The 51,112-nt window shown below is 33.1% G+C and overlaps 2 protein-coding genes, 1 long non-coding RNA gene and 1 other non-coding gene across 4 annotated transcripts; 3 read left to right on the forward strand and 1 right to left on the reverse strand.

Annotated features, from left to right (window-relative positions):
• Positions 1–9,888: 9,888 nt before the first annotated feature.
• Positions 9,889–9,962, forward strand: TRNAV-CAC (transfer RNA valine (anticodon CAC)). The gene has a single exon. It is a non-coding gene; the product is annotated as a tRNA-Val (tRNA).
• Positions 9,963–10,474: 512 nt separating this feature from the next.
• LOC18100967 (uncharacterized) lies at positions 10,475–17,471 on the forward strand. Its single transcript, XM_024604836.2, has 7 exons — positions 10,475–10,959; positions 11,673–11,758; positions 12,869–13,015; positions 13,129–13,237; positions 13,909–14,032; positions 15,945–16,215; positions 16,825–17,471. The coding sequence occupies exons 1-6, from the start codon at positions 10,833–10,835 to the stop codon at positions 16,165–16,167; spliced, it is 816 nt and encodes a 271-aa protein (XP_024460604.1). The 5' UTR covers positions 10,475–10,832; the 3' UTR covers positions 16,168–16,215; positions 16,825–17,471.
• Positions 17,472–23,142: 5,671 nt separating this feature from the next.
• LOC127905573 (uncharacterized) lies at positions 23,143–24,544 on the forward strand. Its single transcript, XR_008059721.1, has 2 exons — positions 23,143–24,030; positions 24,119–24,544. It is a non-coding gene; the product is annotated as an uncharacterized LOC127905573 (long non-coding RNA).
• Positions 24,545–28,686: 4,142 nt separating this feature from the next.
• Positions 28,687–29,181, reverse strand: LOC7456935 (E3 ubiquitin-protein ligase RHA2B). Its single transcript, XM_002309965.3, has one exon. It carries the CDS (start codon positions 29,179–29,181, stop codon positions 28,687–28,689), a length of 495 nt encoding a protein of 164 aa, XP_002310001.3.
• Between the last annotated feature and the right edge of the window lie 21,931 nt (positions 29,182–51,112).

The following is a 51,112-nucleotide window of genomic DNA, read 5'->3' on the forward strand; positions in this document are numbered from 1 at the left end:
ACGATTCGAACATTATCCTAGAAGTCACCGTTTGGTCTTCGAACGTCCCCTCACGCGCTGTTCGAATAGCGTGGACACAACCCACACAAAAAATTTGTTTTAAAAATATTATTTTATATTTATTAAAATGCCAAATTATCTCTCAGTCAACTTGATTATTATAAAAAAAATAAGGATCAAAATATTTATTAAAAGCCCTTGGATGCTAGTTAAAGAAATTTTATTTTTAAAAGAAATTTAGTTATTTCACTCTATTCTAAAAAAATAAAAATTCACAAAAACTCCTAGATATCAATAAAATAAATCTTACTTTTAAAAACAATTTAATCATCTTACTATAATATAAAAATAAAAAAATTCAAGCTATCCCTTATCAATATGATAATAAGTAATGGACCTTGTAAAAGTGTGTTTGTTTTTGTGGTTAAAGTTTGAAAAAAGTTGGCTTTTAAAAATCACTTTTTATTGTGGTGTGTTTGATTTAAATAGATGTTTGGTTAAAATTGTGGTTGAAAATACTTTTCAAAAAATAATAAGTTATAATTGTTTGTTTAAAAGTGTGGTTGAAGTTGAAGATGCATTTTAAATTACCATAAAGAACAAATAATTTATGTATTAATTTGCATTGTATTTAAACATACATTTTCATAAGATAAATTAAAAAGAAGGAAACTTATTTTTTATTGTATTTAAATATATATTATCATAAGATAAACTAAAAATAAAATGTGATTGATTTATAAAGGTTGAGATATATTTTGTAATGGAAGATAGAATATGTTATGATTCTTTAAATTTTAAAATGTTAATTTCAAATTTCAATAGTTTTAAGATTTGTTAAGTGGAGAGAGAATGTGTGTGTGTACTGTTCAAAGCTTGGACTGGAATTAGCTGGAGAGGATGGGGTAATTTGGAAAGTGTAAAGTTTAATACGTCTGCATTGGTAAAAGCAATGGTATGCAAAGTGTAAATAAGGTTTTTGGCTTTTCTATGTATTAAAAGCAGGTTAATAATGCTTTTTATGTTAGTTTAAAATTATGATTGAAAATGTGTTTGAATAAAAAATAGTTTAATGTATTTGATTAAATATTTTTTTTAAATTAAGATTATAAAATAATTAAAAAAGATATATATTAATATTGATGGTTTTTAATTTAAATATTGTAAATTTAACTACCACTATTATATCATTAAATAAATAATACTTTATATCAAATATTTTTTATTATTTTATTAACTTATCTACAATTTCATCACGTATGAAATTCATATGATAAAGACTATAGTTTTCATGGTTTTTTGAGCGTGAACAGTGTATGTGAATAAATCTTACTTGGACACTGTTCACTTCTTGAAGTGAACAGTGCGAAGTGAATTAATTCACCTGGTATAGACGTGAGAAACAACTCTTAGCTTTTGTGCGAACCAATGGTTTCAACATAAAACATATGAGTCCCACACAAACAGTAAATTGTTTTTTTAATATTACCAAACATGATGTTTACGTGGTTTGCTTTAAAAGATAAAGCTACCGCGTAAACAAACATCCTTATATAAATACCAAATCAACCTTAATCAAAAATACTTTTTATAAAATAATTTTTTTCAAACCACAACCACAAAAACTACTACATTACCAGCCAAAACCTGTGGTTGAAACGTAAAAAGTACATGGGTCCATAATTTTAAAAATTAATTTTATTGTTACCAAACAATGGGTTTATTGTGATTTGTATGAAATGTAAAAGCAATCGCGTAATAAACACTCTCGAATTGACAGTCTCCAACAGCCACTTCAGTAATTTTTCATGGAAAGACAAAATTATCATTGCATTGTACTATTTATAGTGTTTTGTTTCGGTGTGTGCAATCAAACCTTAATCCCTTCTAGTTTTTTCTTTCTTTTAACAAGAGTATGAATAGAAAAAATACACAGTAAATGTGCGAGCTGTCTTATTTAATTTCTTAATTAATAGTTTATAATTAATTAGTAATACAAAGATGAAATGGGACGAGGCACCTTTCTTTGGATTTTAATATTCTATTTTAGGTACTCCCTCCCTCCTCTCCATTTCAACAGCAAAGCTGGCACACAAATGCAGATAGATATCAAACTAAACTTGTTCATATATATATATATACACATACAATTCAGAACTCCTGTGCTCATCTTGTTTAGTACAGATCTTCAACATCCTTGGCAAATCATCAAGTAATTGTTTAGTACAGATCTTCAACATCCTTGGCAAATCATCAAGTAGTTGTTTAGTATGATCAACAAGTGCTTGATAACATACCAGACAAATCATCTCCACTCCCGTTTCATGACATGTTTTCATTAATGTATTCGGACCTAGCACCAGTACTAAAGTATTCTGAGCATCTCTCAACTAACCCACAACGAGCTTTTACTTTGTTGGAAAATGACCTAACACAAATAATATATCAAGATTTCTTCACAAGGAACTGCTTGAGTACCATATAAATGATCTTATAAGATTCAGCTCTTAATACACTGGTCGGCTGCTAACCTAAAAACGTTCCTTCTCTTCGGCAACGCTCACCGCAGCATACAATAACGCAAGAGAATGCCTTACTCCAACAAGTGCTAGAGATAATCATGCCAGCCCTGGCAAGAATTGGGATACACCAGTTGACAATTGAGATTTTGCTTGGCTAAATTATGAACAGTCAGTAGTACTGCAAGATATCTTTTGAGCAAGATTTCTTCACAAGTTATTGCACAACTGAGTGAAAAATCACAAATGAAGCAGCTAATAAAAGCAAATAATAGATGCCCACCAATCCTTCATGACCGTTATGGTATATTTCAAACTTGCTTTTTTGTAAATTTATAGCTCGGAAAATCAAGATTTGATTGGATTTTTTCATATTGATTCTCAAACAAAAAGAAAAGCAGGATCTGCTTACAAGAAAAGGGCAACAAGCTAAGAGCATATTGCAGTATGTAGTCAGTGCATTGATCTTGAGAACCTTTTTTCCATAAAAGATCTCTTCAAAGTCACTAAAAGAGAAACAAGCAACGAAACTTGCACTTTGATGGGCAATCTTGAAATAATAAAGACACTAAAAGAAGGCTTCAATTACTAAGCATCACATGAAGCAACTCAAAACAGAATAAAATAAAAGGAAACAAATGAATAAAGAACCTGTTTGTTGTTTTATTTTAAAATTATTTTTTTAAAAAATTGATTTTTTATTTTTTTTCTTCAAATTAATATTTTTTGATGTTTTCATGTTATTTTAATGTATTAATATCAAAAATAATATTTTAAAAATAAAAAAAAAATTATTTTAATATATTTTCAAATAAAAATACTATAAAAAATAATCAGTATTATATTTTCAAAAACCTCCCAAATGAATCTCAACTTTTAGATACTAGGCATAATTGAGTTGGTTGAAGACATAAATTAGTAAGGTTCAAATACTTTACTTGTAAAATAAAGATCTCTTCAACGACGATCACTCTTGTAAACCCTCGTACATTAAGGTTAGATTACCAAAATAGAGTATTTAACATAAAAAATAGTACTCCAAAATTTGCATAAAATAGATAATACTCATTTTACCCGCCGAGTCTGTCTATGGATGATAAAAAATCAAATTAAGCATCCAAAAATATATGTGAAGATGAAGACAGAAACCATGTTCCCACGTTGCAGCATTGAAACAGAAGCAGAATGAAAAGAGAAAAAACCAAAAATATCAAGAATTCGAATGTCTTGTAGAGAAGCAAAGGGTACCATTTCTTACAAGGTAAGTCAAAGAAAGTGACGACGACAAGGAAGGGAAGGATGAAGATGAAGATAAAGATATTGAAGATGGTGAGAAAGAGTTCACAAGGTTGACTCAAATTTGGCTAGCTTAACATTATAAACTATAAGAATATCCCAACTTCAAATATCCCTAGCAGATGATGCCCATTAATTATCTCTTAGATAAAATCCCTCAACAAGTATGGACATTGTTCCTCAAGCTCAGAGCAAATCATCTGCAAATATGGAGTGCAGTGCAGTCGTGTAAAAATAGTTACACAAGATAAGCATAATTGACCTCTCAAAGAAAAGATTTTATTCGAAACTTTCAACAGAGATGAGCTTTAGAACATGAAATCAGATGCCATTACTATCTGAGAAGGCGAAAAACACATGCAGTTTGACAATATAATTGGAAACTGCAGATCTGACTACGTGCCAGCAGTTTTCGAAATCAACAGACATCCAAGAAGCTGAAAATCTCATCGTAAAGAGCTAAAAAATGAACAGTACAATGAGCCAACTAATGCGTGATGGTGCAGATAACAAATTTTAGTAGAAATTAAATTGGAAAAGCATCAATTGGCCCCTTACACAATGTGATGGTGAAATTACAGCAGATTGCTGCAATGCAATAAATGTATCACACGAGAATTAATGATTTTGATTGATTTGTTTAGAATAGGCGTGAAACATCAAGTCAGTTTGCACTTTTACTTGTTGATCGGTTGCTACATCAATATCATTGTTAATCTTTTTATTATTATATTAATTTTGATGGGTCTAAGGTTTACATTCCCAATCATATAGTTCATCTAATAGAATTTGAGGCAAGATTCGTAAAAGATACATGTCGAAAATTCTAATGAGCCATAAAGTTTATCTAGACATTTAGGGTTTAGTGTAAATTGCATCCTTTTAACCCTAACATATCATGTGACTCATACTTTATTAAATCTGAGATGGTCTGTTTAACCTTTTAGAAATTTTATTTGCCCAACAAATTCATACTTACATCTTCAAATAAAACCTAGGTGTTTATAAAACTCAACAAGACATAACCCCAAATAGAAAGCACATTTCAATCATCCTTTTATAGACTCAACTTCGAAGCCAGTCGTTTAGCCTTGGGTGCATTCCATCTCGATCAAATTTAGTTTACTTGTCGTAAACCATGAAAACATAACACACATGTATGTATTAAATGAAGACATGCCTCTTGATCACATGTCCTTTATAAATTGATCTTGTTATCATCATCAATGGTACATGACCCACAAAACCAAGAAATCAAACCACACATGTATTAAATGAAGGCATGCCTCTTGATCACATGTCCTCTATTGATTTGTCTTGTTATCATCATCAATGGTACATGACCCACAAAATCAAGAAATCAAAACACACGCACTTGAGGGTCTAGCTGCTGTGGTCAACCGTGTGACTTGTTCCGCCCCCGTCCCGGGTTCGACCCTCTATGTGCACGCCTGTCACCCCCGCGGTGCCTTACCTGCTCCTGGGCTTGCAGGATGTCCAGTGGGCCGTGGGGAATAGTCGTGGTGCGCGTAAGCTCGCCCGGACACCCCACGTAAATCAAAAAAAAAAAAAAAAAAAAAAAGAAATCAAAACACACATGTATTAAATGAAAACATCATAGTTTTAAGACCCAGCTCGGTGGCCGGCCCGGTCCAAGGCCCGGTTTCTGGGTTTTGAGCGGGTCACCAGGTCGGCCGGGTCAATTCTTTTTTTTTTATAAAAAATCAAAACGACATCGTTTAGTAAAAAAAACAAAAGTTAACGGGTTTGCAACCGGTCTTGCTGGGTCAACCCGTTGGGTCATCCGGGTCACGCCGGGTTTTTCCTTCTCCCATTTTTTCTTCAACCCGCCCCGGTTCCAGCCCCGGGTCGGCCGAGTCCTGGGTCGACCCGCCGGGCCGGGTCAGGTTTCAAAACTATGTCCAAACCAAATTTCTTTTATAAAAAAACCGAAACCGAACCAAAACCGGTTCAAACAGAGTCGGCTCGGTTTTTTCGGTTTGGCTCGGTTTTTTTTTGTTTGGCTAGATTTTTTTCGGTTTGACTCGGTTTTTTTCTGGTTGGGTTTGATTCAGTTTTTTCGGTTTCAGGCTTATAAAACCGAAACCGAACCAAATCGATCGATTTTTTTAATATTTTAATCGGTTTAATCAGTTTTTTTGGTTTAATCGGTTTTTCGGTTTTTTTACTCACCCCTACTTTAGACTTATATTTCCAAGTAGACCAAAACTATAGGTGATAGATGTATTAATCATTATATCTTTTTCATAGACACAATTACATGGATTTAAAACTATACAAATAGCCTTAACCCAAAGGTTAATCATCTAAGTCTTTACCATTTTCATCTTTTTTTAAACTTTGTAAACATACATAATCCCACATCTGAGGTTTATTTTCTTCATCAATACTAACTCAAGTATTAGAGGATTTCTCAAGTGCAATATAAGATTTATCTTGCAAGTGTTTGTATTACTTGAGTTCAGCGTTTTCAACTTTCCAATCCCCTTGTCAATTTTAGATAGTATTTGAAATTGTGATAACAGTTGTTTTTAAAAATATTTTTTGTTTAGAAATGTATCAAAATAATATTTTTTTATTTTTTAAATTTATATTTTATATTAGTACATGAAAACGATCCAAAATAAAAAAAAAATTGAAGCAAAACAAATTTTCAAGAATTTTCAAAAGCGCTTTTTGAACCCAAAAACAAAGACGCTCTTAGAAAGAAATTGATGTTAGTAGATTTTTTTATGAACCCCATCAAATTTGTTTTTAACCGCATCAATATTATTTGATATAGAAGCCATCCTATGAAGTATGAATTATTTAAAATTCCTCACACACATGTATCATGTTTATATTCGAGATGGTATTTGGTTTCATATTTCCCAATACATATCATATGTTTCTCAAACATATTAAAAATCAATGAATAACAAAAAAATTAATTTACTTAATAACAAAAAATTAATTTACTTAGAGATGTTTTGAAAATGTCAGAACCTCATAGATGCTATTTGATATCACAAATTTCAATTATTTTTGTACACACAAATTTGACGTATTAAAATACACTTAAATGGTGAAAAAGATATAATAATGAATTTGATTACAAGAAAAGGTGAAACTCGCTTTAAGTACTCTTCACATTTACGAATCCTTTTATTAATGGTTAGATCTAGATCTTGCTTTTAGGCTCGTATGAATATCTTTCCATCCAAAACAAGATTTAAATGTCATCGTTAATAAGAGAATTTGTGCATATAAAAAGCACTCCAAAAGAGTTTCCACCTTTGCTTGTAGTCAAATTTATTATTGTAATTTTATCACCATTTTAGTATATTTTAATACATGAAATTTTTGCAAATTTCTAGCATGCCCGATGGAATATTCTCTTCCTCTCGTCTCTCAAATCAACATATGTACTATCCAAATTTGAAAAATATGAAGCATGTAAGTCATTCTCCAATCTATGTTCAAGGTGTTGAAGTGGATACCATGCCAATCACTCGTCTAAGGACTCAGTTTGGAAAGTTCAAGTTGGTCTCTCTACCAAATTCACCTAGAGAAGGAAGAATTTCCATTTAAATAACAAATTCATTCATTTTAATAAAATTTGACAGAGCTTTCCTAATATAAAAACTCTACCTAAATTTTTATCTCGTATTAATATATGTATCATAAACAACAATATAACCCACATTTAGCTCATATCGTCTCACACTTACATAAGAATGCTCTTCGGCCATCATCCATCATTTCCACCAAATACTATCACACACCAAACATTTCCAATCATGAAGATTACATAGTCGATACTTACTTAAATTATCCATACATTAAGATAACCATTTGTTTCCATACAAGATTGTATTATCTTAAATTAAGGTTACACAACTGGAATCTATATATTAGAACTTATTTCAGAGTTATACCTAGATAATGTTATAACAAAAAAACTATAAAGTAAGCATTTAAGGTCAAGGCGACTGATAAGAAGTACATGCATATCACATGTAAATTGTAGAATAAATATGTTTATAATATCAAAGGATTTATTTCAATCCCAATATTCAAAGCAATTTTAACAATTAAAGAGGTAAATAAGGCTATCCTTTCCTTGAGTTTCTGTTGTACAAGCTCCTAATAAGTCAAATTTCATTTTGCATGCTTCTCCTACAACTCCTAACAATAACAATTAATGTTCGTTTAAATATATTCAACTATTTGTCTAATAATCAATTCAATCCAACACATAATTTCACATTCAGCACCCAAATTAATATTAATCAATTATTATTTACTTTTTATAATTTCATATAATTTCATAAATTGCAAATATCAATCAATTATTAAAAAAATCCATAATTTACTTTTTATGCCATCAAAATAAACTCTTCACTTAGAACTTTCACATTTCCAAATTTTCAATTTAATTCACACACCTCATGAACACATCAACCCTAGAATTTAAAGTTCCTAAATTTTCCAAGAACATGGCCACACTTATCAAATCATGCAACAATCCCAATTCCACCCCAATAACAATAAATTTAAATATTACAACATCAATTAACACAAAAATTATATCATCAAACCTAATTTCTAAATATTTCATGTTCACAATTTAGCTTTTCAGCCATATAAGCAAGAATACAAAACAACCAAATTTTCAACCAATCAAATTCAATATAATCAATTTAAATTTGATATACAACTTTTTCAAACTTAAATACTTCATTTAATTTAATTCTATTCACAATCATCACCTACACTTTTTTTTTTTTATCATTTAAGACAATGAAATAAATCTATTCATCATGATTAACTTCTCGAATTTCCTAAAGCTTTCTAGCTAACAGTTCGGCCAATCATCATAAAAAATATAATTTGATTTGGTTCCATACTCATCTACTCATCAAGATTTCCAAATTTCCACACCTACACCTTCCTATATTATCTCAAAGATTTAAAGTGCATTTAATTAACTCATCCTATATATATAAGTACGTATGTACATATCTTTCCTGAATCACATTTAAACATTCTTACATTATTAAAACATCAAGATTATCACGATGTTACCTTATTTAACCCAAAATCTATAATTACAACATTCCAATACATCCAATACAAAACATTTAAATTTCTAGCCATCTTCATTAAATATTAAACACAGAACTTAAGTATTTCAAAACATAATTAGAACATCACAATCAATATGATTTAATTAAATTTACAAATTATTCTAAACTAACTTTTTGGCCAATTCAAACGAACTTATAATTGGTTATAATTTCCATAATTTATTTCTCAAACATACTAATTTCCATATCAAAACACTTCATACAACCCATTTCAACAACTTTCCATACAACTTGAATATGTAATTTATACATCCCAAACAATCTCTACCCTAATAATAATATTTGCCATGCTTTCATATTAATTTCTAAAAATTTCAATATCAGAATTTAACAAGATTCCATCTTCCTCTTAGATTGTTTCCCCTAAACATAACACCATACCTTTTAAATAACTTCCATACATACCATTTATTTCTTCAACCATAATTTTTCAAAACACACACATAATATAAAACCCCATATACAACTAGAAATCATTCCCCAAATACAATCTCTCATATCAATTCAATCAAATAAACATACAATATCACTAAATTAAAATCAATTTATTTCATTCATTCTCCCAAAATTACGGCTACGAATTCAACACAACTTTCTTTTTTTTTTTGGCACAAAGCTACCTCCTCTCAAACACCTCACCAGTAAAAATCAGCCAGCAACATCACTTGCAATCCAAGAGGACGGAGAATACTTTTAAAATATATATAAAAATATTAATTCTTTTAATACCACATTTTAGATAATTGATTTCAGCAAAACTGGATCCGTGTAAAGAGTGCAAGGTTATATTGAGTATAGGATTATACAAAATTTATCACATCATAATTAATTTATCAGTTATCGGAATACCTTTCTACAGCATTATTAAATTATTAAAAAATGAGAAGTATTTATTTATAAATTGAAATGCCTTTTATTAAGCTGTCCGGGTGGTGTAGTTGGTTATCACGCTAGTCTCACACACTAGAGGTCCCCGGTTCGAACCCGGGCTCGGACACCTTTAAGTCATATTAGTTATAAGCTTTCCGTGATCCCTATATTTTTCTCAATATTCCGCTCCTCCCCCTTTTTTTTTTCCTTCCAATTATTCAATTGTATCCTTAAAGGATCCATAGTTTTTGTGGATTGTTTTCAAACTTTATATATATATATATATATAGTTTTGAGAGAGAGAGAGAAGAAATGGATTATTTTTTTCTTAAATAAAACTTTTGTTAGACATTTAACTATAATTCCAAAGGTTGATTTAAATTTGTTTATTTTCAAATCCTGGATTAACATATAAAAGAATTATTAATTCTTTTTAATATACACATTTAAAACCCATTTAAAAAAACTTAGTTTTTATTATTAGAGAATACTTTTAAAACAATTAACTATTTAAAAAAACTAACTAAAAGTATATTGATATTTTTTTTAATTTTTAATATCATTTCATAAAATTATATAAAAAATATTGATTTAATAATTTTTATACAGAGACTAGTTTAAGAGTATAGCCTCGTGAAGAGCTACATTGAAGATTTCTACGTTGAAAAACTGGGATGAAAATGCAGTTTACCATATTTTTTTATAAATATTTGTTTATTTTATAGATTAGTTGGAAGAGAAAACAGGAATTGAATATTGTTGGGAACCAACTGAATACCATCCCACCATTAACAATTCAACCGCTTTTTTGATCAGTTATTACCCAAAGTAAACCAAAAACAAAATCATCTGGTAGAGAATCCAACTATCAAGGGTTTTCGCCTTGATGAAACGAAAACCCAAATTTCTCAATCAATCTTCTTTTTTTGGTTAATTTTATTGATTAATTAACCAAATAGCTAATCCTCTCTCTCTCTCTCTCTGTTTCTGATTTTCAATGGCTGATCATGTATCAGACACTTCACCTTTAATCCCCCCGTCTCCGATCACCGAACCCAGCGAGATCGACCTTGAAGCCGGTCCCGGCGAGCAAATTCAGTGCCGTATTTGCCTCGAAACTGACGGTAATTCTCCATTTTAATTGCTTGATACTCACTCTAAAACTCGTCGCTTTGGTTCACCATTTTGGAAATTTATTTGTAGCTTTTACTTGGTTGTGGATGTAGAAAATGTTAGGTACAAAGAGTTAAAAATTGTTTCTTTTTTAGTTCACTTTGATAATTTGTGGAGGTTTTACTTGCATACTTCAGAATTGTTTACCTACTTTTTGTTTACTGTTATTGTTCCATTTGTGTTAGCTGTTGATGTTAGAGATTGTTGATGCTTGGATTTTTGTAGCCTTTTTTTAAAATAAATTTATTTATGGCGATTTTGACTAAAGTTTAGAATTTTGCTTGTGAAATATTTAGAGTTTGTTTCTGTTTGCATCATTTTTAGAACTATCCACTTCATGTTTATTTTTATTGTTATCGTTGGTGTATTGGCTGTTGATTGTAGAGATTATGAAATTGAAGAGAAATAGTAGATCTTGGGGTTTGTGAGCTTGGCCTTGAATTTAGTTAAAATTATCATCTTTGTAATGCTTAGCGGTTGTTGAACCGATAATTTGATCATGAAAGTTCCTTTTTTTCCCGGTTTAACTGATCAGCAACAGGGTAGCTTTTGTATGACTTGGTTTTTCTTTTTTAATTCTTATGTTAAAGCTTTAGATTTCTGGCTTGAAAATTCAGGCTAGTTGTGTTTACTTCTTAGGTTAATTATGTTTTCGTTTCATCAGGTAGGGATTTTATTGCACCTTGCAAATGCAAAGGAACGGTTAAGTATGTACATCGTGAATGCCTGGATCAGTGGCGAGCAGTGAAGGTATGGATGTTTGTCATGTTGCACAGTTTTAGTGATATGGGTTATGTTATTGTGTTATGGATCCCACATTGTTGCTTGAATTCTATGTTGCGACATCTTTTGATATGACTATTCTTTTGACCTGACTAATAGCCAATTTGGGTTTGGATAGGTCACTGAACATTCCCTTTGTTGCACTCAATGTTAATAAATATGTCCTTCGATGTTTGCATGTTGGTTTAAAAATTGACAGAGACTTTTGTTGCATACCATTTTCTTCACTGATGCTTGAGGTGGAATTTCGTGGCTTAGAGGCCACTTGCATTTTAATAATTTGGATCTTTTACTCCCTCTCTTTTGTATTTTTTTTTTGTCAAGAATGATTGCTATTTCCTTTAATGTTGCATTCGTTGTCTTTGCCATAGAATGCGGTTTCTTTGGACCTGGTAGATTTTGTGAAAGTAGGTTATTACCAGCAAGGTAGCCTTCATTTAAATTTTTTTTAAAAAGGAGATGTAGAAAATTTATGAAACTGGACAATAGACCTAGAACTGGATAGAAAAAAAATGCTGCTCCTTCATGGTTGATATTTACATTATGTGAATGAAAGTGTTAACGAGCACACCTCTATATTGGGATAATTCACTGTGTATCTACCCTTCTGGTGCCTGCCAAACTAGCAAACTGTATATGACACTTGACAAGTAGTTGGTTAAGTGATTAATGTGATGCATTGGTAGTCCAAGATTGCCTTAACAGAGGCTTCCATACTGGATATAGGGTATGCTTAGTTATTTTTCCTTTTTACACTAGTCAATTGCACTTGTTCTTGTAAACTCATACACACAAACTTGGATCTTCCATGGTAAATCTGGAGGCAGGTTATGTAGGTTGTCATAGTTATGTTTGCTGGAGTCTGTTTGATTACATGAAGCAGTTCACTTTCTTTACTTTTCTTGTCAAGTTCCTGCCGACAATTGATGGTTCGTAAAAAAATGATGCTCTTTGTGATAAGTTGTTAATTTTATCTATGCAACAAGTTAACCTGCCACTTGTCCCCTCTTACCCTGGAATTTCTGCTACTGAGCTACTTTTTTTTTTCTCTCCTGACAATCTGTTTATTTTTTTCAGGAAGGGTTTGCATTTGCTCATTGCACAACCTGCAAGGCTCCTTACCATTTGAGAGTTCACGTTGCTACTGATAGGAAATGGCGAACTCTGAAATTTCGATTCTTTGTGACCAGAGACATTGCGTTTATATTTCTGGCTGTTCAGCTTGTAGGTCGTCAGTACCCTGCTTTTGGTTATTTTGATATATACCTTTCTTGTTCTTTTTCTTTCTTCTCGATCAGAGGTTCTATTGTTATTTATTTATATTAATTTTGGTTCAGGTAATTGCTTCACTAGCATATTTGGTGTACCTAATTGACACTTATCAAAAGTCTTGGCTTCGTCTCGCATGGGGCTTTGATAGTGAGCTTAGTTTCTACTACATATGTGGTAATCTCAAAAACCTGAAGTGATAGTTATCATAATCCCTCTCAATGCATGCTTATGACACACAGCTCTAGTTTCATGGTTTTCTTACAGATTAATAGTTATTTTGTTTGTGACTTGGGTTATGCTCAACTTGACCATGTTTATCTATTCATGGTCCTGTCATTTTGTCATCTTAAGTGTATCGAACTTAACTTGATTTATGATATCAATTCTTTTATAATCTAAAAAATATTTTTCTTGGTGCGTGAAGGTGCATATCTCCGTGGTCTGCAACCTTGAATGGTATTTATTCATAAAAATTGGCTGCCGACTTGAACTGACTAGTAGATCTGGCTATTCTTGTTAGATTATTTGTCCCATATTTATATGAAATCACACAAATTGTTCTGGAGTTTTACGTAATTGGCTGCTTGAATGTCTGTTACTAATTTAGAAACTGAACCATTTGTCCATTAATTTCAGCTTATTATGAAAAGTATAAGAAAAAAAATACCATTTGTCTTTTCAACTTTAAAATATTGGTAACATTAAAATTTTAAAATACAGTTTGATTAACTGGTGTCTGGAGGCATGTGAGATTTATGTTGAGGATTCAAGCATGGTCTGTTATTTTGCATTATTTTTTCCAGAATACTTGTATAGAATCTTCATGGTAGAATGTTGTCGGACAGGAGCACTATTATTCTTTGCTTTACTGGGGCTATCCGGGTGCTTCATAACTTGCTATGATCGAAGAGTACGCAATGATTTGGCTCAGCCTTGTCGGGAGTTATGTCTTTGTTGCTGCCAGCCTGGGTATAACTCTGCTCTATATTCTTGCAACAACTGATGCACATGATATAATTATTCTCACTGCTGGATTATCATATTGTTATCCTTGTAATTGTGTGGTGGGGTTAGGTTTACTTGACATGAAGAGGAAAATGTATGTTAGAGTTGTCAATTGTGATTTATTAAGAGATTTGATATTTCTTTAACTTGTCTTCCTCTTCGTAGAAGAGATGAGGAATTTAAAAGCCTTTTCAAATCTTGAGGAATTTAAAAACATCTTAGATGCTAGGCTCCTTTGATTGGTGCAATAATAAAAATCTTGCTCAAAACCATAAATGTTAGGTAAAAAATCTTGGTGCAATAATAAAAATGTTGGGTTAAATTCTGGAGGGATTTCATTTAATTAAAAATGTTGAAGGCAGGGGTATCTTGGATTTCTTTGTCAGAAGCCACATAGTTGGAACCATAACCTAGTAATGTTGTTGGTTACTTGTGCATAAAGGAACTATTTGATTGATTTATTTTTAAAAGAGAATACTCAGTTTGCTGATCTAGATGTATTCGCTAGCACTCCTGCCCACAAAAGCTGAGATCAAACAACCGCCAGCAAATTCATGTGTGGTGTAGAATCCTTGACTTGCCTTAGGAACAATATGTTTATATTGTGGTCATTTGTAAAAGCTAGGGTTCCTCAATCCCTACAATTTTACAGCCCAAAACTGTAGAGAAAAAAACTAGGTTCTCAAACCCTAAGGTTACAACACTTAATTGTAGAGAAAACTCTGAAATGTTTATTTTATTAATATTCCCTAAAAAATAAGCTGGACAACCCTATTTATATTAATTATAGATCTAAAATCCTTATAGAATAAAGATTTGTATTAAAACTTACCTAACTAGTAGAATCCAACTAGCATTAGGATTCCCAAATTAAACAAATTCTTGTAAATCTCAACAATTAAATGAATATTACAATAAAAATAATTATGCCATAAAATTAAAAAATAGCATCCTGCATCATGTTGAACTTTGAGGTCTTGTCATTTATTACATTAAAGTTCCATTTATTTTTTGTTTGCACGCCAATTTATCTAATTGAACAAAGGAAAAGATTATTGTAGTCTTTCCCTATCTGGGACATTGGATTCTGCCTAAGTTTTTGGTTAAATTACCAAAACCTCCCTGATGTTTGGGCTAATCAACTTTCACATCTTTGCATTTCTAAATCAATCCCTTACATCCCTGACCTTTACAATGCAAACACAATTTAATCCTTGCATTAGGTTACCATTTGTAAAGTCTAATGTGCCAAATTTGAATTTTAAAATGTTCTTATATGTTGAAAATACCCCTAAACTTCACTTTGTTCTATTTTCCTTAATTATCATCTCTATATCATTTGTTTTAAATGGATTTTTTCCCCTTCTTTTCAATGGTTTCAGATAGCATTTAGTATATAATATAATATGACAGTAGTACCTTTTTAGTTTTTTATAGTTCTTCATCATCTATAGATTTAGTGTTCGATTTGAGAAAAAAGAGGGATGAAATGTTGAGCAGGCCAAACCTTAGGGAGGTTTTGATAATTTGATTGAAAACTAATATTTGAGTGTTTAAGTAAATTTTATTCAACAGAACAGGTTGTTACCATAAGTTTCTCGTTGGTGTGTTAGAAGGGTGTTTAAAGTTTAAATTGGGGCCAAATCAAGGTTTGGCACTGGAGTTCATTTGGGTGGTGTATTAAACACAAACTCTGGGCATTAGGGCAGGAGTTCAATTTTTTTTTTCTTTTTTCTTTTAAACACATATGATACACTAAAACATTCTCTCGTAATTTTTTCATTCCTACTTTTTCACCTAGCATTTTGGTTATTGGATTTGAGAAAATAAATCAAATAATGAGTTATGTGATCTGTCTGTTTCCTTAATCTTGCAGAGTGTGTGCAGATTGTCATTTACCTGGCACTCTTTGTATCTGGACAGACTGTACTACATGCTTTGAAAGCTGTGCAAGCACAGCTGGTGAATGTGGTTGCTTAGGAGGTGCCGGTGAAGCAGGGTTACCACTATTGTTTATAATGGCTTTGATAGTGCTTGGACTATTTACTGTGATTGGCATATTCTACAGCGTGTTGGTGGCCACAATGGTTGGACAATGAATTTGGCAGCGGCATTATCATATACTTGCGAAAAGGATGCTAACAAAAGTGAGTGTAGTCACCTGCCTTCATATCTTTTTTAATATGCTTCAGTATAATTTCTACGGTGCAGTAAGTCACCAACACCAACCAAAAAAGAAAGTATTACTCGTATTACTTTTTGGCCCACTAAATCTTACCTGAATTTTGTGAGGGAATTGGCTCCAGTAGAAAAATGGTTAAAAAAAAAAAAAAAACAAAATAAAAGGACTTAGTGAATTTCTGTGAGACATGTCTGGCACTAACATTCAGGGCTCTGTAGAATTTCTCAAGCTTAGCACAATTTTTATTGATATACCAAATTTCTCTCGATTGAGGTAATGGTCAGTTCAAGGAAAAAAAAATGTTGTCAGGTAACCATCTTTGCCAACTCATTAGGTCCGGAAGTCCTTTACAATGAAAACTTCAAAGGTTGCTTAAATACAATGCATCCTTGGCTTAAAGATCTATCTTGGGATGATGTTTTCACTTTGTCATATCATTGCATCACGTTCTTGAAACATTTTTGCTGGTTACTGCATCAAATATTTACTTTTTTGGCATCCATGCAGGTTTCTTGGTCTAAATATTTATCATGACTTGTTTCCCTTCTGAAATGACTTTAATATGCTCTGTTAGGAATATGTTGTTGAGGATGTTGATGGTGAAATGACGGGATCGGACTGGTCTCCTCCACCACTTCCTACTGAGCATGTTCAGCAGCTGAAAAATCTGGGCCTTCTCTGAGTTAAAGGGGGTGATATATTGATCACAGGAGACACAGACTGACTCTGTTTTGGTATGTCAGTCTATATTGTGGCCTTTGAAATCTATCAACAGCAACGTGGTAGGCAGTTACAAGGTAAGAGATAGCGAAGGCACTTTGATGGCTCAGCTGCATATATAAATTTGGGAATGATGATTTGTAAAAATTGCCTGGTATTGTTACAAACCTTCCATCAATTAAGACAACCTGAACAGGCCACCCTGAAATGGCTAACAAAAGACTTGATCGTATATTTCATGCCTGTGATCAATTGCAGAGAACATTTTCTTGTGTTCAATGGCTTTCTTCAAAAAGCGTGGTGCGCCTGAGATTGTAATTAATTACCGCCGGAAAATATATCACTCTGCATCAGCTATATTTCCCGCATATACCGTTTACCATTTACCAAAGAACTTGGCTTTGAAGTTGACGTCCTGAAAAATACTGAATTATGTATTTCATTTTGTTTACTGTAAAGAAATATATCTGTTTCTACATGAAACTGCTGGTTTATCGGTAATTCTCGCCCAAGTAATGTATTTGGAACTGCTCCCTCCAGTACTATTATTTCCCGTTTTCCTGATCCTGCACATCACCTCACATCTTTGCATGGATTGAGATACAGAAGGATCTTTATCCACCAGGATTAGAAGATGGAAGATGAAATCTTAGTTTAGCAATCAAGTTAGATGGTCTCATAAGAGCATGCTAGATGGTAGATGAAATATTCAATAATGAGAGTGTCTTATCAAGTTAGGTTTTTTTTAAGGTTTTTTTTACAATTGATTTATTTTATTTTATTTTATTTTTTATGGGGTTATTCTGATCTCATGTGTTAATATACAAATTTTGCAGGTTAATCCAGATTGACTCAGGTCAAGTTTGTTTTGTTTGATTTATTTGTTGTTGTCTTGGGCCAAGTTTGTTATATTTAAGAAGAATTTTAAAATTGAGTTTTTTTACGATATCATCCTCCAGTTTTTTTACTTATCAGATTTGATTTTTATTTTTTTATTGTTATTTTGTTTTTACTTCGGTAAATTTTTTTAATTGATATTGTTTTTTTATATTATTTTTAAATATTAAATTGGTTGAAAATTAAACTTTTTGATTGAGATTAAGTCTAGGATTTAAGGGGTTTCAAGTTTTGGAGATTAATCAAGGTTTTGGAGGTTTGCTTGATTTTTTTAAAAAAAAAACTCATATTTTTTCAATTTCATCCTTTAGTATTTATTCAACTAGAGATTGAGTTTTATTATTTTTATTTATTTGCTTTCTATAATTTTTTTTATTAATTATAAAAATGATATAGGTTATCTCAGTTCTTTTTATTTATTGTTCTTTGTTAAATTTACTTTAGAAAATTTTTTAAACTAATTTTTTTTTATTTTATCATTTAATATTAAATTGATTTATAATTAATTCTCTTTTTCAATTTCATTCTTCAAGGTTATAGAATCTTAAATTGATTGAGAATTTTTTTTTTTCAATTCCATCCTTCAAGATTGGAGTTTTTGATATTATGTTATCTCATTCGAACTAGATAGGTTGCTCGCGCGTTGCTGCAGGCTACTTCTGAAAACGTGTACTGCTTTTATTTGTAAGACAATTGAAAGAGAGAGAAAAAAAAGTGCTTTCTAAACATGTAATCAAGAGCTGGTAGCATTAAAAGGTATAAGATTTGGCTTTCAAGCAATAGATAAGTAACATGTAAAAAACTTGCTTAACCTATCTTAATTTCATATAAGAATCAAATTATAAAATATAAAGAGACATTAATCTAACATAGATATTGTTTAAGCAATTCAAAACAAAAAGTGGCATAATAAACAAAAAGAGTATGAAAACCTAACTTTTGAATGAGAAGTGAAGTTTCAGCAACTGTTAGCAAGTAAAAAGTAATAAATTGTTGTCAACTCCTTATTACTGCAGGGATCTAAATAACTTAATTAAGTGTCTGCAAAAATATTTTATGTATTCATCAATATGTCTGGACTTACTGTGTAAAATGAATATAGTACATACCTCAAACACTCATCTTAGAAGATAATTTTTTCCTTAAGAGAAAGTAACCTAAGAGTACCTAAAGCCTTTAGACTTTCTTGGGCAACCATTGGCCAAATAGTTTTCCCCACCAGATTCTGCATATATATATATATATATATATATATATATATATATATATATATATATATATAAAAACTCCTAGATATAAATCAAAAAACTTATGCACGCATATAATGAAATAACCCAATAACCATTGTGTAAATTAATGAAAACAAATTCATCAACAATAAACAAAAATGAAATTGAGAAAACCAAGCGAAAAATAAAGATCAAGATATCTCACATCGCGACACGGGTAATTTACTTGGTCATGTTTAATAAATTCCTCTATCAAAATAAATTTGTAATAGAAAAACACATAAAATTTGTAATAGAAACCAACACACAAATAAAATTTATTGAACAATATATATATATATATATATATATATATATATATATATATATATATATATATAAAACAATGCAAGGCTGTATATATGAAAAATCTTATAAAAAAATTAATATTAAAAAAAATCTATATAAAATTAAGAAAAAACCACAGATGAATCATACTCACTTCTTTAAAAACTAAACACCCCCAATATCATTTAAAAATAATCACAATCTAATTAAAATATAAATCAAAAATTTATTTGAAAAAATATACACAAATAATGCACTATTTTTTTAAAAACTAAAAAAAAAGAATATAAAAAAGAGCCAGGCCAGGCGCCTGTGGACCTGGTAAGCCAGGCCTAGTGCCTGGCCCAATGAAGCAACGACCCGCACTCAGGCCTGCAATGCTAGGCCCAAGTGCGGTCCTTTAAAAAAAATTTTAATGGGGTGAACGACGCGTCGTCTGAAAAAAATGACGCGTCTCTTGCTTCAACTCAGAATCCGGTCATTGTGGTGGCCGGAAAAACATGGCCTGTCATTTTTTCACCTAAAAATCTTATTTTCAATCCATTTTTGACCAAAAACACTTAGAAAACACTCTACAAACCTTGTTAAACCAATCCATGACCACCAAAAAACTGCCCGAAAACCCGAAATCCACCTGGAATAAAAATTCTTCCCTAGCTCAGATCTGTTGTTTTAGGTGGTTTCTAGGTAAAAAAAACTAAACGTAACCTCCCTCATCATATAGAATATTTTGACATAAAAATCAACTGTTTTGGTGGTCAGAATCTTTCCTAACGACCATTTTCTCTCTCTAGACTGGAATCCGGCGACTCCCTCTCTGTCTCCTCCCAACAGAAAAGGATTGAAAAAAGAGGAAAATGAAGTTAGGTACCAAAATGTATTGTATTGAAATTCAAGGGACCGATCGCCTTATACCTAAAAAATATAGGGGATTGAAATGAATGTTTCAATGAAACTTTCAATTCGCCCCCATGTTACCTGAGATTTTCACTTCAGTCTCGCAGCTTTCAATTCAATCCTTTAGATCTTTTGAAAGTTAAGCTTTATAATTTTTTTAATTTGCTTTCTATGAATTTATCTTGTTCTCATTACACAGGTCGCGAGTTTAACAAGTTAATTTAGGTTTACTTGGGTTTATAAAAAAATATTCAATTAGTAACTACTTCTTCTAGTTGGATTTTTTTTCAATTTTATCATTCAACATTGAGTTGGTTGGAAATTGGGTTTCATAATTTTTTTTTAATTTTTTTCTATAGGGTTATCTCGATATCAGGACTCGAGTCGCGAGTTTGGTAAGTTAAATATGTTCATTGTTTTAGTACTTTTTTAATTGGACTTCATATTTTTTTATTTGTTTTCTTTGGAGTTATCCTGATTTCATGACCGAAGTTGCGGGTTTGGTAGTTTAATCTAGGTTGATTCAATTTATTTTTTTAGTCATTTTTTCACCCTCCATCAACTCATTTTTTTTAGTTTTTTTTTATTTCATTCTTCAATATTAGGTTATTTGATAATTAAGCTTCCTATTTTTTTTTTTAATTTTCATTATATAGAGTTATCCTGATTTCATAGATTTAGTTTTTTTTTTCTTCTCAACTTCAACCTTCAATATTGGATCTATTAGAAATAGAGCTTCATAATTTTTTTATTTAATTTTTTTTTAAAGTTATCCCAGTCTCATAACTTAACTCATAAGTTTAATAAGTTAACCTAGATTGACTTAGATAATTTTTTATGTTGTTTTTTCTAATTCGTCTTTTATCAATTTCATCATTCAACGTGGGTTAGTTGGAAATCGGGCTCTTTATTTTTTATATATATATATTTGCTTTCTATTGGGTTATTTTGATCTTATGACCCAGGTCGTTGGTTTAGTTAGTTGATCGAGGTTGACTCAGTTCATTTTTTTTGTTCTTTTTTAATTGATTTTTTTTCAATTTCATCATTCAATATTAGATTGTTTGAGAATTGAGTTTCATATTTGCTTTTTTATTTTCTTTTCGTGGTGTTATCTTGATCTCATGGATTTAGTTTTTTCTTTCTCGATTTCAACCTTTAACACTGAATCTATTGAAAAATGGAGCTTTAACTTTTTTTATGAAGTTATCTTGATTTTATGATTCAGATTGCGAGTTTAACAAGTTAGCCTAAGTTGTCTAGGTTTTTTTTAATCATTTTTAATTGATTTGTTTTCAATTTCATCCTTCAATATTGAGTTAATTGGAAATTGGGCCTTGTAAGTTTTTTTTATTTGCTTTCTATGAGGTTATTTTGATTTCATGACTTGAGTTGCAGGTTTGCGAGTTTAACAAGTTAGCCTAAGTTGTCTAGGTTTTTTTTTAATTATTTTTAATTGATTTGTTTTCAATTTTATCCTTCAATATTGAGTTAATTGGAAATTGGGTCTTGTAAGTTTTTTTTATTTGCTTTCTATGAGGTTATTTTGATTTCATGACTTGGGTTGCAGGTTTGGGATGTAAACCTGAGTTGACTCATATATTTTTTTTGTTTTTTTTATTTTAATATTTTATTTTTTAATTTCATCATTTAATATTGGATTGATTAGAAATTAGCTTTCATAACTTATTTTAATTTTCTTTCTATAAGATCATCACGGTCTCCTGGATGACAGATTTAACAGGTTAAACTAGGTCGATCTAATATGTTACTTTTTTAATATTTTTTTAAAATAACTTTCAATATATAATTATATCAATATTTAAAAAAAGTCTAATATGCATTATTTTTTAAGTTTATAATTAATTTTTTTATTAGAAAATAAACTATTAGCATTTAGATATTTTTTATGTTAAAAAAATATATACGAATGACAGGGAAGACGTAACTTATTCAATAATAATCAGTTGCTTGGCTTGCTTGGGCACATAATCATTGCTTCTGCCATTGATTAAAAAAATTATTTTTAATTTTAGTTGCGTTTACATTATATTCCTACAATTAAAATTGACTCAATAGCTTATAATATTTCTTATGATATAAATATTATTCCTCCTAAACCTTCCAAAATCAAAGGAAAAATCCCCCAATTTTTGGATAAAATTATTAATTGAAAAAAATGAAATTTACTTATTCAATAATAATGATGTTCAACTTGATATTTATTCTTGGCTTTATAAAAAAACAGGGGACTCCTGCCATTTCTTGAAGCCAAAACTGCTGCAAGAGAAATGGTGGGCGCCCGCCGACGGCTGAAAGCCACGGCTTGCCCCTATGCCTATTACCAAACTACCCTCCCTTTCCCATCACTTTACTTCGTAGGAAAGCATTAGTATTTTCTCAATTACAATCCATGTTTATAATTGAATATTTTTTTAAAATTATCTAAAAAAAAAACCCTTAGTTTGAATTGATTTGCTTTGATCCAAGAAAACTTTTTATGTAATTTTTTTATTTTAAAAAAACTAGTTTAGAATTTTGTAAGATTCTATTATTTTTTTAGGGCATTGGTTCCTTGGTATTGTTAGAAATAATTTGATAAAATATGTAATAATGTATAAATACAAGTTGTAGCAAGAAATTAGGTTGAATTCAAGAGCTCCAAGTGACACAAAGCTTGAAGGGCACGAGTCAATTTTATATGAATAGGTGAAGAAAATGTGGCTTGATGGGATCAGCTTGAAGTTTCAACTAGTGGGGTCAATGGTCATAATTAAATTAATATTCTATTTCAAAGTGTAATAATCCATAGAAAGTGAGAACATCTAATCCGTGACCGACCAAAACAACAAACAAGACTAACACAAAATAATATATAAGAAGATGCTAAATAACCTAAATAAATCGTCACGCATTACACTGCCTGTCAGGCTTATCCACATTTGTAGATTCACCTTTTCCTATAAATAGTTTCCAAGGTGAGATTGCTGCCCATAATTCAGTCACCAATCCAGGTTTTCAGAAAGTGAGAGGAAGCAAGGTGTTAATTACCTCAGGATTTTGAGAGAAATGTCTGATATTGCTATTTTGGTTGCTGAGGAGTATGAAAGGAGGGTCAAGAATTCAAGGAAGGCTGCAGGTGGAGAAGGAGACATGGAGATTAACTGGGTTTCCTGCGCTTCTGTCTTGGCTCAGAGCATCAAGAATAATATAGGGAAAGAGAAGATGGAGCTTCTCAAGTTGGTTTTGGAGCCTAGGAGCCAGGTGAGTCTGGCAGCATCTAATGGCTTCTTTTCTGCCTAAGCCTGAGGAAATTGTGTTTTATTTCCTTCTTTTACTTGTAATTTTGTACATGAAAGTGTTTTTGAAGGAGATTCTCTTCTTATGCGTAGAATCCCATGTTGTAAGGTTTGAGTTATAAATGAAAAAAACCTGTTCCAAGTTTCCTGAATTGGAATCTGGACTTGGGGAAATCTCTGTGTGTCTGTAGATTCTTGTGAGAAAATTATGAATTGGAACAACCATGTGTACACACAGCACATTGCTCTCAAGTTATAAGCTTAAATCGCCCATCATTCCCCTTCCCTTGCTTTGTTTTCAACTCCATTTTTTTCCCCTTTCCCTTGCAAAGGACAAAGATTGGATCTCCCAATCAAAGTATACTCTGAACCATCCATTTACTTCGAATCTTGAAGAAAATGCCTGACCTGGTATGAACTACCGGCCTCCATTACTGTGTTCCCACAAGCTCTTCGCAATGTTTAATCTTTTCTTACAGCTAAAGAGGAGTTTTTACAGGTAGCCTAATCCACCACAAGTTGTTCTTTCTTTTTCAAGTCAATCTGAAGGCTTTCCAGCACTCCATTGCTAAGATTACACCATAGATTCATCCGGGCCGCTTATGGGCCTCGGTTCTTGTAACCTGGGATGGGCCCCTAGCAAGAAGAAAAGCCTATATAATAGTGGTACTAAAAAAAAATAAAAAATTAAGGGGCCTCCTTAGCTAATTATATAAGAGAAGTAGGGACGTATATACTTTTTTAATAATAAACATTTACCAGTTTTTTAGATCATATGCTTGCAAACTTAATTTACCCAACCCTTCTATCTCTTGAAATATTCATTATTTCATAAATACATTGAAAATAAAAATCATTATAAATATCTTTGTTTATAAGATTTATTGAGACAATATTTTCATTGACCAAAAAAAAAAAAACACAATTAATGTTACTTACACATGTTGACTTAAATAACAAATCTTATGCACCCACTTGTTGAAAATCCATTAACCACAAAAGTAAGTGACAAGCAAATTAGAAAAGTCAACATAAACCATCGTCATGTGAAGAAGAAAAATGGAAAATGGAGTCATCATAGCACCCACCATTTTCTTTTAGCCGACCACAGTTGGTCATAAGTTCCTCCACAGTACCTTTCAAGTCGTCTTTATATTACGGTATAAGTTATTTTTTAAAATATATTTTGTTTAAAAATATATTGAAATAATATTATTTTTATTTTTTAAAATTTATTTTTAATATTAACACATCAAAACAATTTAAAATTATAAAATAAATAATTTAAAGCAAAACAAAAATTTTTATTTAAAAAAAAATATTTTTAAAACGAAAAACCAAACATTCACTTAATACTGAAAGGTAAGCATGTAACATTAGTCATCATAGCACCCAAATGAGTGCTTGCATTTCAATTTCCTTGAACTTTCACTTCAAAAAATTCTCTTGATTGGTGCCTTAAATTTTCAGTGCTGCAATCAATTGTAACAGATAATTTTATCTGTTTGTTTTCGCGTTTTAAAAATATTTAATTTTTTTTAGTTTTTTTGCTTTAAATTAATATTTTTTTAGTATTTTCAGATTATTTTGATATGTTAATATTAAAAATAATTTTTAAAAATAAAAAAAATATTATTTTAATATATTTTAAAATAAAAAATATTTTAAAAAACAAAATATACTTCTAAACAGCGTAACATTCACACACTCATCAATGTGAAACTGTGGTCATTTGATCCATGTTAGGACATCAGTAGCATTTATTTAATGATGTTGGCGTTTCAGCTTGTTCAGTGAGCGTTGTCGGCTACTTTTTTTTTTGGGTCTGATTTAATTTGTGGAAAAATAAAGTGCATGAATCACACGACTCTTCATTGGCCCCACTTAGCTCTTTGAAAAACTTCAGTAGCATTTATTTTCCTTAATTACAATAATACAATTGTCCTTATGTAAATACAAAATTTGTTGGACCTTTCATTAATTACAATAATGAAACGGTGATTTTGCTGGTGAAAAAACAATGCTGTTTTCTTCGAAGCTCGCAAAAATGATGTAGTTTTGATGCAAAACTGTGTCGTTTCTACAGTAAAAACTGGAAAAATATTTTGTGAAATAGCAAAAGTACAAAAAGGAAAAAACTACAGTTGAAAAATATGGTTTATTGAAAAACCACAATAGGGAATTGCAGTTTATTTTTTGATTTTTTTTCTAATATATTCTTTAATATTGAGATGTCTTGTTGTGCTATATTTACAAATTAACAATAAAAAATTATATTTTTTAATTCAATCTTTGATTCAGATTAAAATTTTTAAATGATTGTAAATATCTGATTGGTGATTTCACTAGTTGTAATTGGTTCTCCGTCATTCAAGCTTTTGATCGGTATCTAATTATATATGCTAACTATATAGATAGACTAGAATAGCTAGAATTCTTGTAAATACTTGATTGTATTTTAGTAGCTATAATTTCTTTATATTAGTCAATCACAGTCCTAAACTATAGGATTTAAAATTATACACAACAATTATTTATACCAATCAAGTTGAAAAGAAATGGAATTTAAAACCTTTTTCTTAAAGATATTTTTTAAAAGTTTTTTTTAACTTTAAGAAGTTATAAGATTATTTATTTTTATATTTATATTTTATATCTGATAATTTATTTTGTCATATATTCAAACTAAATTTATAAAGAAACCTATTGACAAGTGCTTATATCTCATATTAATTCTCAATCACCATATTATTGTCCCAAGCTACGTAATGGGTTGAACTAATTTTTTTAATACTAACAATAAAATCAAAAAAAAAAATCATAATAAAAAAAACTCAAACCTATGGATCTGAAAAAAACCTGAAACCTGAATGACCGGTAATAATTTAGTTTTGATTTTAAAAAATTCAAGATGACCAAAAATAAACCCATGATAATTTTTTTTTTGTAAATATATGATAAATTAAAATTGAAAATGATATTTTAATTGAATTTTCATGAGCAATTTATTATTGTTTATCAAATATATAATAATTGAAAAAATTTGTTAAAATTAAACTAAAATATTATAATATTATTTAAAAAACATTTCAAAATTAAAAAAGTAAGTGAATTAACATTTTTATGTTGAAAAAAAAACAAAGAATAAAAAAGTAGAAAAAAATAAAAAGAAAGAAGGGTACCGTGGCATAACCCTTAGGAGAAGGCAAGACTCATGTATCCAGCATTTCTTTTTTGAAAATTAAAACGTAGTGTTGTTCGCTTATCCAGATTTCAGCAGAATATTGGTCGAAAACTAGGTACAAAATTGATTTTGTGTTTTTGAACCAAAACAACTAATTTTTAAATCAAATTTTCATCTCAAAATACTTGAGAAACACACTACAAAGCTCAATAAACCCTTACGTGCCCTTTAAGTAGAACAAAATTGGTTAAAAACCAAAAATTCAAACGAGGGCACAAATCTTTCTACTTGTTTTGGTAATATGAGAACCTAAAATAACCACCACCAAACTTTTCTTTTTAAATGAAACATTTTAACATCAAATTTAACCATTTTGATTACCTGAATCACGACAACTAAAACCAAATACTCTCTCTCTCTCTCTAACCCTATTTTTCGGTAGATCTATGTTTCTCTCTCATCCAAGGATAAAAAATGAACTTTAGGAGCATATTTTTTAGACCCGGTCCAGTGGCTGGCCCGGGTCAATTTTTTTTTTTAAATCAAAACGATGTCGTTTTAGTAAAAAAAAATAAAATCAACGAGTTACAACCGAGTTTTTGACCGAGTTTTGCCGAGTCAACCCGCCGGGTCACACTGGGTTTTTCCTTCCCCTGTTTTTTCTCCAACCCAGCCTAGTTCCAACCCTAGGTCGACCCGTCAGGCCGAGTTTCAAAACTATATTTAGGACCATAATGAATTTTGGTGAATACGTGTGGGTAGCCATCAATTCTATTCTTATTTTACCTTTTAATGCTCAAATGCTTAATTTGATATTTTTACCATAATTTCAAGTCTTATTTCATGCAATTAGGTTAGAAAAAGGACATGATTGATAGAAAAAAATAAGTTAAGAAAATAAAATAAAGAACTGAATTTTTGGATCAAAATAAAATTTATCTCATAATATTAAATTGGCCATTATAGTTCTTCATGTTTTTCACTTTGGTTCCTATCATTAATGCTTTCCAATCTTTGATAAAACTTTACAAATTTGTTATTAATTTGACATTAAAACGATTTCATTGAAAAAATAAAATAAATAAGAAAAAAAGCTACAATAATTATCCTAGGAGTTGTAGCATATGTTATAATGTTCTTTTGTAAAAAAATAATTTTCTTAGTCGTTGTGTTGCACGAAAAAATGGTACTTTAAGTCAATAGAAAACGAAATAAATATTTGATGGTATTAGGCAGCCGTAGTGATGGAATGGTGGAAAGCTGAAACAAACGGTACAGTTTCTACAAAGACCGAAAGACGTCATTCGGTTAGTCCTTATTAAGGTTGGACTTGCAATAAAACTTGCTGAGTGGGGCCTTTTTCCTTCTGTCCGTAGTTATAAGAAACTGGGCCTCGCTGGGCAGTATAACAAGTATGGCAAGTTCGTCCAAAGTTTTTGGAAACACTGTGTAAAAATTATGTTTTTAAAACTTTTAATTTTTTTTATTTAAAATAATTTTTATTTTATATTTTAAAATATTTTTGATGTGTAAATTTATTTTAATATATTTCTAAACGAAATATATTGGTGTAATCTTTGAAGAAAAGTTACAAATTTAAAATTAAAGAAATCTTTATATTTTTATTTTTAAAAAAAATATTTAAGAATGAGATGATAGTAATCTCTCCATTGGTAGGAGCTGTTATACATTAAAAAAAAAAAGATGATGGAAGGTCTGATAAATTTTGAACTACACAACGAAAATAATATATAGTCCTTCCCTAACATTAAATCCACATCTATACCTCTAATGATCTAAACCTAAAACCCCAGCAAGACTCAAGTTTTAAGCCCAGCATGGAACAAAATCCAAGAAACACAAAAGTGTATGTAACAAGTAAATTAGAAAAGTCTACGTAAAAAATCACCATATAATGCAGATAGCATGAAGGTAGCGTCATCATAGCTCCCGCCATTCTCTATATGATCTTTGAGCAGACGATAATTGGCCACAAGTCCCTCCGGCAAAACCCTAGTCCTGCAAAGTGGGCATGTAGCCAGGTATTCTTCTAGCCATTTGTCAAGGCAATCCTTGTGGAAAGTGTGCTTGCATTTCAATTTCCTTAAACTTTCACCTTCCAGAAACTCAGACAAACACACCGCACATTCTCTTGATTCATGATGCCTAAAGTTTTCACTGTAACAAATAGTTGGGTTCTTTTCTTCAACGAGGTTGAAATATTGAGTGGTAATTATGCGAAAAAGTTTATCAGAATGTGTGACCATACTTCCGGGCACGGCGGATCGGATTAGGAGGACAGCTCTTAGAAGAAGGAGATCGAAAAGGGCTATGGCCATGGTGTAGAGGTAAGAGAGGAGCTGGAAGAAAGAAGCCATGGTTGCTCATGAAGAACGAAAGAAGGGCTTAAAATCAAAGTTCATACAACACAGTTACTTTACTAGTCAATGTGGGTTCAAGCACAACTGCTTCTTGTTGGGTCCATTTTCAATATTTATTAAAATTAAGACATTGATGTTTGGTATGTAACACAACTCAAGTAACGACAGGCGAGGAAGCCCGTCACGATATTACAAAGAACATCTGACCGGAGGTGACTTCTATGGTCAAGGCGAAGCCGCTGGGTATCTTACAATCCATTAATGACCCCACTTAACTTTTTTGGAATTTAATTCTTGTTCGCGATAAGATTTAAAGTTTTTGTTTTAAATACCGATAATTTTGCTAAATGGACTCTTCTAGTTTTAGCTAGGTTGTCTAATTTTGTAAATCAAATTTGTATACGTGCAGACAGAAAATTAAATCCACAGAATATATTATTACTATTATTATTATTTTCAGATGTTCTTTTTGAAATACTTTACATGTTCACACGTTATTTCTTCTCTGTTTCACATGAACATAAGCATTGCTAGCTGCACCTAAAGTTTAGGATATTATTAGTTATTTGACTGAAAGTCAGATATTTTTTTTAACAAAAAAATAAAAATAAAAATGAATATCTAAGCTTGTCAGACATTTTATTTACATAAAAAAATTCTAAAATATAAATTAAAAAAATTATGCATGCATCTAATTAAATAAATCAAGAACTATTTATATTAATAAAAAAAATCATTAATAATAACTAAAGATGAAAATGAAAGAATTAAGAAACAAATATAAATTAAAATATTTGACATTGTAGCACGAGTCATTTACCTAGTTGTGTCTAATGACTTTATTCATCAAAATTAATTTTTTATTTAATCAAATGATAATAAAAATAACAAACACATGAGATTGATTGAATAAAATCAAAGAGAAAAAATATATTATACAAGGTTATATATATTAGAAATATTATCTAAAACAATTATAGATGAATTAGAATAATATCTTTTAAAAAATAAATATATACAAAATAATTTAAAACTCATTATCTAAAAGAGGCTAAATAAACAAAATAAGAAAAGAAGAGAGAATGACTATATATTAATTTAAGTATGAATTAAAAAATTATTTTAAAAAATATATATTAAATAAAAGGTATCAATTAAAAAATACTATTTTCAAAATCAGTAAAACAAATCATATAGAAAATAAAAAAAAAAAAATTAACATGGCTCAATCTCCAATTAAATAAATTTTGAAAGATCAAACTAAAAAATATTATTCCAAAAAAATTAAATAAATTTGGATGAATATTTTAAATTTATATTAATTTTTCAAACTTATAATTCTTAAAATCTTAAACCCTGAGATAAAAAAAAAAACTAAAACTAAAACCCAAACTCAAGTTAGGGCAAGCAAGGAAGTTCATTACTTATTAAAATATGAAAACTAAAAAAAAAAATAAAAATAAAAAATTTCAATTTTTTTTAAATACTTTTAAAATACAAAAATAAACATTTACTTAATCTCGCAACAAGTGACCCTACTACAACACAATTGACATTCAGTGGCAACTGTGAAAGACTTTAGTGACATTTGTAAATGTCACTAAGAATTTTATAAGCTTTTATGCAAATGCCTTAAAATAAATATTGACAAAGCAAAATATTTGATAAAGCAATGCATTCATGTCATTGACTTTTCCAAATGTCATTTTACATTGACTACAAATGCCTTGAAAGATACCACTTTTACCATAACTAAAAATGCCATTATAGCCAAATATTTCATAAATACCGTTAGAACCCTTCCAATATATTTAAATTTTACCATTTACATTACTGGCTATGAATTAATTTCATTTAAATAAAAGCAATTTAAATTATAATGCACTTTCATTATCCAATGCGTAAAATACTAACATATATACAAGAAAGAAACTTCACATATACATCACTTGCAAAGTAAATTCCAAATAGTTCAAATGTCTAATATATAGTCATAGAATAAATAAGAAAATAAAAGGCCTATCAAATAGTATTATAAGTTCTAATATTTTAGTTTTTAGAATTAGATGAAATTAAAAATTATATTAAATAAATAAACAATGGATTTTTTCCATTTTTTGTTTTTAATTTAATTTATTTTTTATTTTAAGATTTGACCCAATTTTAGAGCTTAGAATGAACGAGGATCAAAATCGAAATACAAAATAAAATTTATTTTTGATTGAAGAGTGAACTTGAAAATAAAAATAAATTTAGTAAGAGGAAAAAAAAATCAAAAGAATGAGAATAAAAAATGACATAAATAATAAAAATAATGTTTTGATTGAAAAGTGAAATTAAAAAGAATAATAACTTTTACAAAAGAGCTAAGAAAAAAAAATTAGAAATCAAAACAACGAGGATCAAATTGAAAAACATAATACCATCAATTTGGATAGACACGTGTCGTTGGGGGATTGAGATCATCCAATCTGTCATTGTCTCAATAATTGTTTTTTAAATTATTATGATTTTTTTTTTAAAAAAGTTAGGCCGTGTTTTTACCAGTCATCAAGATTGCATTTGGATTAATAAAATCAATCAATTTAATTCGGGCTACTCAAGCGCGGTTTAGTTGGAAACTCAAGTTAGGCAAATAGTTAAGTTGTGAGATCTCAAGATTGACTCATTAACATTTGTTTTGAAATTTAAAAGAATTTGTTCGATTCGTGGCGGAATGCGGGCCAATAGACTAGTTAACTATAAACTAAAAGAAGAGGGTGCTTTATTATGTTCTTCCTCACAAATCACTATTAATTAGAATAATGCTTAATTTTTTTTCTTCTTTGATTCCTTTTCAATTAATGTTTTGTTTTTAGTTTCATCATTTCCTTTAATATTAGATTTTTGTTTTATTGAGTTCATCCTCACAAGTCATACTCTCATAACTCGAATTGCGGTCATGATTCGGGTCGTGAGTTTTGCGGGTTAGTTAGATTTACTTGGTTTTTTTTCTTTTTTTAATTTTTTTTAATTTTATCCCTTCAACAGTGGATTGATTGAGAATTGGACTTTATATATATTTTTTATTTTCTTTCTATGGATTTATCTTGGTTTTTTTTTACCTAGGTTTAACAAATTAACCAGGTTGACTCGGGTCATTGTTTTTGTCCTTTTTTTACTTGATTTTATTTTCAATTTAATCCTTCAACACTGGGTTGATTGACAATTAAACTTCATATTTTTTTATATTTTCTTTCTATTAGATTATCATGGTCTTATAACTCGAGTCACAAGTTAAACTAGATGACTTTTTTTTGTTTTTCCTTTTTTTAGTTTATTTTTTTTCCCAATCTCATCTTTTAATATTGGATTGACAGAGAATTATTCTTCATAATATTTTCTAGTTTGCATTATAAGAGGTTATCCTGAGCTTAACTCTCGTCATGAGTTTGTTTGGTTGACTTGGGTGGTTTTTTGTGTTATTTTTACTTCAACATTGGATTGATTGTGATTTAAGTTTCATAATTTGTTTCGATTTGCTTTTTATGATGTTATTGTAGTCTCATAATCCATGTTTGGAAGGTTAACCTTGGTCTACTAAGGTTATTTTTTTAGTTGAATTTTATTTTCAATTTCATTCTTCAATATTGGATTGATTGAGAATTGGGTTGAATAATTTTTTTTATTTGTATTTTATAGGGTTATCAGAGTCTTATAACCTAGGTAGCAGATTTGGTAAGTTAACCAGAGTTGATCCAAATCGATTTAATATGTTGTCGTTTCAATACTTAAAAAAACCAATGTCATTTTTATTTTTTTAGTTAAACTATATTTTTATCGGTCATCCAGATTGTCTTTAAATTTGTCAAGTTGACTACGTCACTTCAAGCCAATCCCTATGTAGTTTTAACTTTTTCTCTATTGAAAATATATTAAGAATATTTTTTTTATATTAAAAAAAATTAATTTGATAGAAATATGCTATTTATTAGGTCATTTCATTATGCTATTTTTTTATTGGTTATCCGGATTGTGATTTAAGCTTCGTAATGCGGAAAATTATTTAATGTGTCACTATTTTATTTTTATAATAAATCTATAACAGAGCGGAACAGAAATACTTAACGCTCGCTGTTTTTAGTAAAATTAATTTACAAATTATTATAATTTTGATGTAGAACCGATTGCAGCTGGAATAACAAATTGCAGAAGGGAGAACTAACTGCAGCAGAACCAACAACAACAGCTTATTGTAGAGACAATACCGAAGAGACAAATCAAGAGCTGCAGCTGGCCTTCTCCAATCTATTTTAGGACTTTTAATTTATGCTTTAATATCATAATTTATTTACCTTCAAGACTCTATTATTCTTTTCCTATTTCAGTTATTTCTTTCCTAAACAGTTTAGTCCTAGTTGAACTAGGATCTGCAGCTTATATAAAGGTTGTTTATTTTCATTGTAAGGCACTTTGGAATCTGTATAATAAACTTTCTCTTTGAGAACCTTATTCTCTGGCTCGTGGAATCAAGCGTTTCTTGTGTTTATGGATTCGAACAATTATTGTTTTTCGAAGCAGACGGTGACCTGCTTCTTCAAGAGCTTTTCACTACGTCAGTTGGTATCAGAGCAGGCTTAATCCTGATCAGATGGCGAATGCACGAAACGAAAGTGAAATCCTCGGCGGCGGTGAATGTGAGGATAATTTGGTTACAGGAGCAAAATTCAGGAATTTCCAGCATGAAACACAACAAGCATTATGAGAGATCCAGGCAGCTCTTGCTGGGCTAGCAATTGGAAATCATCAGAGGGGCAATGATCCTCCAGGTCGTCACCCCTACCGAGATAGAACTGATGTTCTGTTTGAACGCCATCCAAGGATACCACGAAGGCAACCAACCTATGAGGATAACCTGGGCGAGGATGAAGATGATGCTGAAACGATGCTTCAGGGTAATCGAAGGGGAGGCCAAAGAGAGCCAGACCGACAAACCAGTGTTTTGAAACCCGGCCCGGCCCGGCGGGTCGACCCGGGACCCGGCCGACCCGGGGCTGGAACCGGGCCGAGTTGATGAAAAAATAGCATAAGCCATGACCCGGTGTGACCCGGTTGACTCGACGGGTTGACTTTTGTTTTTTTTTTTACTAAAACGACGCCGTTTTGAATTTTTTTTAAAATAGGAATTGACTCGGCCGACCCGGCCAAAACCCGGTGACCCGGTCAAAACCCAGAACTCGGGCCTTGGACTAGGCCGGGTTTAAAAACTTTGCGACAAACGTTTCGCATGAAGATGGATCTGCCCAGCTTTAATGGCCAACTTCAGATTGAAGGATTCCTTGGTTGGCTGGTATTAGTTGAACGATTTTTTGATTATATGGACATCCCTGAAGACAAAAAGGTCAAGCTAGTCGCATACAGGCTCCTGAGAGGGGCTTTTGCATGGTGGGAGCAGCTACAAATCACACGGTTGCGACAAGGAAAGGGATGGTTCAGACATGGGCTAAAATGAAACGACTGCTACGATCTCGATATCTACCCCCAGATTTTGAACAAATTTTGTTTAAACAATATTAAGATTGCATGTAGGGAAGTAGAACTGTCAGACTTTCCTAGAAGAATTCCACCAGCTATCATCTCGAAATAACCTGCTGGAAACAGAGGCACAACAAGTGGTCAGGTTTGTTGGGGGACTGCGTTGGACTATACAGGATCGGGTGTCAATGCAAATAGTATATACCTTAACTGAAGCCGTAGCACTAGCTATTAAGGTGGAAACCCAATTAGACAGATCAAATATAACAGTCGGGGCAAGAAGTTTTATGGACAATAATCGGGCTGTAGTAAACAAAGGAAAAACTCCAATGGCACAACCATCCTTTCTAACGCTGTAGGCAACAGTGAAACGCCCACAAAACCAGTCCTTATTGCACCACCAGAAATAGCACCCCGTAATCCTTATACTCATCCGGGGTCTGATAAATGCTTTAGGTGCGGACAATCAGGGCACCGTTCCAACCAGTGTCCAAGAAGGGGCACTGTAAACTTAGTGGAACCAGAAGAAGACTGCAGACGCGAGGCAGATGAGAATGAAGCAGTCTATGCATATGAAGAAGAAGAAATAACAGGTGGTGACGAAGAAGAGCTTTTTTCATATTCTCTAGTGGTCCAGCGGTTGTTGTTGACGCCAAAACGAGAAGAGCCATCCCAGCGACACAAAATATTCCTAACTAGATGCACTGTAAACAAAAGGGTTTGTGATATTATTATTGATAGTGGCAGTAGCGAGAATATAGTATCAAAGGTCATAGTTACCAAACTGGGGTTGCAAACTAGAAAGCACCCTTTCCCGTATAAAATTGGCTGGATCAAACGAGGAAATGAAGTGAAGATAACTGAAACCTGTCATATTAAATTCTCAATTGGGAAGAACTACGTAGATGAGGTTACGTGTGACATAGTAGAAATGGATGCTTGCCACATAATTTTAGGACACCCTTGGCAGTATGATGTGGATGCTACTTACAGGGGCCGTGATAACGTGTATGTCTTCATGAAGAGCGACCTAAAAGTCGTGCTAGGACCTATAAAAGAAGGGCTCGCCAGCAGCGAACCGAAGAGGAAGAACAATTCAGTATTGGTAATGGATGGAGGAAAATTCATAGAAGAAGCTAAGGAAGCCTGCGAGATTTTCGCAATAGTAGTGGGAGGAGAAGTCATCAGGGAATCTAATGACATCCCACCAGCACTGATACCTTTACTAGAAGAATTTCAGGAAATTATACCCTCAGAGCTGCCTAATGGGTTACCTCTCGTACGGGACATACAACATTAGATTGATATCATGCCAGGAGCCAGTTTGCCTAATCATCCACATTACTGGATGAACCCTAAAGAAAGTCAAGTGCTTCAGGAACATATTGAAGAACTGATAAAAAATGGTTTGGTATAAGAGAGCATGAGCCCTTGTTCGGTTCCAGCATTGTTAGTCCAGAAGAATGATGGTAGTTGGCGCATGTGCATCGACAGCCGAGCAATCAATAAAATCACTATTAAATATAGATTCCCTATCCCTCATTTAGAAGACATGCTAGACATGTTGTTTGGATCCAAAGTCTTTTCAAAAATTGACTTGCGCAGTTGGTACCATCAAATTCGAATCAGACCAGGAGATGAGTGGAAGATTGCTTTTAAAACAAAAGAGGGATTATACGAATGGTTAGTGATGCCGTTTGGACTAACCAATGCACCCAGTACCTTCATGTGTTTCATGAACCAGGTATTAAAACCTATTATAGGAAAAGTTGTGATGGTGTACTTTGACGATATATTAATATATAGTCAAACCAAATCTGACCATGTTGCACACCTGAAGAAAGTACTTTAAATCCTACAGCAAAATAAGTTGTATGTTAATCTAAAGAAGTGTAGCTTTATGACCAGCAGCTTGTTATTTTTGGGATTCATAGTAAGTGCAGATGGAATCAAGGTGGATGAAGAAAAAATTCATGCCATTAGAGAGTGGCCAACTCCACAAACTGTAAGTGAGGTCTGCAGGTTTCATGGCCTGGCAACGTTTTACAAGCGATTCGTGAGGGACTTTAGTCGAATTGTTGCGCCCATTACTGAATGCATGAAGAAGGGGAAATTCTATTGGGGAGAAGAAGCAATAGAGTTTCACGTTGATTAAAGATAAATTGTTCCAGGTAGAGTGCGATGCTTCTATTGTTGGCATTGGTGCTGTGTTATCTCAAGACGGCAGACCAATCGCATTTTATAGTGAAAAACTCAGTGAAGCTCGCCGGAAATGGTCTCCCTATGAGCTGGAATTATATGATGTATTTCGCGCTTTGAAGGTCTGGGAGCACTATCTGGTGCAGCGAGAATTTGTATTATTTAGCGACCATCAAGCATTAAAATTTCTCAATAGCCAGAACAATGTCAACTGGATGCATGCCTGTTGGATTTCCTTCATACAACGCTTCAACTTCTCCTTGAAATACAAGGCAGGTCGCTTGAATCGGGCAGCTGATGCCCTAAGCCGAAGAGCGCTATTACTGGTCACACTACAAACTGAAGTAACAGGATTTGACTGCCTCAAAGAATTATATGCAGTCGATGAAGATTTTCAGGATATTTGGGTAAAGTGTCAAGCAGGGATCTCTGTAGACGGGTTACATATTCAGGAGGGATATCTCTTTTGTGGCAACCAACTGTGCATCCCTAGGAGTTCACTGCGATATCAGATAATCCACGAATTACACGGTGGAGGCTTGAGTGGACACTTGGGACGAGATAAAACCATATCTCTTGCTGAAGAGAGGTATTATTGGCCACAATTGAAACGTGATATGGGCAGTCATGTTAAGAGATGCCCCCTCTGTCAAGCTGCCAAGGGCCAGTCTCAAAATACTGGTTTATACATGCCTCTGTCCATTCCAGCAGCACCGTGGGAGGATCTTTCCATGGACTTTATCTTAGGCCTCCAGCGCACCCAACGCGAATTTGATTCCGTATTCATGGTAGTTGACATATATTCTAAAATGACCCACTTTATTGCTTGCCAAAAGACCGCGGATGTAGTTCACTTCACAAATTTGTTTTTCAAAGAGATTGTTCATCTACATGGGCTTCCCAAATCCATCACTTCTGACAGAGACACCACACCAAATTCTTAAGCTATTTTTGGAGAACTTTTGGCGGCGATCAGCAACACCAGCCATCCTCAGTCCGATGGCCAAACAGAAGTAGTAAACCACACTCTTGGAAACTTAATTCGTTGTCTTTCTGGTACAAAACCAAAACAGTGGGATATTACTTTTGCACAAGCTGAATTTGCTCAATCGATCTACAGGGAAGATACCATTCTAGATTGTTTATTGCTGTCCACCCCGCCATGCTTTAGACTTGGTTCCTCTGCCTAAACTACCTGGTTTAAGTATTGCAGCAGACAATATGGTCGAACGGATAACAACTATTCAAGACCAAGTGCGGCAAAATCTAGAGACATCCAACGCCAAATATAAAGCAGCAGCTGATAAGAAGAGAAGGGTTCATTTATTTCAAGCAGGCAATCTCGTAATGGTTTCCTTGCGCAAGGGACGACTGCCTATAGGTACATACAATAAGTTGAAAGACAAGAAATATGGACCTTTCCAGATTCAACGAAAAATCAATGACAATGCATATATCGTCGACCTTCCTGCCGATATGGCCATTTCTTCTACTTTCAATGTCACATATTTGTATGAATATCATCCCCCTGATGTGTTGTCTTCACACATAACTCACTCGAGGTCGAGTTCTTTTACACAGGGGAGACTGATGTAGAACCGGTTGCAGCTGGAATAACAGATTGCAGAAGGGAGAACTAACTACAACAGAACCAACAACAACAACTTATTGCAGAGACAATACCGAAGAGACAAATCAGGAGCTGCAGCTGGCCTTCTCCAATCTATTTTAGGACTTTTAATTTATGCTTTAATATCAGAATTTATTTACCTTCAGGACTCTAGTATTCTTTTCCTATTTCAGTTATTTCTTTCCTAAACAGTTTAGTCCTAGTTGAACTAGGATCTGCAGCTTATATAAAGGTTGTTTATTTTCATTGTAAGGCACTTTGGAATCTGTATAATAAACTTTCTCTTTGAGAACCTTATTCTCTGGCTCGTGGAATCAAGCGTTTCTTGTGTTTGTGGATTCGAACAATTATTGTTTTTCGAAGCAGACGGTGACCTGCTTCTTCAAGAGCTTTCCGCTACGTCAAATTTACAAATATAATAAATCTTATATTTTTATAAGAGAGCGGAATATAACTCTTGATATATCTTTTTAGTAAATTTAATTTACAGCTTATACTTAACGCTAGCTGTTTTTTTTCCTTTTTCTATTTCCCACTTCCATAGTATTATAGAATGTAACTATATAGGAAATATTGTAGTCATATTCTTATGTGGTAATCTCCACCTTTACTATTGTATATTGCCCTACTCATATATATAGAAAGGGTTGGCTAACTATTAGGTTAAGCCTCTTAATTATTTCTCAACTTGGTATCAGAGCCTTCGGCCGTCAAAACTCTTTTCTCCCTTTGCAACATCACTGGCCAGTCATCCTCCTGCTGCTGGCCGAGAACAACTTCATGTGTCTGATTCTTCTTCTCATAATTCTGCCGTTCCTTTGCCTCTTATGGAAACACACACTTCAACAATGGTTCCTCTATCAAACACCCACCAAATTGTGTCGTTGAAACTTACGAACACAAACTATCTCTATTGGAGAATGCAGATGAAGCCATATCTCCTTGGTCAAGGTGTTTTTCACTTTGTTGACGGCTCCTTGCTGTGTCCTCCATCTCATATGATTGATGCTTCGGCTGGTTCTTCTTGTGCCATCAGCCCTTCTTTTCTTCGTTGGTAGCAACAAGATCAACTTATTTTGAGTGCTCTACTCTCCTCTCTCTTCGTGGATGTGTTGCATTTTGTAGTAGATTGTTCTACTTCACATTGTGTTTGGCGCACGCTTGAGAAGGCACTTGCCTCTCCATCTAATTCCCGGATCATGCAACTACATGGCTCCTTTCAAGACCTTCGGCAAGGTGATGCATCCGTTAGTATGTATATGCAGCAAGCCAAATCGTTATTTGACGAATTAACTGCTGCTGGTCGCCCAATGTCTCTTGAAGATTTCAATCTCTATGTGTTTCGTGGCCTTCACGGTGAGTTCAAAGACTTGGTAACTAGCCTCATAACCAAGGCCGAACCGCTATCGTATGCTGATCTTCATAGCCATCTCCTTACCCATGAGTTTCTGCACAAGAATTCTTTTCACTCCATGGCTGTCGGTTCATCCTCTTCGCCTCTGCTGCCTTCTTCTTCTCTGCCGCAGCAGCCACCATTGCTGCCAACACCTCAGTTTTCTGCTCATCTTGCCATGACTAATCATAGCCGAAACAGGGGACGTTATAGGGGTAATTGGCGTCCCTGCAACAACCGATTTCAGGCCCAAAACAGAGGCCACTCTGCTGCAGACTGGAGGCAGAATCAGTGGCAGAACAGGCGCACCTCCACTGCAGATTTCAGGCCGAATCAGGGGCAGTGGTCTGGACATGTACGCTGCCAAGTATGTTCCAATCTTGGCCATTCAGCTCTTCAATGCTCTCAGTTTCGCAGCAGCACACAACAGCCCTCTGCTCACCTTGCTGTTGCGAATGATTCTGCTGCAACGACTTGGTTTCCTGACACCAGCGCGAATCAACATGTGACGCCTGACCTTGCAACTCTAACTGATTCTGCTCCTTATCTTGGTAATGATTTCTTGCATGTTGGTGATGGTAAGGCCCTTGACATATCCCATGTTGGACATACTACTTTATATTCCCCAAAACGCTTGTTTACGTTAACTAATGTTCTTCGTGTGCCTCACATTACCAAACCGTTGTTATCTGTTCAGAAATTCTGTCGTGATAATCATGTTTATTTTGAATTTCACGATTCTGTGTTTTATGTGAAGGATCTCGTCACCAAGGAAGTTCTTCTTTCCGGTCGGAGTTATGATGGCCTTTATGTTCTCTCCGAGTCTTCAGCTACGTTAGTTCCTCAAGCTTTTTGGTCTCCTTGCATTTCCGCGATTGCCGACCTGTGGCATTGTCGTTTAGGTCATCCAACTCCTCGCATTCTAAATTTGTTAGTTTCCGATAATAAAATTATTTGTACGTCTAGACGAACTTTTACTCAATGTCAAGCATGCCCTTTAGGCAAGTCATCCCGTTTGTCATTACGACCGACGGGTCACAAAACTTCTACCCCACTTAAATTAATTTTTAGTGATGTTTGGGGTCCTGCTCCAATGTTTTCTTCTGATGGTTTTCGTTATTTTGTTATCTTTGTTGATGCGCACACTAAATATATTTGGTATTATCCGCTTGTTGCAAAATCTGATGTGTTTTCCACGTTTCAACATTTTCAAACACTTGTTGAGCGTCAGTTTTCTCTTAAAATTAAATCTGTTCAAACTGATTGGAGTGGTGAATATCGAAAATTAAATAAATTTTTTCAAACCATTGGTATTCATCATCGATTAATTTGTCCTCATACTCATGAACAAAATGGCACAGTTGAACGTCGTCATAGACATATTGTCGAAACTGGCCTAACCCTTTTAGGCCAGTGTAATGCCCCATTGCGTTTTTGGAACTATGCTATGGAATCATCGGTATATCTTATTAATCGCATGCCTACTCATGTTTTTCAAAATAAATCTCCTTTTGCGTGTCTGTTTCATCGCACTCCTGATTATAACTTCCTACGTACATTTGGGTGTCTTTGTTTTCCATTTTTACGTCCATATCATGCTCATAAATTAGATTTTCGGTCTTCTCCTTGTTTTTAGGCTATAGCTCGTCTCATCTTGGTTATCGGTGTCTTGATTTAGAGTCTGGTCGTGTCTATGTCTCCCGACATGTTCGTTTTCATGAAAGTGTCTTTCTTTTAAAAAAGTCTGAACAGGTAACAACACCCCCGGTTTACCCTACTCCACCTACCTATCTTCCATCCTTGCATCCCCCTCCCTGTTTTCAGCCTATTCCTTCCCAAATCGGCAGAACACACAACTCACCTTTACCCTTTGCCGCACCTCCCCAGCTTGCCCCCTTGCCCGTTGATTCAACTAACCCTGCCTCACCACCCCACACAGCCATACTGTTACCACGTGCTTGTCTTTCCAATGATTATTGTGCAGGAACAGGTTCTGAATTGCAGGATTCAGTAGCGGCACAACCCAGCACCTCCCCGGCTTCACCTCCTGGTCTGCAATTTTGTGTTGATCTCTCCTCTTATCCTCTTCAGCAGATTCCAGGTACAGGTACTGCTACTCCATGTCCGGCTGCTCCTAAACACCCCATGGTTCTTCGTCCGAGACAGCCCAAGACAGCGCTGACCACCACCACGGCAGCCATATCTGCTGCCTCCTTCAGTCGGGTAGCTTCTCCTCCCTCGCATGAGCCTCTTATTTTTCCTGATGCTAACAGATATGAGGTGTGGCATAATGCTATGCGTGAGGAAATTTAGGCCTTACGCGCAAACAGAACATGGACTTTAGTGTCGTTTCATCCGTCCATGAATGTTGTTGGTAGCCGATGAGTCTATAAAATTAAACGCAGATCTGATGGTAGCATTGAGAGGTATAAGGCGCGCCTGGTTGCTAGGGGCTTCACTCAGCAAGAAGGTATTGATTACTCAGAAACTTTTACTCCCGTTATCAAACAGGCAACGGTACGCTTAGTGTTCTCCATTGCAGTTTCGAGTGGTTGGAAAATTCACCAGCTTGACATTCATAATGCATTTCTTAATGGAGTTTTTGATGAAGAGGTTTAAATGAAACAACCTCCAGGTTTTGTTGATTCTGCTCTCCCAGGTCATGTTTGTCGATTGCATAAATCTCTATATGGGTTAAAACAGGCTCCGCGGGCTTGGTACACTCGTCTAAATAACTTCCTATTATCCATTGGTTTTCATGCTTCTAAAGTGGATACCTCATTGTTTATCTTCTCGGTTGGTAGCAATATTTGTTATCTTTTGGTTTATGTTGATGATATTCTGCTTATGGGTAATAATGCTATTCTGCTACAACGCCTCATTCAGCTACTAAGCTCAGAATTTAAACTTCGGGATTTGGGTGATGTTCATTATTTTTTGGGTATTGAAGTACAATGTACTGGTCTGGGACTTATGCTTTGCCAACATAAGTATACACTTGACATCCTCACACGAGCTGATATGTTATCCTGTAAACCAGTTGATACTCCTATTTCGGTATCTAAAGCCACCATTATGCCGGATCCATTGTTTTCTGATGCTACTCGTTTTCGGCAACTTGTTGGTGCCCTCCAATATCTCACTTTCACACGCCCGGATATTTGCTTTGCTGTTAACCGAGTCTGTCAGTTTATGCATGCTCCTACAGAATCTCATTGGGCCGCAGTGAAACGCATCTTGCGTTATCTTCGTGGTACGACATCACATGGTTTACATATTACTCGCAGCTCTTCTTTTGCTTTACATGGTTTTACAGATGCAGATTGGGCAGGTAGTATTAAGGATAGAAAGTCTACAGGTGGTTACCTTGTGTTCTTTGGTCAGACGCCGATTTCATGGAAATCGAGTAAGCAACGCACTGTTGCTCGTTCTTCGACGGAAGCTGAGTACAAAGCCTTAGCCGATGGCACGGCTGAAGTTATCTGGCTTCAGTACTTGTTAACGAATCTTCAGATTCCGACTGCTTCTGCCCCTATTATCTGGTGTGACAACCTTGGTGCCACGTATTTGTCCGCAAACCCTGTATTTCATGCTCGCACAAAATATATTGAGATTGATTATCATTTTGTCCGAGATAGAGTTGCGAAGAAGGAGATTCAAATTCGTTTTATTTCCTGTCAGGATCAACTTGCCGATGTCTTCACTAAGCCACTTCCTGCTTCTTCGTTTACTGCTTTTAGATTCAAGCTTCGGGTTGATCCTCCACCCTCAGCTTGAGGGGGTGTATTATAGAATGTAACTATATAGGAAATATTGTAGTCATATTCTTATGTGGTAATCTCCACCTTTACTATTGTATATTGCCCTACTCATATATATAGAAAGGGTTGGCTAACTATTAGGTTAAGCCTCCTAATTATTTCTCAACTCATAGAACAGAGAAGGAAGTTTTACTTCATGTCAGGAAAAAAACAGAAAAGAAAAGGAAAAGATGGAAACTTATTCAATATCGTCAAAATCACTGTATAAAAACTTCCATTAGCGAAGATAAATTATACCCAAAATAGATAGCAATCCACTACAAAATTTGTAATACATAATTGCAATAATTTCTCTGTCACAAGTGAGGTATCTATGACTATACATCAACGGCTGTCTATGATAAGAAAAGAATTATCCATGTTAGAATATTTTTTTCATACTACTGCCATACAACGCAGATAACAAGAAAATGGTATCATCATAGCTCCCACCGTTCAGTATATTATCTCGCAGCTGATGATAATTGACCACAATCTCATCTGGCAAAACCACAGTCCTGCAAAGCGGGCATGTAGCCATGGATTGGTGTAACCATTTGTCTAAACATTCATTGTGAAACGTGTGGTGGCATTTCAATTTCCTAACCCTTTCGCCTTCCGTAAATTCCGATAAGCATACTGCACATTCTCTTGATCGCGGCCGGGTGATTTTTTCACAGTAATGAAGAGTTGGATTTGTTTTTTCAATGATGTTGAGATATTGTGTGGAAATTATGCGAAAGAGTTTATCAGGATTCGCGACCTCACTTCCGGGGACGAAGCACCGGATTAGAAATAGGGCTTTGAGGAGTAAGAGATTGAAGAAGGATACGGAAATGGTGTAGAGGTGAGGGAAGACATTCAAGAGAGCTGCCATGGCCGGCTAGCTGCTCCTCATTAATTTGAAAGTACAAAATGGGATGGCTGATAAAGATTATATACTAGTAGTGCTAGTGCTAAACGTCACGCATACCGGTCCAGGTTCAGGTTATTCCAGGTATCGACTAGTCAACGTACAAAACAGTATGTGATTCAAGTCAGCCAGCGAACTAGTCCACGAACATGAGATCGGATTAATCTAATGTTCCCGTTAACTTTACAAATCGGCATACCGAATTACTGAGAGAAGCCTTTTGAATTATAGAGAATCAATAATACAAGTTGACTATTGTTTAAAGCCCACCATGCAAGTATCAAATTTGCAATTCCCAACCACTACCTAGTACCTTAATTGAAAGAAACCGCACCACAACAAGGACTTGATTTTTAAGACGTAATGGCGGTTTTTTTTACCACCTGAGAGGATTTTTTGGCACTTATTTGATAAACCCTTTTGCTAATTAGCCATCAAGAATTGAATTAGTAATGTAAATACTCGAATTACATATTCATTTTACAGGACTCCCAGCAGAGAACAAGGGGTTTGAGCGAAGAGAGTCTGCTACAGTGTCAACGGCCCAAGCAAGATAGGACAGTCCTGGGTTAAATCCCAAGACCCTAATAATTGTATTTCATGGACAGGACATTATTTACCGGCATGTGACCTCCATTATTGACGGTTCCTATTAGTTCATATAGAGACAACCAGGCAGAATCTTTTCAATTTCAATAGAATGATTCGAATCCACGTACTTCAACAACTGCTAAAATATCATTTTGGAGAACTAATAGCTAGCTGCTCTACGTCGTTTTAAAATTTTTAATAATATGTATGTACTCCCAGGGTTGAATTTCCTGAGTGTTGGGATATTCCCATCAAAGCAGCGGCAGCAACAATAATAATTTATTCCTTCCTCATTAATTAATGCAGCTGTATGGAAGTTGTTGAGGAAAAGACAACAACAACAAGAAGAGGAAGAAGTATTAGTAAGCTAGTTTAAATGGCAAGGATATCTGTGTTGAAGTTTCAATTTTATTAGAATATTATCAATTTTATTAGAATATTATCAATTTTATATTAAAACTATTTCTATATCAATTATTTTGATTTCTTCGCTTTCACTTAACAAAAACTGTTGAGTTTTCTACAAAATAATGTTTTTTCTTAATTAAAAATACAATATGATTTTGATAAAAAAAAATATAGATGAAAAGCCTTAGAAAAAAGATGGAAGTTCTTAATTGAAAATTTCTGAGAAATTAAGGGTAAATTAAATTGAAAAAAAAAACAAGTGTGTGTGTGTGTATATAATTGATACTAAATATATTCTTAAGGTTTTATCCTTAAAAGTATCATATAAAAAACAAGTGTGTGTGTGTATAATTGCTTCTTAGATGCCTCGTAATATTTATATTTTTTCTCGAGGATTTCGTGAAGGAGTTGTCTTGAACCATGAGTTTCTCGGAAACTACGATACTATTAACTAATAGAAGAATTTTATAGCAAAACATTAAGGAAGGTGAAATTATGATGACGTTAAAACATAAAAAACAAAGAATAGTTCGTTTGCAACTCGGCAAGTCAAATATAGTTTCTTGGTTGGGATGAAGGGGTTTGTTTTCCATGTGATTTCAAGTTCGAGCCCTGTGATCTCAAGTTCGAGCCCTGTGGTTGCTAATATGATAGCCACTGGAGATTTTCACGGTCGTTAACTTTAAGACCTGTAGGATAAGTCGAGGTGCACGCAAGCTGATCCGGACACTCACGTTAATAAAAAAAAAATAGTTTCCCGGTTTATCTCGACATGCTGTCTCTTTATCACTACAATTATTTTTAAGTTTTTCATGAATTTTTTGGCACTTTATAAAAGACCAAGTCCTGTTTAGAAGTTTTAAACATTGTTTCCCGGTTCATCTCGACATGGTGTTTCTTTATCATTACAATCAATTTTAAGTTTTGTATGGATCAATATTTTTTGGCACTTTATAAAAGACCAAGTCCTATTTAGAAGTTTTAAAAACACTATAATAACTCATTAATAGTTGGATGAAGTTTGTATCTATATCCAACATTTCGAAGCTTAGAAGAATACCAAGATTAAATGATACGGATCTAACTCGTTTCTAGTCGATCTAATATTATTAAATATGGCTACAAGTCGAGTTCAAGAATGCTGAGCCTAATAGGGAGTGAGTTTGACGAGCTGTTAGACTCAATTTTTTTGGACTTAACTACCTGCCTAACCTACATGGACATGAGTTTTAAAATAAAATTTTTATTCTTAAAAAAAATATTTATTTTTTTATTTATTATAATCACTTATTTAAAAATTACTGATATTGCACTAAAAAAAGTATTTTATATGTTATAGACTTCTTAATTACACCAGCTACAAGTTTGATAAGTAACGGATACTTGAGCTGACATCTTATTTCATTCGTACGTGTTCAGACCAGTTTGGAACTGATCACAACTAGTTAGAGGTATGGAAGCGCATCCTAGAAAAACTTTACAACGGACCTCCTCAATTATATATTTCCTAATTAATAATAAATGACGTGCATGCTTCATTATTTTTCTCTTTAAAAGCAAAGCCACTTCTTATAATTCGTCTCCGTCTGTTGCTTTGTCCTTTTAAGTGATCAATACAAAATACATGTCAATGGAAATTAAGTTCTGCACCTCATGTTGCCGCCACGCTTCACCAACCTGGATGCATCGCCTTCCCCATTAACAACCATGCTCATATGTGCTTTTTTTTTTTTTATTTTAGTTTAACGTGGGTGTCCGGGCCAGCTTGCGCGCACCTCGACTAATTCCACGGGCCCTGAAATTAACGACCATGTAAGCATCCAGTGGCCATCATATGAGCAACCACAGGGTTCGAACCTGAGACCACAGAGGGAGCAAACCTCTTGATCTCAAGCTCTTACCACTGGACCACCACCTAGATGGTTACATTTCCTTTATTTATTTTGAGTGGTTAAGGTGTTCTTTTTATAACAAAAAAATAAAAATAATTCTTTACCTAGATTTTGAGTTCTTTGCCAGATTCTTTACCATTTTAGTTAAACAGCGCTGGCATGTATGGTGTGGTTGCGGTTGCTTTTGAAAGTGTTTTTCATTCAGAAATGTATCAAAATAATATATATATTTTTATTTTTTAAAAATTATTTTTAATATCAGCGTACCAAAATGATTTGAAAACACTAAAAATATATTAATTTGAAGCAAAGAAAAAAATAAAAAAATTTCAAGTTTTTTCAAAAACATTTTTAAAACACAAAAACAAATAAGGTACAGAAATAACTATTCTCCATTATATAATTTATAATAACAAGAGCAATCACTTGAATTCGAACCTCGTTTCACTCAAAGGGAAACGACTAGATATACAATCAGTACTGGACTGGATCGCCTTGTATATTAATAAAAAATTTTAGAGGAGGTGTTATTTAAGAAATTATATAATTGTATGGGTGGTTAAAAACGTTGTCAGCTACAAAATTTTAAAACATAAAAAAAGTTATATTAATCAACTAATTAAATTAGAGCACTTTAAACACAGTTGAGATTTCTCTCAAGTACTACATGTCATTTTCAATTGATTTGCTTAATTATTTCGTAAATTAAATCAACTAACAGATAAAAAAGAATATAACATAGCGGGAAAGAGAAGGTTATATGGTCAAAGAAACAAGAGTTTAACTAGCTCAAAACTCTTATTTCTTAGCTGACTAATTTAATTTAGGTTCAGTGTCTATGAAGTTTGTAAATTGAGTTAAGTTATTTTTAATTTTTTTTTATTTAAAAGAAGATATAAATATGATTGGTTAGAAGTAAGTTTTGATATAATCAAACCGTCTGTCATGAAATAGACACAAGCTCTTGATTTAATAAGAAATTAAAATCTTAATTTCTAATTTATTGATTCTAACTTACCAACTCCCTTTTTTTTTTTTAATTTTGCTTTAGTGATTTTTACTAATAATGTAACTCATTTTTGCTATAAATTATTTATAAAAAGATAACTTTTAAAATTATGAATTAAAATAAAAAGTTACTTTTCATAAGCCATATAAAATAACAAAAACAACTAAAACAAAAGGCAATAGCTCTTTTATATTTTTTTACTCATCACTATATTATAATGACTATTTTGTTTTTTTCAAAAAATACTTGTTTTTAAATTAGAAGTTATTTTATGTTTTCACACGGTGTGTTAATAATTATTGATTTGTTTAGAGCATTTTAGTCTATTTAATATTTTTTTAATAGTAAAATAATAAAAATACTATGAAGGGTAAAAAAATTAACACAGCTAGTGCAAGGATATTTCAGTATTTTTTGGATTTTTTTGTTTTTAATCTAAATATATTTTTGATTTTTTGAAAGAGAAAATGAATTTAAAAATTAACTAAAAAATAAATTATGGCAAGTTTGTCGGAAACTACGATACTATTAACATTTTATGCACATGATATTCATGTTAATAGGAGAATTTTATAGCAACACATTAAGGAAGGTGGAAATTATGATGACGTTAAAACATAAAAAAACGAAGAATAGTTCGTTTTGCAACTCGGCAAGTCAAACATAGTTTCCCGGTTTATCTTGACATGGTGTTTCTTTATCACTACAATTATTTTTAAGTTTTTTTATGGATCAATATTTTTTGGCACTTTAAAAAAGACCAAGTCCTGTTTAGAAGTTTTAAACATTGTTTCCCGTTCATCTTGTTGTTATCCAATTTTTAACCTATGTTTTTTATAAATTTTCAGGAAAAAACCAAAAATAACAAAAAAAATAAAAACCCCAAAACATGCATTTTTAATATACTTGCATCGTTTTTAGCATTTTCAACGTCATCTCAGAAGAATTTAAATTTTCAAAGGTATTTTGAACGTGTTCAACTTTTAACACCTTAATTTTACAATCATTGATTTTCCTTATTGAGTCGACGTTGATATTACTCGTTTTCAAAAATAAAAAAAAAATAAAAATTGACAAAAAATAAAGAAGTTGAGGGACCAATGTGTTTTGGGGACCAAGCCACTTTGCCTATAAATAGAGGTCACAACACACACAAAGGGGGTGGATAAAAAATTGGGGGGAAGAAAAAAAAGAGGAAGAGCCATCAGCTAAACAAAAAAAAAAAACCTAAAAAAAAACACTATCACTTTCTTCTCCATTTTCCAAGCCACTGCTCTCCCTCTCCAAGCAGGCGACCACCCCCCAGCTTTTTCCCTTTTGCTTTCTCTTCCCCAGCCGCTGACCATCAGATAACTCTCGTCTCCCCCAGCCACTTTCCCCTCTCTACACCGGACTGGCATCCCTCCTCACCAAATCCATTCTCTTCCCCTGACAGACCAGACCACCACAACTCAGTCTCTCTGCTCAACAACCGTTTCCACCTTCAGCTCACAGATCCCCATCTCCTCCCACACTAGCAGCCCGAGCACGGCGACGCCCACAGACTCAGATCGGTCGACCCTTCTCCAGCAGCACGCCAACAGAGGCTGCCGCTCACCCTTCAACCAGACGATATTCCCTCTCGCTCTCCTTCACCCGACATAACCGAGCATGTCCCCATCCATCTGCACCGACGTGTAAGAAGCCCAGTCGCCAGCAGCCCTTTGGTCATACACCGGCCACCCGAAGCGAAGGAGATGGAGACGTAAACCAAAGAAAGATCTGCAGTGAAACATATCTGAAAAAAAAGATGGGGAAGCACATCTGAAAAAAGGAGAAAGAACCAGAACTTTGCTTTTGTTTTTTCTTGTTTGCAGGTCAACGTCGGCGAGAAAAGGAAGAAGGGATAAAGCCGTTACAGACCCCCTGCTTGCCTAGATTTTCTTGCGGCGGCGCGTGGGTTAGTGGCGGTGGCGTGTGGAGAAGACGCGCCGCCACTGTTCCTGCAGTTGCAGAAGGCCTTTCCTGTAATTCCAGATTGTTTTGGAGGCTATTTTTGTAATTTTTGTTTGTTTAATGTACTGTTTGTTTTTTTTTTTTAATTTTGGTGAGTTGTAACATGTAAATGTGGGTGTATAAAAAAAAATGATGTGTGTGTTTGCTTTTATTTTATGTATGTTATTGAATTATGAAATCAAAAGGACAAAAAAAGAATTTAATGTTTTAGTTTGCATATGGTCAAGTATTTTAAGGGCAAATAAAATCACGTTATATTTCCCGTGAAAATGCAAGAACATGTTTCTGTATATATTGTGGGATTTAATAAGTGATTTATTAAAGCCTTAAGAATTTGGTCAATTTGTTAATTTTTTAAATCACATCAAATCATGAAGCAGTTTATCTCAGGTAGGGTGCGCTAGGGGTGCTAATACCTTCCCTAGCTACAACCAGTCCTTTACTCATGAATCTCTGACAAGGACCAATACACGCGGGTTTCCTAGTACCCTTCAATCAAATACTAGGCGGCGAGTCCCAAAAACAAGCAAACGAACAAAAATCATCATCCGACGCCGCGCGAGGAACGTGTGGCAAAATGGTGA

The sequence above is a fragment of the Populus trichocarpa genome, chromosome 7, assembly GCF_000002775.5.
Source record: "Populus trichocarpa isolate Nisqually-1 chromosome 7, P.trichocarpa_v4.1, whole genome shotgun sequence".
Taxonomy (NCBI): domain Eukaryota; kingdom Viridiplantae; phylum Streptophyta; class Magnoliopsida; order Malpighiales; family Salicaceae; genus Populus; species Populus trichocarpa.

Excerpts from the sequence above, each read along its gene's own strand:
- LOC7456935 (XM_002309965.3), bottom strand. The coding sequence starts at position 29,181 with ATGGCTTCTTTCTTCCAGCTCCTCTCTTACCTCTACACCATGGCCATA.
- LOC18100967 (XM_024604836.2), top strand. The coding sequence starts at position 10,833 with ATGGCTGATCATGTATCAGACACTTCACCTTTAATCCCCCCGTCTCCG. Across the intron at positions 10,960-11,672 it reads TATTTGCCTCGAAACTGACG|GTAGGGATTTTATTGCACCT; the intron begins GTAATTCTCCAT and ends TCGTTTCATCAG. Across the intron at positions 13,016-13,128 it reads TATTTCTGGCTGTTCAGCTT|GTAATTGCTTCACTAGCATA; the intron begins GTAGGTCGTCAG and ends ATTTTGGTTCAG.